General features: G+C 31.7%; 4 protein-coding genes and 1 long non-coding RNA gene across 8 annotated transcripts; 1 reads left to right on the forward strand and 4 right to left on the reverse strand.

Annotated features, from left to right (window-relative positions):
- Window positions 1-983: 983 nt before the first annotated feature.
- LOC134708048 (uncharacterized) lies at window positions 984-3,940 on the reverse strand. The gene is made up of 3 exons (XR_010105797.1): window positions 3,738-3,940; window positions 2,042-2,110; window positions 984-1,508 (listed from the first exon to the last, which is right to left on the reverse strand). It is a non-coding gene; the product is annotated as an uncharacterized LOC134708048 (long non-coding RNA).
- Window positions 3,941-11,064: 7,124 nt separating this feature from the next.
- Window positions 11,065-14,003, reverse strand: LOC134708050 (uncharacterized). The gene is made up of 4 exons (XM_063568322.1): window positions 13,884-14,003; window positions 12,703-12,770; window positions 11,489-12,148; window positions 11,065-11,439 (listed from the first exon to the last, which is right to left on the reverse strand). The coding sequence occupies exons 2-4, from the start codon at window positions 12,758-12,760 to the stop codon at window positions 11,150-11,152; spliced, it is 1,008 nt and encodes a 335-aa protein (XP_063424392.1). The 5' UTR covers window positions 12,761-12,770; window positions 13,884-14,003; the 3' UTR covers window positions 11,065-11,149.
- Window positions 14,004-18,558: 4,555 nt separating this feature from the next.
- Window positions 18,559-37,850, reverse strand: LOC134724712 (uncharacterized). Of its 3 annotated transcripts, none has more exons than XM_063587906.1 (3): window positions 37,576-37,779; window positions 36,416-36,483; window positions 18,559-19,588 (listed from the first exon to the last, which is right to left on the reverse strand). In XM_063587906.1, the coding sequence occupies exons 2-3, from the start codon at window positions 36,471-36,473 to the stop codon at window positions 18,645-18,647; spliced, it is 1,002 nt and encodes a 333-aa protein (XP_063443976.1). In that variant the 5' UTR covers window positions 36,474-36,483; window positions 37,576-37,779; the 3' UTR covers window positions 18,559-18,644. The 3 variants fall into 3 exon arrangements, 2 of the variants coding, with proteins under 2 accessions (XP_063443976.1, XP_063443967.1); XM_063587897.1 differs by lacking the exons at window positions 36,416-36,483; window positions 37,576-37,779 and adding exons at window positions 20,153-20,220; window positions 21,327-21,428; XR_010108481.1 differs by lacking the exon at window positions 18,559-19,588 and adding an exon at window positions 35,747-35,843 and having other exon boundaries at window positions 37,576-37,850.
- A 5,457-nt stretch (window positions 37,851-43,307) lies between these two features.
- LOC134724704 (uncharacterized) lies at window positions 43,308-46,023 on the reverse strand. The gene is made up of 3 exons (XM_063587885.1): window positions 45,991-46,023; window positions 45,482-45,549; window positions 43,308-44,293 (listed from the first exon to the last, which is right to left on the reverse strand). The coding sequence occupies exons 2-3, from the start codon at window positions 45,537-45,539 to the stop codon at window positions 43,344-43,346; spliced, it is 1,008 nt and encodes a 335-aa protein (XP_063443955.1). The 5' UTR covers window positions 45,540-45,549; window positions 45,991-46,023; the 3' UTR covers window positions 43,308-43,343.
- A 17,702-nt stretch (window positions 46,024-63,725) lies between these two features.
- LOC134708055 (uncharacterized) lies at window positions 63,726-65,912 on the forward strand. Of its 2 annotated transcripts, XM_063568335.1 has the most exons (3): window positions 63,726-63,928; window positions 64,368-64,435; window positions 64,920-65,912. In XM_063568335.1, exons 2-3 carry the CDS (start codon window positions 64,378-64,380, stop codon window positions 65,861-65,863), a joined length of 1,002 nt encoding a protein of 333 aa, XP_063424405.1. In that variant the 5' UTR covers window positions 63,726-63,928; window positions 64,368-64,377; the 3' UTR covers window positions 65,864-65,912. The 2 variants fall into 2 exon arrangements, with proteins under 2 accessions (XP_063424405.1, XP_063424415.1); XM_063568345.1 differs by lacking the exon at window positions 63,726-63,928 and having other exon boundaries at window positions 64,221-64,435.
- The last annotated feature ends 6,177 nt before the right edge of the window (window positions 65,913-72,089 follow it).

The following is a 72,089-nucleotide window of genomic DNA, read 5'->3' on the forward strand; positions in this document are numbered from 1 at the left end:
GGGGAAATGTATAATGACAAAAGCTAAATATGTTTTTCTATGCTAAAAATAAGACATAGAAGGAGATTAATTAAATCATAAGTCAATATAGCAAAGTTGGGTTATTATATAGGCCATTGTTATATTATAGTTCGTTTCTGTGTGTGGTAATTTTTAATGTTGTGATTCGTTGTGTCGTAGTTCTCCTTTTATATTTGATGTGTTTCTGTTGTGTTGTTGTTCTCAACTGATTATACATCTTTGATATATATTTTAATATTTTCTAAAGTGTTTTAATGTAAAATAGAACATTTTTTGTCAATCTAAATGTAAATACAAAAAAAAGACCATATGTGGATGCACAGGATATTTTTCTATATTGTCTGTAATTTGTCGTCATTACTTAAAAAATATCAAACACAGTCATCAATAAGTTTGCACTCAAAACGTTTAGAGGATAATTGTCATTTTTTTGTGCTGATTGGTAGCTGTTTCCTTAAAGTAAACGCTATTTCTTTTCTATTTTTCATTTTTTTAAATACAGTTTCAATGATGAGAAGTACAACTGAATAAAATAAAGAAAAAAAAATGTATTCAACATTTTATTTTATAAAAAAGCAATACTGTAAGTGTGAAGTCTGGATTTCAGTGATATGCTGTTCATGGTTTGTATCCTTTAGACGGTCTCCTTCTACAAATCATGTGACAATTAACAGAAGCACAGTATTTGTTCGTTGGACAATCGCCATCATTAAAACAGTCGTTTTTACAATTAGTTTTAGCTCCTACCATTGACTGAGAAACGAATCCTCAACTGGAAGAACGTGCTGAACCACTTCGTCTGGATGAAACTGTGTCTATAACATCTAGTCCACTACGTCTAGAAGAGATTGCGTCAAGAATATCAGAACCTCTATGACCAGACACACCACGGCTGCTACCTAAAGTTTCCAAACGAGAACTTCTAGCTAGACCAGATAAACCAATTCTTCTGCCAGAGGATAAATGACCACCATTACTTGAAACTCGGTTCAAGCCAGATGATGAACTTCTAACTATTTCTGAGACCGTGTTACCTCTGTTTATAGAGTCCGATAATCGTGATGCACCAATTATACTCCCAGAAGAAATGTCGACGCAGTAACTGCTACAACCATCATGAACACATTTATGTCCTGAACGACACAATTTGTCTCCTCCACATCCATAATGACAGTTACTGTCATCGTCAGATAAAGCAAGTGACAAACCAACAGAAGAGCCTCTTATGATTTCAGATGCAGAGGTCCTACCACCAAAAGAGCCACCAGACTGTGCTCCTCTACTGACTGATGACCCGTGTGTTATAAATTCATTGCCTATTCCATGTGATGTTCCAACAGCTCTTTATCCTGTCCGTCTATTTGCATCGATAAAGTCCAAAACAGAAAGAGATTCGCCACCACGACGCCCGGTTATGTCTCTTCGAAGTGTGCTTTCGACTGTTAAAGTCACCTTCCCTCCATGTGTAACTGAATTTGGTGCATATACTGTAAAAAAAAATATGTGACATTGTATAAATTTTACACAAATATACAAAAGTATACGAGTTTGTATCTATATATTGATTATTTGCTAATAAGACAGCAATCCACTTTAGATCAAATGACAGGGGTGTTTACAACTGGAGGGACCGAACGAACTGTACAAAGCTCATTTTGTTTCAAGCTAAAAGTGTACACAAGTGCATGGATCAGGATCTGCTTTCCTTTTTGGTGCACCTGAGAGCTTTTGTTGCTCAGTCTTTAGTTTTTAACGTAGGGTTTTATGTACTATTATTTGTCCACATTACAAAGTATTAAACAATATGAATAAGTAAACCATTTATTTAAAATTATTTAAAACAATTTACCAAAATAAATAGATATCGTAATGATACATTTATATGTACTGAAACTATATCTTTATTTAAGATTTTTGTAGGTTAAGGTATTTGTTGGTTTTTTTTTGTATCAGAACATCGAAAATCCTTTTGTAGAATAACCTTCGAATTTTAATAAGGCAAATCTAATATGTCTCTTACCGGCTACTGTCACTGTGACCAATGCCAACGAAAAGAAAACAGTCTGGAATCTCATCTTCTTTTAAATTTCTGAAAAACACAGGATAAAATTATGATTTTCAAAGTCAAGAAAAAATACAATTGACACGTGAATCACACTTTTAAACTGTTAATTTACAAGAGACCTTGTCAGTTACATGTCAGCAACAAACCTGGCCTTAGTGCGATGAATGTTGGTACCGGTGTTGAGTTAAATGACAGACTGTCTTCAAACGAAGCAAATATTTAGGTTTCAAAGTGGTTTTTGTCAAGCTAAAGGATTTGCAAAATGTATTAACTAGTATTGTGAAAGGATAAGATCCACACAGGGCATTATTATGCGAATAAAAAGAAATTCGAAAATAGAAGGAACTTTGAATTGTAAGACTTTTGAGGGATATCTACACATATAAAAAAGAAGAAAAATTTAGTATGCGCCCTCAATTTTGCCATTAACGGAACCAATATTAATTACTGCATCATATTTCTGCAGTAAATATTATTTGATGTTCGAGGCAAGCCTTTTTGAAGCTCAAAAGGTGATACTTGTGTGAACAAATAGCTGATTAAACACACAAAACAAGATAATAGCCAAATCTGAAATCATCCCAGTGAATCAAATAAAAAAAAATCATGAAATATTAAAGTTCAAATTTCTAATACAATAGACCACTTTCGAGTTCATCCGTCACCGGCAAAAACTCGTCAATTATACACGCCTTTATGACGTCATTTACCAGATAGAGGGGCTCGCCTGTATCCCTGCACTATTTACGTTCATCAAGCGTCTTATTGATCGTCTTTGTGCAGGATAAACTAGAAATAATGGTTGCTCTGTAGGTACTTACTGACATTTCCCTAATGACAGCAGTGTTGATTGTCAATTTTGAGAATTCAATTTGCCGAATAATTCGTACAATATAGAATTATAGTTTTCCAACCACTTGCTCAACATTGGAAGGAAGTGACGACGCCCCTAAACGCACAAATGACGATGATAAAGGCGCGTATAATTGACGAGTTTTTTCCGGTGACGGATGAACTCGAAAGTGGTCTATTCTACTTATCAGAGTTATTTGCTTGAAATTACAGATCAGAAAGATTTGTAAGAAATTTACCAAATAACAAAGGAGAAACATTTATTTCAGCAAAATATATCAATGTCTACTTTTCCTATGATTTGACCTAACGTCGGACAATTTTGTTTACATTATTCAATGAATAAAATAAATATATGTATTAATTTTTTTAAATACCATGTTCTTCATTTCAAAGAAATATTTCAATTGGATTTTCAGTTCTTAGAGATCTTGTGTAAGTATATGTTATACTTTTATAAATCACAAAAATCAGTAGAATAAACATAAAAGTGTGTCTTTTTATCTTTCACTAATTTAAATTTTAAAACAATTTATAAATGTTGAACAATGTAAATTTCGGTATTTTATTCATTTTCCAATGTTTCATTCTTAAAAGGGAACGCCCTCTGATTTTTTTTTACTGTAATCTATAACTACTTCCAAAAATTCAAGAAGTAAAGAATCATTAGTACCCAATAAATTTTATTAATCTTTTTTCTAATTATTTGAAAATAATTTTCAATTGATCTCTCTCACTATTGCATTATTGCTGTTTGCAGTTATTAATTCTTTATATTTACGATTCCATAATTTCTTACCTTTGTTTGAATTAATTGGAATAATGTCTAGTGAATACTGTTTTACTGCTTCAGAATCGTTCATTTATACCCTATTTTAATTATTTTTTCTTATAGTTAGCATACACACACGGAAATATGTAACTGAACCACAAATGATGCATTCGTTAATTAAAGATGAAACTTAAATGTCATCATGTCATTTGTCTTTGGAATTGTGGATTTTTGTGTATCTAACGAATGCACTAAGAATGCATACCACATTTTGTTTCCTTCTACAACAGCTAGACATGTTTGTTATGACATCATAATAAATGTTTGTTTTATAAATCATTGTTTGACAGATTATTAATGTTCTCAAATAAACACATTATATATTTGGTAGTAGTCAGAGACTTGTACAGTTTAAAAACAAATAAACTAACGTCCTTTATTTCCTTATAGCCGAAATACATTCTTTTCTAAGAATTGCTAAGAAACCGCTGTTTGATAGTTTATTCAACTCACAATTTAAACTAATCTTAGTAAGACATATTTCTTTGTAATTCGCAAGACTCACATTTAGTCTATTTCAGATTCACATTTTGTCTGTTTCAGATTCACTAGTCGTATTCGAATCGAATCAAAACAGTCAAAAGGGAATGATCAATTATGAAATTATGAAACTAAAGAGAATGAAAAACCCAAAACTCAAAAGAAGTTGCTTCAAATATATTTAATGTCACCTTGAAAGCTTTAATTTATCACTTGAATCAGTGACATTTTTTTAGTGAAATGTTCAGACCAGAATTTAACATAAAAAAAAGCATCTGCCTTCTGATAATAGGCTACTTTCGAGGATGAACCGTTTGAAAGGTTTAAAAGTAGTCGAAAACATAACGACAATCCCCTGATAAATATCAACAATTATTAGAAGACGGACAGAACAGTTTAATTACAAAACACAACACAACTTGTTTTACCCTGACGATCATTGAGAGCTTGATTGTGTGGGTACACGTACCTGTCAATTGTCGACGACCTTATGTTACTTTACATATATGTCCAGGTTTTTGTTGTGTCGTTTGTGTCGTGGGGTTGTTATTCATTCACATGATCCCGCGTCTCCTTTTATTTAAAAATTTCTCAATGCCTTTTTTTTTTCTACTGGCGACCAACGTTATAATTTCAATGATGCTGCTGCTGTTTCCAGTTAAACCAGGCTTGTGAGTCGATACGAAAGACGTGCGTTTTAACTAGAAACACTTATATGTGAAGCTGTGCACTCAAATTAGAGACCAGACTGATTAAGGATGTACTAAGGTTAGGTTTTGGAAGTTGTGTCGGATATTCGGACTCCTTTGTGTTTTTCCATACGATTCAAGGTAAACGGTTTTGAAGCACAACACCTATTAATTAATATAAGATTTAATAGCTCATAACAGGTCATTTGACAAAATTTAAGCATATTCTTGATTTTCATTCTTTTGATTTGAGACCAATATAATACAAATGCAAATATAAGGAAACAGTCCGAGTCAGCCTTTTCCCGCCATATTTTATAAATCAAATATCTCGAAAAGGCGCTCCATGACCTATCAGTATTTTTAGCTTATTCTGACGTTATCTAATACTCTTGCAGCGTAAAATATCAATTTTTGATTTTTGATTATTTAATATCACCTAAGTTAAATACAACATGTATAAAATAAAAGATAATTACACTTCAAAATCAATTAATTAGATGACAATGATTAATTTCAAATAAAAAAAAATATATTATTGTACTGTTTTGTTTGTGTTTTTGTGTGAATCCATTTTCATCCTGCAACCATACAAAATGCAAAATGATTGGTATTTTAATCTCTAGATACACATGAACTGACACAATCGTTTAGCCCAGTAACATCAGTTTGGCATTATAAATTATAACTATTCAGAAGATGATAGAAACAAATATGTTTGTTACTTACATGCAATACTTTGAATGTTTTACTTTTCCCTACAAAAACTTAAATCAAACATAAAGTTTAACCTTTGTCATAGTTGAATATTTAGAAAATTGGTTGGTTTACTACACAAATACGATAGATATCAGAAATTCTAAACAATAAAAATTGAGATTAATTTTTTTTTATCACCCACACTTTTTTAGTTGGGGTACATGTTTTTAATATTCTATGTTATATTTTGTATTCTCTTGTTTGTATTTTGGTCTGTTTCCTTTTTTGTCATGGTTTTGCCAGTTTAATCGACTAATGAGTTTCAAATATATAACCTATCGTTTGTTTCAATTTTTTAGAATGAGCTTTTTATTCATCTATCTTTGATATTAAAACTGTTATTTTCATTTTCCCCTATCTGCATATTTGCTAAACACCAAATTTATGGCCAGGTGGTTGTGTTTTGCTACTTAGGTAAAGGAAGTTGACAAAAGTAAGATTAATCTACTGTTTCAGAGATCTTAATTTTGAATGTTATTGCGATACTTTCAGATCCTGTTTGTTACCTTGATAAGTATCTTTTTAATCAATGTATGTGCGTTGACCATAAAAAAATGTTGTTGCTTACATTCTATCAGTCTCAACTTCAGAAATAAAAATATCAATATGAAACATACATTGAACAAGTATACATATTTGTTTAGGGGCCAGCTGAAGGACGACTCCGGGTGCGGGAGTTTCTCGCTACATGAAGGCCCATTGGTGGACTTTGGCTGTTGTCTGCTCTATGGTCGGTTTTTTTCCGCATTTCCATGCCCAATTTTATTCTCATCTTTGAAAAGAGAAACGAATGATGACATGGAGAGATTCAAAACTTATTAGTCAATAGAAACAAAACGCAACGAAATATATTCACATACCACTACAAATAAAATGTTACTCAAATAACATGAACGCCATATAATTTATTCAATTTTACTATATGTGAGATGAAAAACACTTAATGACAAATAAAAGAACATGTGAATATGTTTGACCGAGAAATCCAAATATTGTCTTTCATGAGAAAGTTTTGAATAAATTCTGCATCATATTAGCACAATACAAATTTACATTCCATTTAACATTCTTCAACTTTGTACTTGTTTGGCTTTTTAGCTAATTTGATCTGAAAGTCACTGATGAATTTTACGTAGACGAAACACAAGTCTGACGTATTAAATTATAAGCCTGGTACCCTTGATAACTATCACAGTATAATTAAGTATAAGCTTATTTAAATTTTTCAATACTAACAATTATATGAAGTATTAGTGATATGATACTGCTTTCAAACTTTAAATTGTGAGAGGCAATTGTGAGAAATGAATGGTTTAACATGAAACAAAATTCAATAGAGATCGTTAAGAAAAAACGAAATTTCTTATTAGCTAAGGCAAAGCAAGAGTTTTCACAGTTTTTGCACTGTTTCTTAATACTTAGTAAAGAAATAGTGATACAATGCCCTGAAGTGATGATAATGACACTATATAGAATATATAATCTTTAAAACATGTAAAATATACCTTATTCATCCCATGCTCTCCAACAGTGACTGTCTAAAAATCTTAACCATTAACGACATGGCTGAAAAAGAACTTAGTTGCATGAATTTTCTATAGTTTTTAGAGGCTTTGAATTAGCTGTCACTAACAATGAGGACTCTTAAATCTGTACCCATTTTTTTTTTATTATTTGGATGTACAAGTAACCGGCCACGTTCTCTCGTGTTTTCCTTAAATGTATTAATTTCTATTTGTATCTATCTGATGAGTTAAGCCTTGTTCAACAAATCTGTTTAGTTCGTTTATATGTTAAACTGTAATACCACTATCCCAGGTTAGGCTTTGCTCATTGTTGAAGGCCGTATAGTGACCTATAGTTGTTAATTTATATGTCATTTGTTATCTTGTGAAGAGTTGTCTTATTAGCAATCACTCCACATCTTATTTTTATATATACCAATAGACAAAAATGATATAGATGTTTCTCATTATAGAAGGTCGTGGTTGATAGTATCTGGGTCATTTGGTCCCTTATGAAGAGTTGTCTCATCGCCAAACACTTTGGGTGATGTCAAGTTCTCTGACTAGGTAGGCAGATCCTGTTCCACAGGTAAATCCGTAATGTTGTTCATGTAAGTACAAACCCAGTGACAAATCTACTTAAGTTGGTAACATTCGGGGGAAAGTTGACGGGATAGTTATAATGACAACTAGAATCTATCCGTCGTCATCTGTGAAACAGATATTCGTTAACCTTGACTGAACCTATTGCATCCTTAAAATTTACAGAGGTTTGATTTCAACTTAACAACTTCGAAATCTTTGTTTAATAGCTTCCTTGTTTGTAACAGTCCTCTATCATGGAAATCACGATAGGAAATACACTCTCTGGAAATATAACATCTTTTTGAGATATGAACTACGTATTCATGCGCTGCTGTAAGGTTTCTACATAGAAATGTAGTTTGCTTTAATCATCTCTGATGTCGTCAATGATTGGTGTAACCCACCCTCAATGTGAATTTCGAGATGTAGTTCAAACATTGTTAGACTATATATATATAAGTTGGTTAAGAAATTGAAAGCCAAACCAAATAGGACGAGTTTACGACCAGAAAATATTCCATACAAAGCTTTGATACTGATGAGTCCTCTGTAGACGAAAAGCGCGTCTGGCGTAATAAGTTATAATCTTGGTATCTTTGATAACTATTTGATACAACAGACCAAATAACAAGCAAATGAAAATTTAAAACTATAAAATTTATGATAAAACAGATGATTTTTCATTTCCTATCGTTAATTATCAATTTTTAGATGGTGACGTTCCCTTGTCACTATCTTATGGTGTTTATATATCTCAACTTGTACGATTCGCTCGTGTATGTAACAATGTTTAATATTTTAACGAGAGAAATTTATGTATTACTGAAAAAATATTACACCAGGGTTTTCGATATCACAAACTAGTCAAAACATTTACTGAATTTTATCATCGGTATAAGGAAATCATTCGTAAATATAGCTCAACATGCAGACTTCTTATACGTTCAGGTATTTCACATCCAATTTTTTATGGAAATATTCTTTATAAAGCACAAAGGTGTCAGTATTCACCTCAAAAACTAACAAAACCTTTTAATAGACTCATTAAGCAGGGATATATAGTGACGATACGGTTGTCAGGTCATTAAAGATTGCATATTTTGGCGTTAATATTGATTCACTTATAGGGTCTTTGCGTCGGAACAAAACACATTTATTAAAACACCAGTTGTTGGCATGACACGGGATATGTTCTTCTCATATATGTTATGATGGTATGATACTAAACCCCTAACGGGAAGGATTGTGCCTGATGTTCATATGATGAAATCATAATCTTTCAGTCAGTTTAATTGAAGTCAGGAGCTGGCATGTCAGTTGGCTGCTAGTAGTCTGTTGTTGATTATGTATTGTTGTCATTTTGTTTGTTTTCTTTGGTTACATCTTCTGACATCAGACTCGGACTTCTCTTGAACTGAGTTTTAGTGTGCGTATTGTTATGCGTTTACTTTTCTACATTGGCTAGAGGTATAGGGGGGGAGATCTCACAAACATGTTTAACCCCTCCGCATTTTTGCGCCTGTCCCAAGTCAGGAGCCTCTGGCCTTTGTTAGTCTTGTATTATTTTGATTTTAGTTTCTCGTGTACAATTTTGAAATTATTATGGCGTTCATTATCACTGAACTAGTATATATTTGTTTAGGGGTCAGCTGAAGGACGCCACCGGGTGCGGGAATTTCTCGCTACATTGAAGACCTGTTGGTGACCTTCTGCTGGGTTTTTTTCTACGGTCGGGTTATTGTCTCTTTGACACATTCCCCATTTCCATTCTCAATTTATTATTATATTAACAAATCAAAACAACATGTGATGAGAGCATTAACAGCAAAACATGTCATTGGAATGTGAATTGATTGTGAAAGCTTAACAAAATGTTTAACATGTTTAAGCAATGCACTAAAACTGTAGTTGATCTTTAAATGGCAAGACTCATCAGTGACGCTCGAATCCAAAAAAGTTAAAAAGGCCAAATAAAGTACGAAGTTAAAGTGCATTGAGAACCAAAAGTCCTAAAAGGTTTGTCAAATACAGCTAAGGTCATCTATGCCTGAGGTAGAAAAGCAAGTATTTCAAAAAATTCCAAAATTTTGTAAACAGTAGATTTATAGATAAAACCATATCAATGACAATTCATGTCAGCACAAAAAGTGCTGACTACTGGGCTTGTGATACCCTCGGGGAAATAAATCTTCACCAGCAGTGACATCGACCCAGTGGTTGTAAATAAACTATCATAGATACCAGGACTAAATTTAGTATAAATGCCAGACGTGCGTTTCGTCTACAAAAGACACTTTAGTGACGCTCGAATCCAAAAAAGGTAACAAGGCCAAATAAAGTACGAAGTTGAAGAGCATTGTGAACCAAAAGTCCTAAAAAATTTGGCAAATACAGCCAAGGTCATCTATGCCTGAGGTAGAAAAGCCTTAGTATTTCAAAAAATTCAAAAATTTTGTAAACAATATATATATAAGAAGATGTGATATGAGTGCCAATGAGACCACTTTCCGTCCAAGTCACAACTTATAAAAGTAAATGCCTAAGTTCAAAATACATCATATGGTTTACAGTCGTTTTTCTCACTTTCAAAATTCTTTTTAGAAATACAAATGAAGCGTTTCTATATCAGCTCCCTTATCGAAACCCCATAAAGAATTCATGAATATTATCTTAAACTTTTTTTTATTCAACCTTGATAGTACTTTTTTCCAGTATCTTATCTCTTTTAAAAAAAAAGTAAATTGTTAAAATCAAATAATATATTCCCAGATATATACCATCACAATACAATAATTGATATGTACAGTATACTTAACTATAAACAACGTATACAGATATCCGATGTATTATTCATTATTTTGTATCACCATAGGGCCAACATTAAGGTTAACATAAAATTTTATAGTGACATTTGACACGTATTTTTGTGGTGTTGTGTTTTATAAACGTTTATTCGCACCAAATCTTCTTCTAGCTATAGGTGGTATATTTCTAAAAGCATGAGCCAAGAGAGACAATTTCCATATCTTAGCTATAATTTATTGGGTTCTGTATCTTTTTAAGTCCGAAATATTCTTCCCAATTACAAATTAAAGTTCAATGTAATAAGATATTATTTGAAATTGACCTTGTTTATTAATGTTTGTTTTCCTTGTCGTGTATTTATATCTGTCTGACAGATGTAATACATGTTATGATTATGATTGCTTCGATGTATAAACTGTTCGATGTTTGGTGCGTAAGTATGATGCTAAACATATTTACAACAAGAATAACTGTATTTAACATTTTTTTTTATTTATCTATAAAAAAATGAGTTTGCGTAAAAAAAAATTGGATTTCTTCAAAGTTCTTATTATGTTTATCCTGAGTATCCTTTAGATGGCCTTCTTCTGCAAAATCTGTGACAATCAACAGTGGTACAGTATTTGCTTGGTGCACAATCTGAATCAGTATGACATAGTTTTCTGCAATTACTGAGGTCTCCTACTACTGACTGAGATACGATTCTTGAACCAGATGATCCAACTGATCCTCCTCGTCTAGAAGAAATTGTGTCCAATGCATCCATGCCACTACGTCTAGATGTGATTGTGTCCAATGCATTAATACCACTTCGTCTAGCTGAGATAGCGTCAAGAATATCAGAACCTGTGTGACTAGACATTGAACCACTGCTACCCGTCAAGAATATCAGAACCTGTGTGACTAGACATTGAACCACTGCTACCAATAGTTTCCAAATGACCATTGTTAGATAGACCCACACGTCCGGTTAAAGATGGGCTTGAACCAATTAGGCTACCAGATGATAATTGAACGCAATAGCTGTTGCATCCTTCGTGGATACATTTATGTCCTGATGCACATAGTGTATTTTTTCCACATTGATAACTGCATGCTGAATCATCAATACTTGACAGTCTTGAAATGTCAGATGATGAACCTCTAATAATTTCTGAAACTGTATTTCCATTTCCACTTCTTACAGACCCCGACAATCCAGATTCACCAATAATACTCCCAGATGATACTTGGACACAATAAGTGTCACAACCATCGCGTACACACTTCTGTCCTACGTTACATAGTTTATCTACTCCGCACTCATAATGACAGTTTCTGTTTATACCATCATTGCTTGCAAGACCAGCAGAATTCTGAAATGAAGAGCTTCTTATAATTTCAGAGACAGCTGAACTTCTTCTGTCAGATCCTGCTCGTCTATTTGCATCAATTACATCTAGTACAGAGAGTGAGCCTGCACGACGACCTCCAATGTCTCTACCAACTCCATTATTAAGCTGTAATACTTTGTTCACTCCATGTAGACCTAATTTCTTTTCTTTAGGTGTATAGGCTGTAATGAAATGTATGACTATGAGGTTTGTAAAACTTATATCAAACAAATATTTTCAAATTCTCTGAAAACTTACTTTTTAAATAAGAACACAGAAAAAATCTCATTCCTAATATAATATATTTGCAAATTTAAATATCATATATATGTGATTACACATGTTTATAAATTAACTGCAAAACTTTCAATTATTTAAAAGCACTTAGGACATTTTTGATCCTCAGTTCTTTAAATTCGATCTTGATTCGGCATTATTACATGTATAACATTTCTTTTCGAGCATTCCTAATGAGTTTTTTGTAAACGAAGCACGTGTATTGATTATCGAATTATAAGCGTAGTATCTTTGTTGGTAAATAGAACTTGATCTTAACAACGTCAGAAAACTTTGTTTATAAAAAGCTTATCAAAGGTGCCAGACTTATAATTTTGTTCGCCAGACGCATGTTTCTTCCTTCTTCATAAGTGTTATCAGAGATTATGGTATCACAACAGTTTGAAAGCAAAAAAAAAACAAAAATATTTTGTGAAAGCGAATATAAGTTAATGCTTACCAGCCACTGACATTATGGTCAATAACATTGACAATGACATAGTTTCAAATCTCATCATTTTCAAGAATCTGAAATATACAAGATAGGCATGTTTTAAAAACAACTGTTTGCAAAAATAACTAAAAATCATGTAACAAAAAAGGTTGCTAATTATAATTTAGACCTGCATTCGCTTTACTTCAAATTACTTAAAATTTCGAAATTAATAAATCAGATTTTGCATGTCCTTCTATTCTTAATAGCTTGACAAAGACCAAAAAAGGGATATAGAAAGTAACCGTCAAGGTTCAAAGGTATCTGATCAAGAACAATATAAAAAACGATACAGGGGAAATAAATAACAACAAAAAATAAATGTCAGCGAATTAACGGGAATGAATGTATGTCCATAGTCATTGTAAAACAATCCTTATTATTATCCTGTAGTAAAATATGGAGTTTGAATTGGTTAAAAAAAATATGTAATGGAAGTATATTTCAAACTTCAATGATTGATAGTGGTTCATTCATTTAAATTATGCAAATATAAGTTTAAACTGAAAGGTTGCAATTGCATTGCATTTATCAGTTTGAAATCTGACATTGCTCTAACAGATATGGTTTTTCTTAATATTTCAATTATTTTCTGGTATTCATTGGAATTTATTTAAAAAAAAATCAACTTCATATTTAAAGTCCAACATTTAGTTCGGAAATATACAAAAGCAATTAAGAAACGCTAGTCACAACCATCGCGTGTGGTTTTTTTTTTAATATAATATACGTGAAGCCGTAGTTTGGTACTTAAACAAACTTGCAAATTCATCACTGACTATAAACATACGTAATGTCTTATTTAATTCCATAAACAATGTAAACTGGTCTGTATAAAATTTCATGATATTTCTATTTGAAAACAAAAATATATTAATAAAAAAAGGTGTTTCTAGAATTTCATAATTAATTGTTTTTCAAAATAAATAATCCTTTTGGAATGTTTGTATGTATTTTGTATTATTAAAGTCATCATGTTATAAAACAATTACTACGTACCAATGTTTTAGCCTTCCATATTTAGTTAATTTATAAAAATAATAAAGAGGCAAGTTGTCTTTGAAATTAAAGGAATGTTAAATTGGAAAGAAATGTGTGTATAAATAGTAATTCCTAAGTAACTTAACACTTAAACTTAGTAATCTTACCTTAATTTAAAGCAGTTATCAGTTTTTCGAATGAATGAATAATGTTTCCCATTTCAGAACTGTTCTTTTATACCTTCTCAATTATTTGTTTATTGTCTGCATGCAAACACGGAAATGTATATTAAACCACAAATGATGAATTATGTAATCATTGTTTTGCATTCATTTAACATGTTTAATGTCAAAGCAAATTTATAAGATAGAATTGCACAATATGCAAATCAAAAAAACCTATATGTACTTAATGGGTTCAAATGCACATACTATTTCCTTTTGTATTTCACTTAGTTTTTTTGGTAACGTCATAGTAGATTTATGTACTTCAAAATAATGTTTTGATGTATTAGTAATGTACATAAATACACATATTATGCATACGGTTGTCGTTAAGCTTTTTTCAACAAATCTGTATAGTTCGTTTATATGTGGAACTGTTACACCACTGTCCCAGGTTATGCTTTGCTCATTGTTGAAAGCCGTACAGTGACCTATAGTTGTTAATTTCTATGGCATTTGTTATCTTGTGAAGAGCTGTCTTATTAGCAATCACACCACATCTTCTTTTTATATATACCAATAGACAAAAATAATATGAGTGTTGCTCATTGTTGAAGCCGTGGTTGTTAATATCTGGGTCATATGGTCTCTTATGAAGCGTTGTCTCATTGACAATCACACCACATCTTCTTTTTAACATACACCAATAGAAAAAAACACAACATAGAAAAACCAAACACTGAGCAAAACGAACCCCGCCAAACACTTTGGGTGATGTCAAGTTCTCTGAGAAGATACATTGTAGGCAGATTCTGTTCCACATGTAAATCCGTAATGTTGTTTATGTAAGTACAAACCCAGTGATAAATCTACTTAAGTTGGTTACATTCGGGGGAAAGTTGACGGAATAGTTATAACGACAACTAGAACGCATCCGTCGTCATCTGTGAACAGATATTCGTTTACCTTGACTGGAACCTATTGCATCCTCAAAATTCACAGACTCTGAGGTTAAATTTCAACTTAATAACTTGAATATCTTTGTTTAATAGCTTCCTTGTTTGTAACAGTCCTCTATCATAGAAATCACGATAGGAAATACACTCCCTGGAAATATTGCATCTTTTCGAGATATGAACAACGTATTCAGGCGCTGCTTTAAAGTTGCTACATAGAAATGTAGTTTGCTTAAATCATCTCGGATGTCGTCAATGTTTGTTGTAACTGACCCTCAATGTGAATTTCGAGATGTAGTTCAAACATTGTTAGACTAGAAATATATGAGTTATGTTTGCACCTGTCCTAAGTCAGGAATCTGATGTACAGTAGTTGTCGTTTGTTTATGTAATATATACGTGTTTCTCGTACTCGTTTTGTTTAATATAGATTAGACCGTTGGTTTTCCCGTTTGAATGGTTTTACACTAGTATTTTGGGGCCCTTTATAGCTTGTTGTTCGGTGTGAGCCAAGGCTCCGTGTTGAAGGCCGTACTTTAACATATAATGGTTTACTTTTTAAATTGTTATTTGGATGGAGAGTTGTCTCATTGGCACTCACACCACATCTTCCTATATCTAGTCTAGAAATTCAAAGCAAAAAAAAAACAGGACGAGTTTACGACCAAAAAATATCCCATACAAAGCTTTTATACAAGAGACCAAATAACACACAAATATAAACTTAAAACGATTCATAATGATATGAACAAATCAAAACAGAATGTGATATGGAGAGCAATAAAAGCAAAACATGTTATTTGAATGTGAATTGATTGTGAAAGCTTAACACCATGTTTAAGCAATGCACTAAAACTGTGGTTGATCTCTTGATGGACATTATTTACTTCGACGGTCATGTTTGAGCTCTATCAGATATTCTATAACATCCATTTATTTTATTTTTTCTTAACAATTGATTTCAAAGACATTAAATTATATATTTGAATTCCACCACTAAAGCACAGAGAAATAATTATAATATAAATAAGAAGATGTGGTATGAGTGCCAATGAGACCACTCTCAATCAAAGTTACAACCTATAAAAGTAAAAACCATTATAGGTCAAAGTACGGTCTTCAAATTGGAGCTGATGCTCACACCGATGAGCAAACTATAAACGGCCCTAAAACATCACTAATGTAAAATCATACAAACGAGAAAACCAACGGGCTAAACAATAGTATCACATCAAAACATATAAAGGGACACAGTATTATCAATTGAAATGGCTTTCTCAATCAAAAGAATATGTTTAGCATTAGGTCATTGACGTTTATCATTCTCTTACATTTTTAGCAATACAAACCCTGCCGTTTTGAATCATAGCATGATTTTGGTTGTACATGTATTTGTATTCCAAAGCTTTATTCCCCTTTCAATAAAGGTTGACCTTAATTATTTTAATAACAGTTTGCAAATACATTATATCTTTTTTTAACAAATGTCAAGAATGGAGTAGGAATTATCATGTTTCTGAGGACATGGGATGTCTCAAATATATGTTCTGTTCTGCATTTAACTTATAAAGAATTGGTTTATTTTGGTCTTGTTTGTTTTTGCCATGGTATTTTTAATTTTTCGTAATAATATGAAGTTTGATAGGCAGTCGATATCTTATATTATTTTCTCAAGGATATAAATATCATGATAAAAAATCAAACTGTCGGACAATAGTATTGATATTACGGAATTTGGTTTTGCAAATTTGCATTAGGGTTGCATTCTTTTTTAACTAATTCAGAACTGTATAAGCAGACTTAATTCAATTCTCATAATATTTAACTGACTATCATCCATTAAACATCCAGCGTACTGATGTACTAATCAGTTGACATCAAAGGGATATTCAAATCCATGAGCCGAAGCTAGATAGACAACACACACAGCTATTAATTGTTTTTAATAACTATTTATTGCGTAAGCAAGTATACAGTTCATAGGATTAAACTCAAATTATACAGTTTGCATTAACATATGCAGCATTAATATATAGCGGAGTTTTGCGTACAATTTACATTGGTATTATAAAGGTACATAACAAAAAATCAAGTGTAACGTATTTTCTCTGCCTCATACAAGTATTTACCCATATTATTTAATTCTTTTATATTTCTTACAGATAGTAATTGAACTTATTTGAAGGTAGATGGGTTTCTATAATAATATATCTATATATGTTTATTTCTGACATTTACATATTTATCACACTCTAATATAAAATAGTACTCGTCTTCGATTACTTTCTTATTACACATATTACAATCACGCTACTTTCTTGAAATATTAAAGTATCTTCCAGTTTCTACATTAAGTGAATGTGAATTGATTCTTTATTTAGTTACATATGACTGATATAAACTGTTCAATGGTAGATTCAAATAAAATTGCAAAGTATGTCCATCATGTATATATTGATATAAATTACATTTTGAAGTATTTTGCAAAACATGACAAGCCTTCAGCTATATAATTATCAACACTTCTTTTTTTAAAGGTCATGCAAAAATATTTGATTATTTCCAACACATAGCGCTAACCATATATCATTAAATCCATACCTTTTAATTATGTCTCTGATCGTACACCTCCAGTTGATTTTATCATTCGGTTTAACAAAACTAGATTCGCACATATCTTCATAAACAATATTCAATATACAATTATTAGATTTTAATAACTTCAACCAGTAACGTACCATTCTTACATATCTATTTAGTGCATACAATGATAAACGCCCAAGTTCAAAATACACCATATGGTTTACAGTCATTTTTCACACTTTCAAAATTCTTTTTTAATAATACAAATGAAGTGTTTCTATATCAGCTCCCTTATGGAAACCCCATAAAGAATTCATAAATATTTTCTCAAACTTTTTTTTATTTAACCTTGATTGTACTTTTTCCCAGTATCTTATCTCTTTTTGAAAAAAAGTAAATTGTTAAAATCAAATAATATTTTCCCAGATATATACCATCACAATACAATGATTGATATGTACAGTATACGCAAACATAAACAACGTATACACATATCCGATATACTAATAATTATTTTGTATCACCATCAGGCCAAAATTCAGGTTAACAAAAAATCTTATAGTGACATTTTTTCAACTTCGTACTTTATTTGGCTTTTTTCTTACTTTTTTGGATTCGAGCGTCACTAATTCGTCTTTTGAAGACGAAACGCGCGTCTGGCGTATCTACTAAATTTAGTCTTGGTATATCTATGATGAGTTTAATTGTCACGTGTTTTTGTGATGTTGTTTCTCATTAACGTTTATTCGCACCAAATCTTTTAGCTATTGGTGGGATACTTTTAGCCAAGAGAGACAATTACCATATCTTAGCTATAATTAATTGAGTTCTGTATCTTTTTCTGTCCGAAATATTCTTCATTTTTAAATTACAAAGTTCAATGTAATAAGATATTATTTGAAATTGACCTTGTTTATTAATGTTTGTTTTCCTTGTCGTGTATAGTGTATCTATATCTGTTTGACAGATGTAATAAAATTGAGAATGGAAATGGGGAATGTGTCAAAGAGACAACAACCCGACCAAAATAAAAAACAACAGCAGAAGGTCACCAACAGGCCTTCAATGTAGCGAGAAACTCCCGCACATGGTTTGATTATGATTGCTTCGATGCTAAACATATTTACAACAAGAATAACTGTATTTAACATTTTATTTTTATTTATCTATAAAAAAAATCAGTTTGCGTAAAAAAATATGGATTTCTTCAAAGTTCGTATAATGTTCATCCAGAGTATCCTTTAGATGGCCTTCTTCTGCAAAACCTGTGACAATCAACAGTGGCACAGTATTTGCTTGGTGCACAATCTGAATCAGTATGACATATTTTTCTGCAATTACTGAGGTCTCCTACTACTGACTGAGATACGATCCTTGAACCGGATGATCCAACTGATCCTCCTCGTCTAGAAGAAATTGTGTCCAATGCATCAATGCCACTACGTCTAGATGTAATTGTGTCCAATGCATTAATGCCACTGCGTCTAGCTGAGATAGCGTCGAGAATATCCGAACCTGTGTGACCTGACATTGAACCACTGCTACCAATAGTTTCCAAATGACCATTGTTAGATAGACCCACACGTCCGGTTAAAGACTGACCTGAACCAATTAGGCTACCAGATGACAATTGAACGCAATAGCTGTTGCATCCTTCGTGGATACATTTATGTCCTGATGCACAAAGTTTATTTTCTCCACATCCATAACTGCATTTTGAACCATCAATGCTTGACAGTCTTGAAATGTCAGATGATGAACCTCTAATAATTTCGGAAACTGCATTTCCCCTTCTTATGGACCCCGACAATCCAGATTCACCAATAATACTCCCAGATGAGACTTGGACACAATAACTGTCACAACCATCTCGTACACATTTCTGTCCTAGGTTACAGAGTTTATCTACTCCGCACTCATAATGACAGTTTCTGTTTATACCATCATTGCTTGCTAGACCAGCAGAATTCTGAAATGAAGAGCTTCTTATAATTTCAGAGACAGCTGAACTTCTTCTGTCAGATCCTGCTCGTCTATTTGCATCAATTACATCCAATACAGAGAGTGAGTCTGCACGACGACCTCCAATGTCTCTACCAACTCCATTATCAAGCTGTAATACTTTGTTCACTCCATGTAGACCTAATTTCTTTTCTGAAGGTGTATAGGCTGTAATGAAATGTATGAGGTTTGTAAAACTTATATCAAACGATTTTTTAATAAAAATACAGAAAAATCATCATATAGCATGTATAGTGCCTTTTCTTATTATAAATCTAATTCCTAATAATTTATTCGCGGATCCATAAGTGTTAAATTTAAATATCTTTGTTTACACATATTTATAAATTTACTGCAAAACTTTCAATTATTTAAAAGCACTTCAGACATTTGGGATCCTCAGTTTCCTTTAAATTCAATCTTGATTTGGCTTTGTAACATGTATAACATTTCTATTGAGCATTCCTGATGAGTCTTTTGTAAACAAAGCACGTGTATTGATTATCGAATTATAAGCGTGGTATCTTTGTTTGGTAACTAGAACTTGGTCTTAACAACGTCTGAAAACTTTGTCTATAAAAAGTTATCAAAGGTGACAGACTTATAATTTTGTAGGCCAGACGCAAGTTTCTTCCTTCTTCATAAGTGTTATTAGAGATTATGGTATCACAACAGATTGAAAGCCAAATAAAAATAATAATCTTGAGAAAGCGAATATAAGTTAATCCTTACCAGCCACTGACATTATGGTCAATAACATTGACAATGACAAAGTTTCAAATCTCATCATTTTCAAGAGTCTGAAATATACAAGATAAGCATGTTTTAAAACATCTGTTTGAAAAATAGCTAAAAATCATGTAACAAAAAAAGGTTGCTAATTATAATTTAGACCTGCATTCGCTTTACTTCAAATTACTTAAAATTTCGAAATTAATAAATCAGATTGTGCATGTCCTTCTATTCTTAATAGCTTGACAAAGACCAAAAAAGGGATATAGAAAGTAACCGTCAAGGTTCAAAGGTATCTGATCAAGAACAATATAAAAAACGATACAGGGGAAATAAATAACAACAAAAAATAAATGTCAGCGAATTAACGGGAATGAATGTATGTCCATAGTCATTGTAGACAACAATCCTTATCCTGTAGTAAAATATGGAGTTTGAATTGGTTAAAAAAATATGTAATGAAAGTATATTTCAAACTTCAATGATTGATAGTGGTTCATTCATTTAAATTATGCAAATATAAGTTTAAACTGAAAGGTTGCAATTGTATTGCATTTATCAGTTTGAAATCTGACATTGCTCTAACAGATATGGTTTTTCTTAATATTTCAATTATTTTCTGGTATTCATTGGAATTTATTTAAAAAAAAATCAACTTCATATTTAAAGTCCAACATTTAGTTCGGAAATATACAAAAGCAATTAAGAAACGCTAGTCACAACCATCGCGTGTGGGTTTTTTTTAATATAATATACGTGAAGCCGTAGTTTGGTACTTAAACAAACTTGCAAATTCATCACTGACTATAAACATACGTAATGTCTTATTTAATTCCATAAACAATGTAAACTGGTCTGTATAAAATTTCATGATATTTCTATTTGAAAACAAAAATATATTAATAAAAAAAGGTGTTTCTAGAATTTCATAATTAATTGTTTTTCAAAATAAATAATCCTTTTGGAATGTTTGTATGTATGGTGTATTATTAAAGTCATCATGTTATAAAACAATTACTACGTACCAATGTTTTAGCCTTCCATATTTAGTTAATTTATAAAAATAATAAAGAGGCAAGTTGTCTTTGAAATTAAAGGAATGTTAAATTGGAAAGAAATGTGTGTATAAATTGTAATTCCTAAGTAACTTAACACTTAAACTTAGTAATCTTACCTTAATTTAAAGCAGTTATCAGTTTTTCGAATGAATGAATAATGTTTCCCATTTCAGAACTGTTCTTTTATACCTTCTCGATTATTTGTTTATTGTTTGCATGCAAACACGGAAATGTATATTAAACCACAAATGATGAATTATGTAATCATTGTTTTGCATTCATTTAACATGTTTAATGTCAAAGCAAATTTATAAGATAGAATTGCACAATATGCAAATAAAAAAACCCTATATGTACTTAATGGGTTCAAATGCACATACTATTTCCTTTTGTATTTCACTTAGTTTTTTTTGGTAACGTCATAGTAGATTTATGTACTTCAAAATAATGTTTTGATGTATTAGTAATGTACATAAATACACATATTATGCATACGGTTGTCGTCAAGCTTTTTTCAACAAATCTGTATAGTTCGTTTATATGTGGAACTGTTACACCACTGTCCCAGGTTATGCTTTGCTCATTGTTGAAAGCCGTACAGTGACCTATAGTTGTTAATTTCTATGGCATTTGTTATCTTGTGAAGAGCTGTCTTATGAGCAATCACACCACACCTTCTTTTTATATATACCAATAGACAAAAATAATATGAGTGTTGCTCATTGTTGAAGCCGTGGTTGTTAATATCTGGGTCATATGGTCTCTTATGAAGCGTTGTCTCATTGACAATCACACCACATCTTCTTTTTAACATAACCAATAGAAAAAAACACAACATAGAAAACCAAACACTGAGCAAAACGAACCCCGCCAAACACTTTGGGTGATGTCAAGTTCTCTGAGAAGATACATTGTAGGCCGATTCTGTTCCACATGTAAATCCGTAATGTTGTTTATGTAAGTACAAACCCAGTGATAAATCTACTTAAGTTGGTTACATTCGGGGGAAAGTTGACGGAATAGTTATAACGACAACTAGAACGCATCCGTCGTCATCTGTGAACAGATATTCGTTTACCTTGACTGGAACCTATTGCATCCTCAAAATTCACAGACTCTGAGGTTAAATTTCAACTTAATAACTTGAATATCTTTGTTTAATAGCTTCCTTGTTTGTAACAGTCCTCTATCATAGAAATCACGATAGGAAATACACTCCCTGGAAATATTGCATCTTTTCGAGATATGAACAACGTATTCAGGCGCTGCTTTAAAGTTGCTACATAGAAATGTAGTTTGCTTAAATCATCTCGGATGTCGTCAATGTTTGTTGTAACTGACCCTCAATGTGAATTTCGAGATGTAGTTCAAACTAGAAATATATGAGTTATGTTTGCACCTGTCCTAAGTCAGGAATCTGATGTACAGTAGTTGTCGTTTGTTTATGTAATATATACGTGTTTCTCGTTTCTCGTTTTGTTTAATATAGATTAGACCGTTGGTTTTCCCGTTTGAATGGTTTTACACTAGTATTTTGGGGCCCTTTATAGCTTGTTGTTCGGTGTGAGCCAAGGCTCCGTGTTGAAGGCCGTACTTTAACATATAATGGTTTACTTTTTAAATTGTTATTTGGATGGAGAGTTGTCTCATTGGCACTCACACCACATCTTCCTATATCTAGTCTAGAAATTCAAAGCAAAAAAAAAAAAACAGGACGAGTTTACGACCAAAAAATATCCCATACAAAGCTTTTATACAAGAGACCAAATAACACACAAATATAAGCTTAAAACAATTCATAATAATATGAACAAATCAAAACAGAATGTGATATGGAGAGCAATAAAAGCAAAACATGTTATTTGAATGTGAATTGATTGTGAAAGCTTAACACCATGTTTAAGCAATGCACTAAAACTGTGGTTGATCTCTTGATGGACATTATTTACTTCGACGGTCATGTTTGAGCTCTATCAGATATTCTATAACATCCATTTATTTTATTTTTTCTTAACAATTGATTTCAAAGACATTAAATTATATATTTGAATTCCACCACTAAAGCACAGAGAAATAATTATAATATAAATAAGAAGATGTGGTATGAGTGCCAATGAGACCACTCTCAATCAAAGTTACAACCTATAAAAGTAAAAACCATTATAGGTCAAAGTACGGTCTTCAAATTGGAGCTGATGCTCACACCGATGAGCAAACTATAAACGGCCCTAAAACATCACTAATGTAAAATCATACAAACGAGAAAACCAACGGGCTAAACAATAGTATCACATCAAAACATATAAAGGGACACAGTATTATCAATTGAAATGGCTTTCTCAATCAAAAGAATATGTTTAGCATTAGGTCATTGACGTTTATCATTCTCTTACATTTTTAGCAATACAAACCCTGCCGTTTTGAATCATAGCATGATTTTGGTTGTACATGTATTTGTATTCCAAAGCTTTATTCCCCTTTCAATAAAGGTTGACCTTAATTATTTTAATAACAGTTTGCAAATACATTATATCTTTTTTGAACAAATGTCAAGAATGGAGTAGGAATTATCATGTTTCTGAGGACATGGGATGTCTCAAATATATGTTCTGTTCTGCATTTAACTTATAAAGAATTGGTTTATTTTGGTCTTGTTTGTTTTTGCCATGGTATTTTTAATTTTTCGTAATAATATGAAGTTTGATAGGCAGTCGATATCTTATATTATTTTCTCAAGGATATAAATATCAACCAGACACAAGTTGGTTCCTTTTTTCCTTTTTCCTTTTTCGATATTCAAATATTATTTTTCCTAAAAAAAATTTTTCCTCAAAATTTTTTTTCCTCAAAATTTTTTTTCCTCAAAATTTTTTTTTCCTCAAAATTTTTTTTTCCTCAAAAATTTATTTTCGCAAATTTTTTTTCCTAAAAATATTTTTTCCTCAAATTTTTTTTTTCCTCAAAAAGTTTTTTCAAATTTTCTTTACGTTTCCTTTTCGGTTTCTTTTTCCTTATTCGATTTTCATTTCCTTATACAGTTTCTATTTCCTTATCGGACCTTAGATGAATAATCACGTTGTGATTGGTTAAACGCCGTCACGTGGTGACCCCCTATGAGACCGTATGGGGTTAGTAAGTTTCATATGGGGTTCGTGACGCGTTAATGGCGACGTCATCTATTAATGTTGTTGTGTTTCATTGTTTATTTTTCAACAAAACGCCGCAAAAAAAGTCCAGCGTCCGATAAATTCGTTATACGGTTAACTACTGACCCCCTACGGATCCATAGAGGGTGAATAAAATTCATAGGGGACTCGGCCTCCGGCCTCACCCCCTATGGATTTTACTAACCCTCTATGGATCCGTATGGGGTCAGTAGCGAACCATATAACTTATATTATTCGATTTCCATTTCCTTATTCGATTTTCATTTCCTTATTCGGTTTCTTTTTCCTTTTTCAATGTTCATTTCCTTTTTCGGTTTCTATTTCCTTATTGGGTTTCTATTTCCTTATTGGGTTTCTATTTCCTTATTGGATTTTCGTTTCCTTATTTGATTTCCATTTCCTTATTCGATTTCCATTTCCTTATTCGATTTCCATTTCCTAATTCGGTTTCTTTTTCCTTTTTCAATATTCATTTCCTTTTTCGGTTTCTATTTCCTTATTCGGTTTCTATTTCCTTATTCAGTTTCCATTTCCTTATTGGATTTTCATTTCCTTATTCGGCTACTTTTTCCTTATTCGGTTTCTATTTCCTTATTCAGTTTCCATTTCCTTATTGGATTTTCATTTCCTTATAGGATTTTCATTTCCTTATTCGGTTTCCATTTCCTTTTTCGATATTCAAATTTTGTAAAGAAAGTCGAAACTGAAATTTTTTTTTCCTTCAAAATTTTTTGTCTCAAATTTTTTTTCCTCAAAATTTTTTTTTCCTCAAAATTTTTTTTCCTCAAAATTTTTTTTTCTCAAATTTTTTTTCCTAAAAATATTTTTTCCTCAAATTTTTTTTTCATCAAATTTTTTTTTTCCTCAAAAAGTTTTTCAAATTTTTTTTTCGTTTCCTTATTCGGTTTCTTTTTCCTTATTCGATTTTCATTTCCTTATACAGTTTCTATTTCCTTATTCGATTTCCATTTCCTTATTCGATTTTCATTTCCTTATTCGGTTTCTTTTTCCTTTTTCAATGTTCATTTCCTTTTTCGGTTTCTATTTCCTTATTGGGTTTCTATTTCCTTATTGGGTTTCTATTTCCTTATTGGGTTTCTATTTCCTTATTGGATTTTCGTTTCCTTATTTGATTTCTATTTCCTTATTCGATTTCCATTTCCTTATTCGATTTCCATTTCCTCATTCGGTTTCTTTTTCCTTTTTCAATATTCATTTCCTTTTTCGGTTTCTATTTCCTTATTCGGTTTCTATTTCCTTATTCAGTTTCCATTTCCTTATTGGATTTTCATTTCCTTATTCGGCTACTTTTTCCTTATTCGGTTTTTATTTCCTTATTCAGTTTCCATTTCCTTATTGGATTTTCATTTCCTTATTGGATTTTCATTTCCTTATTGGGTTTTCATTTCCTTAATCGGTTTCCATTTCCTTTTTCGATATTCAAATTTTGAAAAATATAACAAGTTCAAACTGAATTTTTTTTTTTCCTTCAAAATTTTTTTCCTCAAATTTTTTTTCCTCAAAATTTTTTTTTCCTCAAAATTTTTTTTCCTCAAAATTTTTTTTTTCCTCAAATTTTTTTTTCCTCAAAAAGTTTTTCAATTATTTTTTTTTCGTTTCCTTATTCGGTTTCTCTTTCTTTATTCGATTTTCATTTCCTTACACAGTTTCTATTTCCTTATTCGATTTCCATTTCCTTATTCGATTTTCATTTCCTTATTCGGTTTCTTTTTCCTTTTTTCAATATTCATTTCCTTTTTCGGTTTCTATTTCCTTATTCGGTTTCTATTTCCTTATTGATTTTTCATTTCCTTATTCGATTTCCATTTCCTTATTCAATTTCCATTTCCTTATTCGGTTTCTTTTTCCTTTTTCAATATTCATTTCCTTTTTCGGTTTGTATTCCCTTATTCGGTTTCTATTTCCTTATTGGTTTTTCATTTCCTTATTCGATTTCCATTTCCTTATTCGATTTCTGTTTCCTTTTTCGGTTTCTATTTCCTTATTCGGTTTCTATTTCCTTATTCGGTTTCTATTTCCTTATTCGGTTTCTTTTTCCTTATTCCTTATTCTGTTTCCTTATTTGATTTCTTTTTCCTTATTAAATTTTCATTTCCTTATTCGGTTACTATTTCCTTATATTTTCAACTATCAAACATCAACACACACCAAACTGAATGTAATTGAAAGATATCTAGAGGTCAATATGCAGGCTCGAACAAAAGACAAAAAAGGAAAAATATAGCGAGCTTTTTTGGGATGAAGATGTGGTAAAGACCGAACGTCAGTTTTAGTCGGATATACTTTAATGTTAGTCTTACATGTTGTTCTGGAACTCATTCCTCATTTATTCGTCAAGTGATCATCATTTTATATTGTTAACGTTTCATTGCGTACATCGCTTAATGTGCGCCAGTTTTAGGAGTTTTATACAGGACTGTGTAGGAATCCATGATACTTTCCCCTTTCTCTGAGTAACGAAAACTGCTCATCGTGTCATGTGCACAACTACAAGGAACATTCAGCGGACACGTTGTCTAAAGGAACAATTCATGGCTAACCACAGCGTGAGTTACATTTAAAACATTACAAATTTTGTATTTACATCAGCCATGAACTGTTTTAATATCTTTTCTTATGTTATAAAGAAATTATGAACATTTTACCGTCCAAACTATTCGTATCTGCGATGAGACAACTTAATTCCAGACAGAACCCGACGTGTGCAAGAATATTTATCTATTTATTATTATAAAGAACTTTAACGGCTTTATATATCTACGAACTGTTTATCCGTATATTTTATGGACTTAAATTATCATTGAACACATTGTAAAATTGTATTTATATTTGTATTTTCAGTTTTTCATCTTTTGGATTGGTAGTAAAAAAAAAGTCAGCTCCTGATTGTTTTATCCTTACATTAACCCAGTCATCTTGGTTACACTCACTGGTCCGGCCAGTACACATGTATAGATGTGTATATATATATCATTGATTCAGTGGCGATGGCAAATAGACACTGATAAGTCTTGAATGAAATTTTATAGTTTTGAATGTTTCTTCATTAGTTGACTAAAAATAGGTGGAGGTATGTTCTTATTGCCGACAAGAGAGGCACTCTACCTATATTAATTTGTGCATAAAGCGATTGAAAGTTGTTAGATACTGAATGCTTTTACCACAAATGCGCCTAAGTTTTAATCTGTGTATATATACTTAAAATACGATGATAAAATTCATGTCTTTTTCAGGTTTTATGTCAGATCCAACCATGAAGTAAGTCATGTTTGTGAGATATGGTTTTAGTCGATGATGTTCATGAAGGATCTGTAGTACAAAGTATATCACTGGATTGAACTCTCTGTCTAAGTGTATCATTAAAGTGCTTTGCTTTGATCTGAGTTCATTGCAGTGCAATTCATTTTTTGTGAAATAAAGATTTGACATGTACAAGGATTTGTCAAAGTAGTATTCATTCTATGTACAATGTATGTAATCACTGTGCTTAAACGGCCGTGGGTAACTTAAGTTACCTACAGCCCAAAATGGAGCCGCCTGACTTCGGTTAGGAAGTTTGCTCCTATATGATTATAATACAATGAATACAAAAGAAATGTTCAGTAATTAAAAAGTTATATAAATCTTTTAAGAAAACTCTGCAATGTAAAACGTGGTTTATTACTACAAAATAATTGATTACAGCACGATTTTCCAAAACACTTATGATGTCCGTAACTTCAAAACAGCTCGCCCGTAACTTTTTTCCTTATACCAATAGGGCTGTCCGTAACTTTAGCATGATGTCAGTAATTTTCAAAGAATCTTTATTCGTAGATGTAATTATAAAAAAAAGAAATGATAAATAACAAAAATACCGAACTCCTAGGAATATTCAAACGGAAAGTCCTTTATGGAATTGCAAAGCCAAAAGCTCAATTTAACACACCAAACGAATAGAAAACAACGGCCATATTCCTGCCTTGGTACAGGCATTAAAAACTAAAATTACAAAAATACTAAACTGTGAAGAAAATTCAAAAAGGAAAGTCCCTTATCAAATGGAAAAATCTAAAACTCAACCGAATGGATAACAACTGCCATTTTCCTGACTAGGTACAGACATTTTCTTATGTAGAAAATTGTACGGCAAAATTAATGTATAATCATACATTCTACTGACTTTATAGATTGTTTACTGCTTAAGTTTTAGATGATAAATCATGACATGCAGGTTATAAATCTCACCATTTCCAACTGTAGAAATTACATTAATAGTGAACACCCCAAAGGGTGACTGGGGAATAGAAATATGGTCACTTGGTCTTCTCCCGACCGGCAGTAAAACGCTTGCCGAAGTGAGGCGTCCGTTTGGCTGTGCGGGATGTATCAACTACGCAGTCACGTCCGGTCAGATTTGGGACGTTAAATCCGATGCCTCGTGTAAGGAGGGCACGTTAAGAACCCTTGCAACACTTCTTTGATGGGTCCGTAAGTGGCCTGTAGCTAGGCAAAATTTCTGTCCCTATCCGATATACCATTAATTTCCAGTGGCAGTCCATATTTCCCCGATCTTCATCCTAGATGGCTTCTATTATTTCAAGACCTACCTATAGTATTTATTGTGAACTTGTTACCGTCTGGATGTGCATGAAATATTTGCCACTGGACGTTAAGCAACCAAAAATCGATCAATCAATTAATAGTGAACATATGCAAATGACATTAGGAGAACAATTTCGGAGGACAATCCTTAGCAGAAATACATAGATATATCAGTCCAAACCTCTAAAGAAGATATGTATGATTTGATACCCGATCTTATTGAATCCCTGAGGTCAATGAAACTTTTAGAAGCTTTTAAATCTACTTTTATTACTATAATAAACTAAATCCTGTTTAACTATATAGCCTTCCATCTATTCCTAGATATTGGCATTTTTTTTTCTCGAAATCAACAACACATCACACTAGATATAGAAAAGAGACTAACAATTCAGAATATCATGATTTAAAGGAAAGGATATCAATTTTTCCGCGAACAATCTTTAAAGCTAGAAGAATGTTAGATCAGTTTCGCCGTACCGTAAAATCCCGTTTTATCCCAGGAATATTTTTTTTTAATTTAACGGAAAATCCATGACACTCTTGTTTGATTTTTGAAGCATATCGTTATTGTATATATATTTATGTAATAATTAAAGGGTTTGATAGTGTTTATTGTCCTTTAAGTGTTGAAATTGTTAATCTTACAGTTTTGAAAACAAAGTTACCCACATCCGAAAATAAAGTTACGGACAGTCTGATTAATTTTGATTTATAAGTTACGGACATCTTATGCTTTTTTTTAAAGTTGGCCTTGCGCTAAAATGAAGTCAAAATTAACGCATATGTAGTGATGGCAAGTGATTTCTTGATTCAAAAGTCTTCTCAATATTTACATAGATCATGAAAAACGTTGCAAAAAGTAGATTTCGTATCAACTATCATCTCAGCAAGTTTAGAGTCCGCCATCTTGGGCTGTGGGTAACTTAAGTTACCCACGGCCGTTTAAGCACAGTGATTACATACTTTGTACATAGAATGAATACTACTTTGACAAATCCTTGTACATGAGAGTTGTCTGTCAAATCTTTAATTCACAAAAAATGAATTGCACCGCAATGAACTCAGCTCAAAGCAAAGCACTTTAATGATACACTTAGACAGAGAGCTCAATCCAGTGATATACTTTGTACTACAGGTCCTTCATGAACATCATCGACTAAAACCATAGCTCACAAACATGACTTCTACATGGTTGGATCTGACAGAAATCCTGAAAAAGACATGAATTTTATCATCGTATTTTAAGTATATATACACAGATTAAAACTTAGGCGCATTTGTGGTAAAAGCATTCAGTATCTAACAACTTTCAATCGCTTTATGCACAAATTAATATAGGTAGAGCGCCTCTTTTGTCGGCAATAAGAACATACCTCCACTTATTTTTAGTCAACTAATGAAGAAACATTCAAAACTATAAAATTTTATTTAAGACTTATCAGTGTCTATTTGCCATCGCCACTGAATCAATGATATATATACACATCTATACATGTTTACTGGCCGGACCAATGAGTGTAACCAAGATGACTGGGTTAATGTAAGGATAAAACAATCAGAAGCTGACTTTTATTTTACTACCAATCCAAAAGATGAAAAACTGAAAATACAAATATAAATACAATTTTACAATGTGTTCAATGATAATTTAAGTCCATAAAATATACGGATAAACAGTTCGTAGATATATAAAGCCGTTAAAGTTCTTTATAATAATAAATAGATAAATATTCTTGCACACGTCGGGTTCTGTCTGGAATTAAGTTGTAACATCTCAGATACGAACAGTTTGAACGGTAAAATGTTCATAATTTCTTTATAACATAAGAAAAGATATTAAAACAGTTCATGGCTGATGTAAATACAAAATTTGTAATGTTTTGAATGTAACTCACGCTGTGGTTAGCCATGAATTGTTCCTTAGGACAACCAGTTGACGGTGGCCGCTTACCGGAAGAAGAAGAAGAACGTTTTCGCTGAATGTTCCTTGTAGTTGTGCACATGACCCGCTGAGCAGTTTTCGTTATTCAGAGAAAGTGGAAAGTAACTTTGATTCCTACACTGTCCTGTATAAAACTCCTAAAACTGGCGCACATTAAGCGATGTACGCAATGAAACGTTAACAATATAAAATGATGATAACTTGACGAATAAATGAGGAATGAGTTCCAGAACAACATGTAAGACTAACATTAAAGTATATCCGACTAAAACTGACGTTCGGACTTTACTACATCTTCATCCCAAAAAAGCTCGCTATATTTTTCCTTTTTTGTCTTTTGTTCGAGCCTGTATATTGACCTCTAGATATCTTTCAATTACATCCGGTTTGGTGTGTGTTGATGTTTGATAGTTGTAAATATAAGGAAATAGTAACCGAATAAGGAAATGAAAATTTAATAAGGAAAAAGAAATCAAATAAGGAAACAGAAACCTAATAAGGAAAAGAAACTGAATAAGGAAATAGAAACCGAATAAGGAAATAGAAACCGAAAAAGGAAATGAATATTGAAAAAGGAAAAAGAAACCGAATTAGGAAATGGAAATCGAATAAGGAAATGGAAATCGAATAAGGAAACGAAAATCCAATAAGGAAATAGAAACCCAATAAGGAAATAGAAACCCAATAAGAAAATAGAAACCCAATAAGGAAATAGAAACCGAAAAAGGAAATGAACATTGAAAAAAGGAAAAAGAAACCGAATAAGGAAATGAAAATTGAATAAGGAAATGGAAATCGAATAAGGAAATGAAAATCCAATAAGGAAATAGAAACAGAATAAGGAAATAGAAACAGAAAAAGGAAATGAACCTTTAAAAGGAAATGAACATTGAAAAAGGAAAAAGAAACCGAATAAGGAAATGAAAATCGAATAAGGAAATGGAAATCGAATAAGGAATTAGAAACTGTATAAGGAAATGAAAATCGAATAAGGAAAGAGAAACCGAATAAGGAAACGAAAAAAAAAATTTGAGGAAAAAAAAATTTTGAGGAAAAAATATTTTGAGGAAAAAAAAATTTTGAGGAAAAAAAAATTTGAGGAAAAAAATTTTGAAGGAAAAAAAAATTCTGTTTGAACTTGTAATATTTATCAAAATTTGAATATTGAAAAAGGAAATGGAAACTGAATAAGGAAATAGAAACCGAATAAGGAAATCGAAACCGAAAAAGGAAATGAAGATTGAAAAAGGAAAAAGAAACCGAATTAGGAAATGGAAATCGAATAAGGAAACGGAAATCGAATAAGGAAACGAAAATCCAATAAGGAAATAGAAACCCAATAAGGAAATAGAAACCCAATAAGGAAATAGAAACCGAATAAGGAAATAGAAACAGAATAAGGAAATGGAAATCGAATAAGGAAATGGAAATCGAATAAGGAAATGAAAATCCAATTAGGAAATAGAAACCGAATAAGGAAATAGAAACTGAAAAAGGAAATAAACATTGAAAAAGGAAAAAGAAACCGAATAAGGAAATGAAAATCGAATAAGGAAATGGAAATCGAATAAGGAAATTGAAACTGTATAAGGAAATGAAAACCGAATAAGGAAAAAGAAACCGAATAAGGAAACGAAAAAAAAATTTGAAAAACTCTTTGAGGAAAAAAAAATTTGAGGAAAAAAAATTGAGGAAAAAAAATTTGAGAAAAAAAAAATTTGAGGAAAAAAAAAATTGAGGAAAAAAAATTTTGAGGAAAAAAAAAATTGAGGAAAAAAAAAAATTTGAGGAAAAAAAATTTGAGGAAAAAAAATTCTGAGGAAAAAAAATTTTTTTTTAGTTTGGACTTATTTTTTCAAAATTTGAATATCGAAAAAGGAAAAAGGAAAAAGGAACCAATTTGTGTCTGGTTAAATATCATGATAAAAAATCAAACTGTCGTACAATAGTATTGATATTACGGAATTTGGTTTTGCAAATTTGCATTAGGGTTGCATTCTTTTTTAACTAATTCAGAACTGTATAAGCAGACTTAATTCAATTCTCATAATATTTAACTGACTATCATCCATTAAACATCCAGCGTACTGATGTACTAATCAGTTGACATTAAAGGGATATTCAAATCCATGAGCCGAAGCTAGATAGACAACACACACAGCTATTAATTGTTTTTAATAACTATTTATTGCGTAAGCAAGTATACAGTTCATAGGATTGAACTCAAATTATACAGTTTGCATATACATATGCAGCATTAATATATAGCGGAGTTTTGCGTACAATTTACATTGGTAATAAAGGTACATAACAAAAAATAAAGTGTAACGTATTTTCTCTGCCTCATACAAGTATTTACCCATATTATTTAATTCTTTTATATTTCTTACAGATAGTAATTGAACTAATTTGAAGGTAGATGGGTTTCTATAATAATATATCTATATATGTTTATTTCTGACATTTACATATTTATCACACTCTAATATAAAATAGTACTCGTCTTCGATTACTTTCTTATTACACATATTACAATCACGCTAATTTCTTGAAATATTAAAGTATCTTCCAGTTTCTACATTAAGTGAATGTGAATTGATTCTTTATTTAGTTACATATGACTGATATAAACTGTTCAATGGTAGATTCAAATAAAATTGCAAAGTATGTCCATCATGTATATATTGATATAAATTACATTTTGAAGTATTTTGCAAAACATGACAAGCCTTCAGCTATATAATTATCAACACTTCTTTTTTTAAAGGTCATGCAAAAATATTTGATTATTTCCAACACATAGCGCTAACCATATATCATTAAATCCATACCTTTTAATTATGTCTCTGATCGTACACCTCCAGTTGATTTTATCATTCGGTTTAACAAAACTAGATTCGCACATATCTTCATAAACAATATTCATTATACAATTATTAGATTTTAATAACTTCAACCAGTAACGTACCATTCTTACATATCTATTAAGGGCATACAATGATAAACGCCCAAGTTCAAAATACACCATATGGTTTACAGTCATTTTTCACACTTTCAAAATTCTTTTTTAATAATACAAATGAAGTGTTTCTATATCAGCTCCCTTATGGAAACCCCATAAAGAATTCATCAATATTTTCTCAAACTTTTTTTTTATTTAACCTTGATTGTACTTTTTCCCAGTATCTTATCTCTTTTTGAAAAAAAGTAAATTGTTAAAATCAAATAATATTTTCCCAGATATATACCATCACAATACAATGATTGATATGTACAGTATACGCAAACATAAACAACGTATACACATATCCGATATACTAATAATTATTTTGTATCACCATCAGGCCAAAATTCAGGTTAACATAAAATCTTATAGTGACATTTTTTCAACTTCGTACTTTATTTGGCTTTTTTTTTACTTTTTTGGATTCGAGCGTCACTAATTCGTCTTTTGAAGACGAAACGCGCGTCTGGCGTATCTACTAAATTTAGTCCTGGTATATCTATGATGAGTTTAATTGTCACGTGTTTTTGTGATGTTGTTTCTCATTAACGTTTATTCGCACCAAATCTTTTAGCTATTGGTGGGATACTTTTAAAAGCATGAGCCAAGAGAGACAATTACCATATCTTAGCTATAATTAATTGAGTTCTGTATCTTTTTCTGTCCGAAATATTCTTCATTTTTAAATTACCAAGTTCAATGTAATAAGATATAATTTGAAATTGACCTTGTTTTTTTATGTTTGTTTTCCTTTTCGTGTATTTATATCTGTTTGACAGATGTAATACATGTTATGATTATGATTGCTTCGATGTATAAACTGTTCGATGTTTGGTGCGTAAGTATGATGCTAAACATATTTACAACAAGAATAACTGTATTTAACATTTTTTTTTATTTATCTATAAAAAAAATGAGTTTGCGTAAGAAAAATATGGATTTCTTCAAAGTTCTTATTATGTTTATCCTGAGTATCCTTTAGATGGCCTTCTTCTGCAAAATCTGTGACAATCAACAGTGGTACAGTATTTGCTTGGTGCACAATCTGAATCAGTATGACATAGTTTTCTGCAATTACTGAGGTCTCCTACTACTGACTGAGATACGATTCTTGAACCAGATGATCCAACTGATCCTCCTCGTCTAGAAGAAATTGTGTCCAATGCATCCATGCCACTACGTCTAGATGTGATTGTGTCCAATGCATTAATACCACTTCGTCTAGCTGAGATAGCGTCAAGAATATCAGAACCTGTGTGACTAGACATTGAACCACTGCTACCAATAGTTTCCAAATGACCATTGTTAGATAGACCCACACGTCCGGTTAAAGATGGGCTTGAACCAATTAGGCTACCAGATGATAATTGAACGCAATAGCTGTTGCATCCTTCGTGGATACATTTATGTCCTGATGCACATAGTGTATTTTTTCCACATTGATAACTGCATGCTGAATCATCAATACTTGACAGTCTTGAAATGTCAGATGATGAACCTCTAATAATTTCTGAAACTGTATTTCCATTTCCACTTCTTACAGACCCCGACAATCCAGATTCACCAATAATACTCCCAGATGATACTTGGACACAATAAGTGTCACAACCATCGCGTACACACTTCTGTCCTACGTTACATAGTTTATCTACTCCGCACTCATAATGACAGTTTCTGTTTATACCATCATTGCTTGCAAGACCAGCAGAATTCTGAAATGAAGAGCTTCTTATAATTTCAGAGACAGCTGAACTTCTTCTGTCAGATCCTGCTCGTCTATTTGCATCAATTACATCTAGTACAGAGATGGAATCTCCACGACGACCTCCAATGTCTCTACCAACTCCATTGTCAAGCTGTAATACTTTGTTCACTCCATGTAGACCTAGTTTCTTTTCTGTAGGTGTATAGGCTGTAAAGAAATATATGAGGTTTGTAAAACTTATATCAGACAAATATTTTAAATTTCTTTGAAACTTACGTTTTTCATAAAAATACAGAAAAATCATCATATATTGCCTTTTCTTATTATAAATCTAATTTCTAATAATATATTTGCAGATCCATAAGTGATAAATTTAAATATCATTGATTACACAGGTTTATAAATTAACTGCAAAACTTTCAATTATTTAAAATCACTTCGGACATTTGGGATCCTCAGTTTTCATTAAATTCAATCTTTATTCGGCATTATAACATGTATAACATCTCTATTGGAGCATTCCTGGTGAGTCTTTTGTAGACGAAGCACGGGTATTGATTATCGAATTATAAGCGTGGTATCTTTATTGATCTTAACTACGTCAGAAAACTTTGTTTATAAAAAGCTTATCAAAGGTGCCAGACTTATCAATTTGTACGCCAGACGCATGTTTCTTCCTTCTTCATAAGTGTTATCAGAGATTATGGTATCACAACAGTTTGAAAGCCAAATAAAAAATAATAATAATCTTGAGAAAGCGAATATAAGTTAATGCTTACCAGCCACTGACATTATGGTCAATAACATTGACAATGACATAGTTTCAAATCTCATCATTTTCAAGAATCTGAAATATACAAGATAAGCATGTTTTAAAACACCTGTTTGCAAAAATAACTAAAAGTCATGTAACAAAAAAGGTTGCTAATTATAATTTAGACCTGCAAGCGTTTTACCTCAAATTACTTAAAATTTCGAAATTAATAAATCAGATTTAGCATGTTCTTCTATTCTTAATAGCTTCACAAACAACAAAAAAGGGATATAGAAAGTAACCGTCAAGGTTCAAAGGTATGTTAACAAGAACAATATAAAAAACGAAACAGTGGGGAAAAAAATCCAACAAAAAAAATCTTGTCAAGCGAATTTATGGGAATAAATGTATGTCCAAAGTTATTGTAGACAATAATCCTCATTTATGTAGTAAAATCTGGAGTTTAAATTTGAACAAAAATGTGTAATGGAAGTATATTTCAAATTAAAATGATTGATAGTGGTTCATTCATTAAAATAATGCAAATAAAAGTTTACACTGAAAGATTGCAATTGCATTGCATTTATCAGTTTAAAATCTGACATAGTTCTAACAGATATATATATATTTTTTTTTAATATTTCAATTATTTTCTGGTATTCACTAGAATTTATTTTTAGTAAAAAATCAACTTTCATAATCCAACATTTAGTTCGGAAATATACAAACTCAATTAATAAACGCTAGTCACCACCATCGAGTGTTTTTTTTTCTATATATATAATATACGTGAAGCCGTAGTTCGGTACTTAGACAAACTTGCAAATTCGTCACTGACTATAAACATACGTAATGTCTTATTTAATTTCATATATAAAATTCCTGATATTTCTATTTGAAAACAAAAATATATTAAAGAAAAAGTGTGTTTCTAGAATTTCATAATTAATTGTTTTTCAAAATATCATCCTTTTGGAATTTTCGTATGTATGGTGTATTATTAAAGTCATCATGTTATAAAACAAATACTACCTACCAATGTATTAGCCTTCCATATTTAATTAATTTATAAAAATAATAAAAAGGCAAGTTGTCTTTGAAATTAAAGGAATGTTAAATTGGAAAGAGATGTGTGTATAAATTGTAATTTCTAAGTAACTTAACACTTAAACTTAGTAATCTTACCTTAATGTAAAGCAGTTATCAGTTTTTCGAATGAATGAATAATGTTTCCCATTTCAGAACTGTTCTTTTATACCATCTCAATTATTTGTTTATTGTTTGCATGCAAACAAGGACATGTATATTAAACCACAAATGATGAATTATGTAATTATTGTTTTGCATTCATTTAATGTCAAAGCAAATTTATTAGATAGAATTGCACAATATGCAAATCAAAAAACCTATATGTACTTAATGGGTTCAAATGCACATACTATTTCCTTTTGTATTACACTTGTTTTTTTTGTTACGTCATAGTAGAGATATGTACTTCAAAATGATGTTTTGATTTATTAGTAATGTACATAAATACACATATTATGTATAAGGTTGTAGTCAGAGACTTGTACAGTTTAAAAAAACAAACCGTACTGTTCCTATTTCCTCAAAAAATAATTAATCAACTGTATTTATTATTTAGATATAATTATTTATGCTTTATAAGATATTTGAATAGATATCTTTAATCGTTAATGATAATTATGTGATTTTAGCGCAATTGATCATCTTTAAACAAAACGAACAAGGCTCAAAGTAAAGAAAAAACACATAACAACAGAAACACCCATGTTAATACAATCGCATGATTGATTCTCACAACTGCCTTGTTGATAAAATTCGTCTCCGCTAAAACTTTATTTTTCGATAAATGTTTTGTTAAAAAATGTTGAAACAATTAGAAACATTCATTGATAGTCAAAGTAGTGAACTTTCAAAGGGTTTGATTCATTGGAGCTTGACATATATTATTGATCATTTATCTATTTGTACCATATATTCACCCTCGCTAGATGAAGTGTAGCCTTGTATTGAAATGATGTGTTGTTAAGTATACAACACATAGTTTTTGATTATATTTTCTTCAATAATTTACTCATTTCGTTGTGAATAATTTTCAATGACACTAAAATAAGTAAAAAATGTTATACCTCTACTGAATGAATATCTTCATATATCGAAGTGAATGAACCTAAGTAGCATCCAAACTTAATCATTCGAAAAAAAATTTTGTTTTTTAATTTTCTTCTTTTAATTAATTACCCTTTTAGTTATTGGATATCTGGTGATAGATATATACGTATGACATTGATTTGGTATGTTAGGATGCGTGGTACTTTAGCTATTTTGTCTAACTTATAATTAAGTATGACTGATAACACGTGTTCTGTCTGATCAGCGATGAAGTTTGTATCTGTTTGTTGTGCGTATTGCACATTTTATTTTCTTTAATTACAATTTTGTATTGTTTGTTATGTGACAGTTAATAAAACTTGTTGGTTTTCTGATAGATTTTTATGCAGGGTCATCTCACTTCGTGTAGTTCAATGGCTTTGCCTCCGTTTGTTATACTTTTTATAAAACAGCATAGGTTTTATTCTCACGTTTTTTTTTTATTTAGTCGTAAAAGGTCCCAGTATGCATGACCTATATTTTTTTAGTTTCAATTAGATTGCCTTTTGTAGTATGACTTATGATTATTTTGTTATAAAATTAAACGATCACTTTTCTTGTAGTATGTCGATTCAAGACTTTTTAATACACTTTTGTATCTTTTTTTAAATACAAAGAGGTATAATACCAACAAGTATGCAAATACTATAACAAAAAGAAATAAAAAAAGTTAAAATCAGGGCCTGGTTTTTTTTTGTTTTTTTTTAATTTTACTTTTTTTTTTGTGAACATAACGACAAAAATAAATACTTAGGTACTCATCGTGCTGTACAAGAAGAACTGTGTAATAAAACATGTAAACACAACAAATAAGCAAAATAATTTATGATGATCAAGTTTTTAATTTGAAGAATATAATTTTCAAAGGTGTTAATAAGTCAAATAATATTGCTTTGTTTGAGAGATTGAAAACCACCTTCACTTACTTGCGATAGCTGTGAAAAAAAAAATAACATAAAAATATCTGACGGAAAGCACATCCGATCAGTATCAAGCACTAAAACTATAACAAAAAGAAACAGCTTCTTGAAGCTAGACTAATGCCGAAATTAACTTATAAAAACGTAACAAACCTGCACGACGGTCTGATTATATCTGAACGGCACATTGATATTGAGATTTTTCAATATTTTTTTTTATATATACTCAGAACTAAGAATGCTAGCATAATTGGAGGGACACATAAATTATGGATTTTCATTCCTGATTTTTCATCTGTATACATGTGTATCCATTCATTAGACTATTAACTTATCACTAAATATATTCTATATTATACAGAAAGTACAAAACCTCAGTTGTCTAAAAACCACAATTATGCCCAATATTTTTCATGACTTCCAATATTAATCCAGCTTTTTGGGGATAAACGTAATCTTAAATCAAACTGTATGAGGCTCCAGTTCCCTGGCCCTATGTTTCCTGAAATATATATGGTCAGCAAAGCTGACGATTGCATTTCAAGATATTTCATCAACCTAACCATAACTTATCTGTCAGGCATGAGGTCAATAATTTAGAAGACTCAAGAGTCTTATCAAATTTTGTCAAACTTTATAATGCATCGTTTTAGGTCCTTATTGAAGAAATCCTCACTAGGTTTTTTTTCGGAGGATAGCATTACAAACAAACAACGCATTATTTCTAGAAGCATAATCGTAGTAAATATATCCAAAAAAAAAAGGAAAAGGAAATAAATATTCGAGTTAATTATTTGAAACCAGACATTTTATAATATGCACCACTATACAAAGCTGTAGATACCTTTATTATCAACCATTTTAAACCAACATCAATTCCTTTGCATTAGATTAACTAAAATCACTAGTGTACCTCAAACCGACAACACCTGGCAATTGTTTGTTTTCGAAGTAGATTTGACCTTGACTTTTTAACTTTTTACATAAAATAAAATAAAATAAATAGGAGTTGCGTCTTATCTATACGTCTTCAATCAATACAAGTTAAATCATAAACTGAAATGTTTAATTTTTTTCGACGTTTTATTTGTTTTTTAGCAAGGTGTAGGTTTTTTTTATAATTTGAATAAGAACGTCTTCAAAAATTATAATCGGTCAACTATTTGTTTCCGACACAAAGAACAAAGACGTAATTACGAACTCACAAATGACAATACGTTCCTGATATTTTCCGGGGATCATAACCACCATGTTTATAAAAACTATGAGATAATTCACTGCACCTGCAACATACTTATTGTTAGTATGCTTATATTTCTGATATTTGAATTATTCATAATAAACATTTTCTCAGGAAATTGGCCAAATGTATTATATATAAAATATAATCGTACGTCTTGCATTTATTGTGTCGTGTTTTCTTTTTAGGGTTATATCGTCAAAAACAATATGGATCGTTTTAAACAAACCAATACACGTGTCCCCCTCAATATGTGGTTGTCCCCGCAGTTAAAGTTCCAAACAACATCGTTTTTGGGTTGTAAATCACATTACATAAACTGCTTGACAAATGAATTAGGTATTGACAATTCACTTTAAACTCTATATATACCCCACGACACTTTCTAAAGATGAAATCCTTGATACTCATGCTATGCTTCATTGGAATTTTAATCAAAGATGAAGATCTGGATTTCCCATAAGTGTACATGTATTGATAGATTGCACTTTGTAAAAGCAGCTGTTTCTCAAACCACGATTCTTTTGGGGAGATCTAGAATATTCATAAAAAAAATAATTTTGTTAACATACTGGTTCCCAGTTATGCTCTATGTGGTCCATCTCATAGAGACATAACTTCGGAATGTTACCAGTAAATTTACATGTGCATATTGTTTACATTGAAATCTGTGGTAACCCTTTATTCGAAGTAGGGTTAGTTAAGAACATTTGTGGTAGTTTAAACTCCGAAATGTTCAGGGCATATAAACGTTGAAAATATGCCGCACAGCCCTATATTTTGACCTTTGAAAAAAATTGTAGTGCATATGAACTTTCAATTCTAGGATAAGACTTATTTTTAAACTTCTAAGTAAAAGTGGCGTTAAAGGAGTTCCAATGGGAAATTGCATTGTCAATATTTACAGAAATGCAACCTCTGAATACATAAACTACATAAGTGTCCTTGCAAACAATGGTATATTGTTGGGTCTGTCAAGTGCTCCATACATCTCTTTCTTGATTATTAACATCAATTGTATAAGCAATCAAAGCCAGGCTTCGAAGTTATTGTAAAACATCATATTCTAGAGGTGGTGTGAATCAAATGTGGATACTTAAACATTCCAAAGATTTTTAGAGTACTCCCAATGCAAAACTAAAAGACAAACTAAAACAGTTGGTATTGCGTTGTTTCGTCAAAAAGAACAAAGTAAATACAAGTGTCTTAGCTTTAGAAGGGATAAATGAGACTCGGATTCAGATAAAAAAAATCACTGAAACTGACATTGTGAAGATGCTTGATTTCTTGATCGACAACATATTTGTTACGTTGTAAACGTATTGCGCTCTTCTTGCACACTTGTTTCTTTTATTCTTATGAGGCTGGCTTCATACAGAAACTTCTTAGGAAGAAAAAAAATAGTTAGCTATATCCTTTTACTTCATTTTCCGCCAAAAAGAGGATGTTCTCTTACTAAATAATTCATAATTTGCTGCCGATGTTGAACACATCTATCCAATTAGAATAAAGATAATTAATACCACCGATGACATGGATGAGTCTGCTTCATATCTTTACTTAAATCTAGAAATTAGCAATGAATGGTCGGTTGAAAACAAAACTTTACGACAAAAGAGATGGTTTTGGCATTCCAATTGTGAACTTTTCCTTGATAGAGGGTTGCTGTTCACAAGAAAAGTATTTAAAAAAGAGTTTCAAATGGTGAAGTTGAACTCATCCCATCGTAATTTTACGGATGTCATTGCGTGTTGGTTAAATGCTATAGAGTATCCGTGTCACAGCTAAAAATGGATATGTTTTTCTGTCGTAACTACAATCCTGTTCCTTTTTCAAGAATATGTGACCATCGAAACTAGATTATTTATGGGTTTGAATAAACATGAGCAATATGACGGTTGCCACATGGAGAGCAGGATATGCTTACCCTTCCATAGCACCTGACACCATCCCAAGTTTTTGGTGGAGCTCGTTTTGTTAAGTCTTTAGTTTTCTATGTTGTGTCTATGTTGTATTATAATTTTTCCTTTTGTCTTTTTCTTTTTTGCCATAGTATTGTTAGTTTTTTTTTTTATCGATAAGTTTGAATGTCCCTTTGGTATTGTTCGCCCTTCTTTTACATATATATGGTTTTGGAACAGACATTCTATAATTTCATGACTTAGTTATCGTTAAGGCCAACAATAAGTTTTACTCAAAAATGTATGAAGACACTGTTCATGTTGCTTTATGTTATTGTGTTTCATATGTGGATTTTCTTCCAAGAACCTCCTAGTTTTTACTAAATACAATCACAACACCAGCAGTGACATGTATGCATAATTATATACAATTCATTATTAATCATTTTACCATCACGAATTGGTTGGTCCATAGGATGTGTCTTTTTCCAAACTAACTAAGGACAATTTTACAACGTCTATGTGTATTTTTATCTGTTGGTATGGTGTATATATTTTATGATTGTGATAGACTCGTTGTCTTAACTTTTCAATGTTTTTGTAGGATTCTGAATATGTTTACAACAAGACTAATTGTATTTAACATTTTATTTATTTTATAATAAAAAAAACAATTTGGGTAAAAAAAGGTGGATTTCTTCAAAATTCTTATTATATTCATCCAGAGTATCCTTTGGATGGCCTTCTTCTGCAAAGCCTGTGACATTTAACGTTGGTACAGTATTTGGTTGTTGGACAATCTGAATCAGTATGACATAGTTTACTGCATTTACTGCGGCCTCCTTCTACTGACTGAGAAACGACAATTGAACCAGATGATCCAATTGATCCTCCTCGTCTAGAAGAAATTGTATCCAATGCATCCATGCCACTACGTCTAGATGTAATTGTATCCAATGCATTAATTCCACTTCGTCTAGCTGAGATAGCGTCAAGAATATCAGAATCTGTGTGACTAGACATTGAACCACTGCTACCAATAGTTTCCAAATGACCATTGTTAGATAGACCCACACGTCCGGTTAAAGACTGACCTGAACCAATTAGGCTACCAGATGATAATTGAACGCAATAGCTGTTGCATCCTTCGTGGATACATTTATGTCCTGATGCACATACTTTATTTTCTCCACATCCATAAATGCATTTTGAACCATCAATGCTTGACAGTCTTGAAATGTCTGATGATGAACCTCTAATCATTCCTGAAACTGTATTTCCATTTCCACTTCTTACAGATCCCGACAATCCAGATTCACCAATAATACTCCCAGATGATACTTGGACACAATAACTGTCACAACCATCTCGTACACATTTCTGTCCTAGGTTACAAAGTTTATCTACTCCACACTCATAATGACAGTTTATGTTGATACCATCATTGCTTGATACACCAGCAGATCTTTGAAATGAGGAGCTTCTTATAATTCCAGAGACAGCTGAATTTCTTCTGTCAGATCCTGCTGGCCTATTTGCATCAATTACATCTAGAACAGAAAGTGAGTCCTCAAGAGGACCGCTAATGTCTCTACCAATCCCATTGTCAAGCTGTAATACTTTATTCACTCCATGTAGACCTAATTTCTTTTCTGTAGGTGTATAGGCTGTAAAAAATTGATGCAAAGTTTAATTTAATTATAAGTATAAAGTGTAATGTTCTATATACAGATCTATCAGTGACAAGTTAGATTGACATTGATATGGTCATATTTATAAATTAACTGCAAAACTTTGAATTATTTGAGAAATTTCAGACATTTCAGATCATCTTTATAACTTTAAATTCGAATCTGATTTGACATTGTATCATTAAGATTCAGACTTTTACGCTGTTGTCTTTTGTAGACGAAATGCGGGTCTTGTGTTCATAATTATAAGTGTGGTATCTTTGACGAATTGCATCTTAACTACGACAGAAATCTTTGTGTAAAACAAAGCTCATCAAAGGTACCAGATTATAATTTGGTACGCCAGACAAACGTTACCATTTATATAAGGGTTCTTCAACAAAGTTTCTTGTGTACAATTTGGAAATTAGTATGGCGTTCATTATCACTGAACTAGTATATATTTGTTTAGGGGCCAGCTGAAGGACGCCTCCGGTTGCGGGAATTTCTCGCTACATTGAAGACCTGTTGGTGACCTTCTGCTGTTGTTTTTTTTATTTGGTCGGGTTGTTGTCTCTTTGACATATTCCCCATTTCCATTCTCAATTTTATCTTCGAGACGCTGGTATCAAAACAGTTTGGAAGCCAAATAAAAAATAATAATCTTGAGAAAGCGAATATAATAAAATTAACGGTACCAATTTTCTTGCACCAGATGCGCATTTCGACAATACATGTCTCTTCAGTGATGCTCGTGGCCAAAATATTTGAAATCCAAAGCTTATATAAAAGATGAAGAGCTATAATACAAAAGGTCCAAAAAGTTTAGCCAAATCAGTGAAAGGAATCAGAGCTTTGCATGAGGGAGATACATTCCTTAATTTATAATAATTTCTAATATTTTGTAACAGTAAATTTTAATAACACAAAAAATCCGTATTTTCATGCCAGTACCAAAGTACTGGCTGCTGGGCTGGTGATACCCTCGGGGACTAATAGTCCACCAGCAGAGGCATCGACCCAGAGGTAGTAATAAAATTAACGGTACCAATTTTCTTGCACCAGATGCGCATTTCGACAATACATGTCTCTTCAGTGATGCTCGTGGCCAAAATATTTGAAATCCAAAGCTTATATAAAAGATGAAGAGCTATAATCCAAAAGGTCCAAAAAGTTAATGCTTACCAGCTACTGACATTATGGTCAATAACATTGACAATGACATAATTTCAAATCTCATCATTTCAAAGAATCTGAAATATACAAAAGCATGTTTTAAAACATCTGTTTCCAAAAATAATTTTACAAATACGTTATGCCTTATCTAATTTCATAAACAATAAAAACAAATCTGTATAATATTTCATGATATTTCTTCTTGAAAACAATAATTTATTAAGAAAAAATGAAATTTCTAGAATTTCAGAATTTGTTTTTCAATTGTTATCTTTTTAGAATTTGTGTATTTATGGTGTATTATTAAAATCATGATGTAATAAAACAATTACTACGTACCAATTTATATGCGTTGAATATTTAATAAATTTTAAAACATTTGCTCAATTCCGTTATATTTAAAAACGAAACGAAGAGCTAAGTTGTCTATTGAAATTAGAGTAATGTTAAATTGAAACAATATAGGTGTACAAATTATAGATTCTAAGTTACTCAAAACTTAATCGTAGAAATCTTACCTTATTTTGAAGCAGTTATCAGTTTTTCGAATGGGTGAATAATGTTCCCTATTTCAGAACTGTTCTTTTATATCATCTTAATTATTTATTTATTTTTATTTGCATGCATACAAGGAAATATATATTTAAACCGCAAATGACGAATTTTGTTAATGTTGTTTTGACTTGAATGTCAAAGCAAATTTTATAAGATAGAACTGCACAATATGCAAATCAAAATAACCGATATGTACTAAATGTGTTCAAATGCACTTTATATTTCCTCATGAAACACACTTGTTTTTTTAGTTACGTCATTGAAGATGTATGTATTACAAAAAAATGTTGTGATGTATTTATAATATATATTCATATTATTAATAAGGTTATTAAGAGAATTGTACAGTTTTAATACACAAACAGTACTGTTTCCATTTCCTCAAATGATACGACCAAATTTTCTTGAAATAATTTTCATTTTATGTTTATACTAAGTCTTGTAAAATAATTAAAAAGACAGCTTCACTCGCGATCGTCAATGATGATATTTTGATGACCCCTGAAATGAATATCTCACAATAGGAAGATGAAGGGTTTGATAAAAAATAAAAACAGTCAAATTTCAAAACACCTTTGCAAACTCAATTGCTTGATTTATTATTGCAACAACCTTATTGATGAATAGCCGCCTCCTTATGTATTATCATGCAAGCAGTAATGTTATCTGCTGATGGTTTGGAACGAAATGTTCATCGGATATGCGTATAATTATGTACGCCGGTCATAATAAAATTGAGAATGGAAATGGGGAATGTATCAAAGAGACAACAACCCGACCATAGAAAAAACAGCAGCAGACGGTTACCAACAGGTCTTCAATGTAATGATAAATTCCCGTACCCGGAGGCGTCCTTTAGCTGGCCCCATAACAAATATATACTAGTTCAGTGATAATGAATCCATACTAATTTTCAAATTGTACTCAAGAAACTAAAATTAGAATAATACAAGACTAACAAAGACCAGCGGCTCCTGACTAGGGTCAGGCGCAAAAATACGGCGGGGTTAAACATGTTTATGAGATCTCAACCCTCCCCCTATATGCTTATAATTCTGATATTTGAATAATTTATAATAAACATTTTTACAGGAAATTCGACAAAAGTATTATATATAAAATATAATCGTATGTCTTGCATTTATTGTGTCGTGGTTTTTTTTTTAGGGTTATATCGTCAAAACCAATATGGATCGTTTTTAAAAATCCAATACACGTGTCCCCCTCAATGACAAATATGTTGTTGTCCCCGCAGATAAAGTTCCAAACAACATCGTTTTTGGGTTGTAAATCACATTACATAAACTGCTTGACAAATGAATTAGGTATTGACAATTCACTTTGAAACTCGATATATAGCCCACGACACTTTCTAAGGATGAAATCCTTGATACTCATGCTATGCTTCATTGGAATTTCAATCAAAGATGAAGATCTGGATTTCCCATTACTGTATTGATAGGTTGCACTTTGTAAATGCAGCTGTTTCTCAAACAACGATTCTTTTGGGGAAATCTAGGATATTCATAGAAAATTAATTTGTTTACATACTGGTTCCCAGTTATGCTCTCTGTTGTCCATCTCATACAGACATAATTTCGGAATGTTACCAGTAAATTTACATGTGCATATTGTTTACATTGAAATCTGTGGTAACCCTTTATTCGATGTAGTGTTAGTTAAGAACATTTTTGGTAGTTTAAACTCCGAAATGTTCAGTGCATATGTTTTTTTCAATTCTAGGATAAGACTTTTTTCAAAACTTCTAAGTAAAAGTGGCGTAAAAGGAGTTCCTATGGGAAATTGCATTGTCAATATTTACAGAAATGCAACCTCTGAATACATAAACTACATAAGTGTCCTTGCAAACATTGGTATATTGTTGGGTCTGTCAAGTGCTCCATACACCTCTTTCTTGATTATTAACATCAATTGTATAAGCTATTAAAGCCAGGCTTCGAAGTTATTGTGAAACATCATATTCTAGAGGTGGTGTAAATCAGATGTGGATACTAAAACATCCCAAAGATTTTTTAGAGTACTCCCAATTCAAAAGTAAAGTACAAACTGAAACAGTTGGTATTGCGTTTTTTCGTCAAAAAGAGCAAAGTAAATACAAATGTCTTAGCTTTAGAAGGGATAAATGTGACTCGGATTCAGATAAAAAAAATCACTGAAACTGACATTGTGAAGATGCTTGATTTCTTGATCGACAACATATTTATTACGTTGTGAGGACGTATTGCGCTCTTCTTGCACACTTGTTTCTTTTATTCTTATGAGGCTGGCTTCATACAGAAACTTCTTAGGAAGAAAAAAAATGAGTTAGCAATATCCTTTTACTTCATTTTCCGCCAAAAAGAGGATGTTCTCTTACTAAATAATTCATAATTTGGTGCCGATGTTGAACACATCTATCCAATTAGATTAAAGATAATTAATACCACCGATGACATGGATGAGTCTGCTTCATATATTTACTTAAATCTAGAAATTAGCAATGAATGGTCGGTTGAAAACAAAACTTTACGACAAAAGAGATGGTTTTGGCGTTCCAATTGTGAACTTTTCCTTGATAGAGGGTTGCTGTTCACAAGAAAAGTATTTAAAAAATAGTTTCAAATGGTGAAGTTAAAATCGTCCCATCGTAATTTTACGGATGTCATTGCGAGTTGGTTAAATGCTATAGAGTATCCGTGTCACAGATGAAAACGGATATGTTTTTCTGTCGTAACTACAATCCTGTTACTTTTTCACGAATATGTGACCATCCAAACTAGATTATTTATGGGTTTGAATAAACATGAGCAATATGACGGTTGCCACATGGAGAGCAGGATCTGCTTACCCTTCCATAGCACCTGACACCATCCCCAGTTTTTGGTGGAGTTCGTTTTGTTTAGTCTTCTAGTTTTCTATGTTGTGTCTATGTTGTGTCTTGTGTCTATGTTGTATTATAATTTTTCCTTTTGTCTTTTTCTTTTTTGCCATAGTGTTGTTAGGTTTTTTTATCGATGAGTTTGAATGTCCCTTGTGCTTTTTTCGCCCTTCTTTTATAGCAGTGACATGTGCGCAAGCATGGAACCGACATTCTATAATTTCATGACTTAGTTATCGTTAAGGCCAACATTAAGTTTTATACAAAAATGTATGAAGACACTGTTCATGTTGCTTTATGTTATTGTGTTTCATATGTGGATTTTCTTCCAAGAACCTCCTAGTTTTTAAAACTTATTTTTTAAACATTAAATACAGGTGACAAATACTATTTTATATTTTTTGAATTGGTAAACTACTAAAATGATATTTTCCAATCTAAATACAATCACAACACCAGCAGTGACATGTATGTATACTTATATACAGTTCATTATTAATCATTTTACCATCACGAATTGGTTGGTCCATAGGATGTGTCTTTTTCCAAACTAACTAAGGACAATTTTACAACGTAAAGATTGTGCTTTGTCATTACATCGTCTGATCTTTTAATTACCAAATATGCCAAATTATGAATAATTCTAAATGATACGGATGTTCTTTTCCCAGGCAGAAAACTCTAGTTTTATTTGGAACAACCTTTTTTGAACTTTTGTTCCTCAATGCTCTTCATTTTGTAATTTATTTATTTTGAATTTCGAACTTTTTTCACCAGAGCGTCACTGGTTAGTCTTGTGTGGACGAAACGCGCGTCTGGTATATTAAATTTTAAACCTTAGCTATCATTCGTGTGTTTCTCGATCATCTATGTTTTCCCATGTATTTGTCTTGTAGTCCTATCATGTAATGATGTCATTTTAATGTTATATATTCAACACTGCCATAGAAGCGGAAGGTTTAACATGCCATAAAACCAGGTTCAACCCACCATTTTTTTTTATTAAAATGTCATGTACCAAGTCAGTAAAATGGCCATTATTACATTATGGTTCGTTGTTGTGTTTCTGTTGAGTCGTAGTTCTCCTCTTATATTTGATGTTTTTCCCTCAGTTTTAATTTGTTACCCGGATTTGATTTTTTCTCTCAATCAATTTATGAATTTCGAACAGCGGTATACTCCTGATGCCTTTATTTACCTCACCAAAAGGCCAATATTAAGGATAACACAATATGATATGATTACATTTTTCATGTCTTTTGTGTTTTATGCTAACGTGTGTCTTATATGGTTTATTCTCAGAACATATTCATTTACGCTTCCTATATTGTTTAATATTTACGGGAGTGGTTACCATATATATAGTGTCCTTCATTGGTTTTTTTTTGTAATCTTTTTCCTTTTTTAATGACAAAGTTCAGAGTTACCAAATAACTTGACTTTCATATTTGTGTTATTTTGTCCGTTATGTGTATTTTTATCTGTTGGTATGGTGTATATATTTTATGATTATGATAGACTCGTTGTCCTAACTTTTCAATGATTTTGTAGGATTCTGAATATGTTTACAACAAGTCTTATTGTATTTAACATTTTATTTATTTTATAATAAAAAAAACAATTTGGGTAAAAAAAGGTGGATTTCTTCAAAATTCTTATTATATTCATCCAGAGTATCCTTTGGATGGCCTTCTTCTGCAAAGCCTGTGACATTTAACGTTGGTACAGTATTTGGTTGTTGGACAATCTGAATTGGTATGACATAGTTTACTACATTTACTGCGGCCTCCTTCTACTGACTGAGAAACGACAATTGAACCAGATGATCCAACTGATCCTCCTCGTCTAGAAGAAAATGTATCCAATGCATCCATGCCACTACGTCTAGATGTAATCGTATCCAATGCATTAATGCCACTTCGTCTAGCTGAGATAGCGTCAAGAATATCAGAACCTGTGTGACCAGACATTGAACCACTGCTACCAATAGTTTCCAAATGACCATTGTTAGATAGACCCACACGTCCGGTTAAAGACTGACCTGAACCAATTAGGCTACCAGATGATAATTGAACGCAATAGCTGTTGCATCCTTCGTGGATACATTTATGTCCTGATGCACATACTTTATTTACTCCACATCCATAAATGCATTTTGAACCATCAATGCTTGACAAACTTGAAATGTCAGATGATGAACCTCTAATCATTCCTGAAACTGTATTTCCATTTCCACTTCTTACAGACCCCGACAATCCAGATTCACCAATAATACTCCCAGATGATACTTGGACACAATAACTGTCACAACCATCTCGTACACATTTCTGTCCTAGGTTACAAAGTTTATCTACTCCACACTCATAATGACAGTTTCTGTTGATACCATCATTGCTTGATACACCAGCAGATCTTTGAAATGAGGAGCTTCTTATAATTCCAGAGACACCTGAATTTCTTCTGTCAGATCCTGCTCGTCTATTTGCATCAATTACATCTAGTACAGAAAGTGAGTCTCCAAGAGGACCGCTTATGTCTCTACCAATTCCATTATCAAGCTCTAATACTTTATTCACTCCATGTAGACCTAATTTCTTCTATGTAGGTGTATAGGCTGTAAAAAATAATATTGATGCAGTGTTTTATTTAATATAAGTCTAAATGGTAATGTTCTAAAAACAGATCTATCAGTGACAAGTTAGATTGACATTAATATTGTCATATCTATAAATTAACTGCAAAACTTTGAATTATTTGAAAAAATTCAGACATTTCGGATCATCTTTTTAACTTCAAATTCGAACCTGATTTGGCATTGTATCAATAAGATTCAGACTTTTACGCTGTTGTCTTTTGTAGACAAAATGCGGGTCTTGTGTACAGAATTATAAGTGTGGTATCTTTGCAGAATTGCATCTTAACTACGACAGAAATCTTTGTGTAAAACAAAGTTCATCAAAGGTACCAGATTATAATTTGGTACGCCAGACACACGTTTCCATTTACATAAGGGTTATCAGAGATGCTGGTATCAAAACAGTTTGAAAGCCAAATAAAAAATAATAATCTTGAGAAAGCGAATATAAGTTAATGCTTACCAGCTACTGACATTATGGTCAATAACATTGACAATGACATAGTTTCAAATCTCATCATTTCCAAGAATCTGAAATATACAACATAAGCATGTTTTAAAACATTTGCTTGCAAAAATAACTACAAATCATGTTATAAAAGAAACGTTGCTTGTTATAATTTAGACCTGCAAGCGTTTTACTTAAAATAACTTAGAATTTCGAAATTAATACATCAGATTTTCCATGTCCTTCTATTAAACAGGGGGAGAAAAGTTTAATGAATTCCAACAAAAAAATGTCAAGCAAATGTATGTTTAAACATAATGTAGACATTAATTCTAATTTTTGTAGTAAAATATGGAGTTTAATTTTTGTAAAAAGTATTTAATAGAAATATATTTCAAACTAAAATGAAAGATAGTGATTCATTCATTAGCAAATGCAAATATAAGTTTACACTAAAAAGATTGCAAATGCATTGCATTCACCGGTTAAAACTCTGACACATAGATATGGATTTTTTATGATATCTCAATTATTTTCATGTATTCTTAAAACAATTCATTCAAAAAAGAGAAAAAAAACCATCTACCTCATACTTTGTAGTCCAACATTCAGTTCAGGGATATACAAATTCAATCAAGAAAGGTTTGTTTTTTTTGTTTTATATGATACACCTGGAGCCATAGTTAGATATTTAAACGAACTGGCAAATTCGTCACTGACTTTACAAATACGTAATGTCTTATCTAATTTCATAAACAATGTAAACAAATCTGTATAATATTTTATGATCTTTCTTCTTGAAAACAATAATTTATTAAGAAAAAAATGATTTTCTAGAATTTTTTTTTTTTTTAAATTGTTTTCCTTTTAGAATTTGTGTATGTATGGTGTATTATTAAAGTCATGATGTAATAAAACAATTAATACGTACCAATTTATATGCCTTGAATATTTAACTAATTTTAAAACATTTGCTCAAATCCTTTATATTTAAAAAAAAAACGAAGAGCTAAGTTGTCTATTGAAATTAGAGTAATGTTAAAATAAAAAGATATATGTGTACAAATTATAGATTCTAAGTTACTTAATACTTAAGCTTAGAAATCTTACCTTATTTTGAAGCAGTTATCAGTTTTTCGAATGAATGAATAATGTTTCTTATTTCAGAACTGTTCTTTTATATCATCTTAATTATTTGTTTTTTTTTATTTGCATGCATACAAGGAAATATATTATTACACCGCAAATGACGAATTTTGTTAATGTTGTTTTGAATTGAATGTCAAAGAAAATTTGATAAGATAGAACTGCACAATATGCAAATTAAAAAAAAACAGATGTACTTAATGGGTTCAAATGCACATTATATTTCCTCTTGAAACACACTTTTTTTTTTAGTTTCGTCATTGAAGATGTATGTATTACAAAATAATCTTTTGATGTATTAATACATATGTATTCATATTATAAATAAGGTTATCGCCAGAGAATTGTACAGTTTTAATAAACAAACAGTACTGTTTCTATTTCCTCAAATGATACGACCATCTTTACTTGAAATAATTTTTATTTTATGTTTATAATTGTAAAATAATTGAAAAGACAGCTTCACTCGCGATCGTCAATGATGATTTTATGATGACCCCTTATCTGAATATCTCACAATAAGAAGATGAAGAGTTAGATAAAAAAAAAAACAGCCAAAATTCAAAACACCCATGCAAACTCAATTGCTTGATTTATTATTGCAACAACCTTATAAATGAATGTTCGCCTCCTTATGTATTATCATGCAAGCAGTAATGCTATCTGGGTCATTTTCTATGGGTCATTTTCGAGGTTAATATGAACAAATTTGTCGTTGTCTGAAATATGTATTCGATAACGGTCAACCAAACCATGATGGTGTTCGTACAATTTTCAAAGGGATGACTTATCTCTACAATTGGAAACTCTTGGTTCGATATCTTCCTTGTGAGCAAAAAATACTTTATCAAGGAAATCATAAAATTAAATACCAGTCTTAGAATAACATATCAAATGCAAGATATATACTTCATATGCTAAAAACATATAGAAATTGAAAGTTTACGATATGGAAGCTTGAATAATATTTGTTGTCGTAAAGTTATGTACTCGACCGACTCTTATTTTCAATTTTCAATGTGGCGGATCCAGCCATTTTAAAAAAAGGGGGGGTTCCCAACCCAGGATAAGGGGGGGGGAGGGGGTCCAACTATATGTCCTCATTCAAATGCATTGATCGTCCAAAAAAGGGGGGGTTCCAACCCCCGGAACCCCCCCCCTCTGGATCCGCCACTGAATAACATATTATTATTATAGCCTAGTCTCAGATTTACCTGTCCATTTTTCCAAGTGTATCTCTTTTTATATTTTGCCCATTATTCTCTCTTCTGTAAACCCCCAATAACGAACGTTGTTAAGGCGAAATACAAAATTTGAATTCCAATACATATCTGATTAAAATAAGAGGTAGAAGATACCGAGTGACATTAAAACAGATTTATATAAGTCGAGGAGAGGCGCATGACAAACGCCATAGGAAAAAAATGAAAACCAGTCGAAAGACACACGAACAAGTCTACAAAACCATACATACAAAACACGATCCAAACCAAAAATTCGGGGTGATTGCAGGTGCTCCGGAAAGCTTAGCAGTTCAGTCTTGCTACAATAGTGGCAATCGTCATGTTGTCATGGTCAATACAATTCGGTGATCAGTGTCATTCAGTAGTTTCACAATCGTGGCCGGTAAGAGAACTGGATTGCGGTTACGAAAAGGAGATACATGTTTTGTATCTCCATGTGGAATCAATACCAAACTACTAATATACAGTATAACTTACTAGTATAATACCAGCCACATCAATTCATTTTTATATATATAGGGGCCTGTGTATTATGATAGACTGTATTGCGTTTGATTTGATAGCTATACATTTTATTTTCATGGAAATTTCAAGCTCAAGGACTGTGAAGCTAATATAATGACTCCTGGCAGCTATTAAAAAAAATTATATACAAGTGGCGTACATGGCTACAAACTCAGAAAAGAACCACTACTTTTTCTATCGTTTCTGTGTATTCATAAATCCCTGGCTCTCAAATGTTTCGTTTTGAATGTTCTAAAGAAATGTTCAGAAAGTATGGCAAGCCTTGTTACTATTCATTCTAACTTCAAGATACATGTATCTCATAAATTTATAAGATATCTTATAAAGTTTATGAGATATCTTATAAAGTTTATAATATATCTCATATAGTTTATAAGAAATCTCATATAGGTTAAAGGATATCTTAGTATATATATTATTTGAGATATCTTGAAATTCGGATAAATAGTAATATAAATTATGAATTATGGATACGAAAACTGTTTCTACAATCGAACTCAATTCTATAATTCGTCGATTTCCTCTGCCTGTAGTTCCTGGAACCAGGATAAATCGTGTATGTGTAGATGTGACGACGAGTCTACTGACCGTCAGAAGGGATGTAGAGAAATACACAATAGAATAGACAAGAATATTTGTTACAGAAATTCCTCATCTACTGCAGCAAGTTGTTACAATGGGTGCTATTTAACTGGACCTGATAAGCTTTTCGACAATTAATGTTTCTACACATTAATGCAGAAATATTTGAAAATCCAAAATAATACAAATGAGATGATTAAACAAAAAATGACATTATTTATATCTAAATCTTGACATCACATGTATATACAATATTTTTTTTACAAATAGGGTCCTTTAAATTGAATGGTCTATAAGTAGTAAATCGTGTATTTATATAGTTTTTATACGTCCTTATTATTGTATACCATTGTCCGTCCATCTGTCTGTTCTTCCATCCATAATTTAAATTGAAGGAAGAAATCTCCCTTTCAAGTTTGAAATTTGTGTTTCGTCGTTCCAGAGTTACGAGAATTTAAAGTTCAGATTTAAGGTCTTTTATATATAACATGCACTAACTTCAGTATGCCTAAATAGATTTTCTATATACCTTAACTGTATATTTTGCACGATTGTTGGGATCTTTTAATGATTCTTATAGTCAAATTTATGTACAATTTTCACATGTTATGCCATTAAGTTTGCTTAGATTTGTTTACTTGACACTAAACAGGATTGTTGGAATTAGTGAACATAACATACTGTTTGATAAAAAAAATCCAACTTAACATTCCATAGTTAAAGAAATGTCGCCATTAGATAAATAAACAGCATCATTTCAAATGTTATGTACTTGCTCTACATCTGGTAAGCATGTATCAAATTACTATTGGAATTGGTGAATGTAACAAAATCGCTATTACATGGTTCTATGGGTAGTATGTTGCAAGTCAAAGTTTTAGTTCATATACTGTGCAATATTGTACACAACTTAACGGATGCATTGACTTAACTTTAACAAATGTGGACCTCGCCCAACTTTTAATTGTCACCGCGTGGTTTAATGTATTATTTTAATACCTATACGTTGTTTACGGTATATTTCGAAACTTGCACGTGGTTAAATGTATAGTTTTGATACCCTTATAATTCCCAAATTTCCACATGGTTTAATTAAATGTATTATCTTAAATAAAAGCAACAGTAGTATATCGCTGTTCAAAAGTCATAAATCGATTGAGAGAAAACAAATCCTGGTTACAAACTAAAACCGAGTGTAACACATCAACTATGAGAGGAAAACAACGGAACAACAGAAACACTGAAGTGCAACAAAAACAAACGCCAACATACATAAAACCGAACGTTTTGATGGCAAATTCCATATTCCTGACTTGGTACTGGACATTTTAAGAAAAAAAGTAGTGGGTTTAACCTGGTTTTATGGCTAGCCAAACCTCTCGCTTATATGGCAAAGTTTAAAAAAAAAATATCGTTAAAATGGTATCCCTACGTGACAGAAATACTGCACAAACAAACGCAAGAACACTAGTACTCAGCAGAGAGAAACGCACAAATAAATATGATATGATAGTCGTTACAACATGTAAACCACAGAATAACAACGAACATCTGCCATTAACGACAGCACAGGACATCACAAACAGTGACGTATTTTTGTAACGAATATATAATCTTGATTTTCATGCAATTACTTTCACAATACTAGTCCAAACAATTATCATGATTATGACGGTATTGAAAAGCTATTTTAAATAAATTCTGTCGCGACGTCATAATTATTAGGACTATCACAATACTTTATCCATGGAAAATGGAAATAAACTTCGACTATACCGACAAATAAGACATATGTGAAATGTACCGAAAATACAGAATTCAAACCACAAATGATAAGACATAACACAATATGCAACCGAAACCACAACGGAGACATCACAAATAAACACATAAACGTTGGATGAACAAATACCGAGACACGTCGTATAGCTATGCAAATTCAAACTCTGCAAAACATTTATATTCGGGAATAGGCCACGGTCGGTACTTACAAGACAAGCGACATAGATGTTTAATAACAATCTAAGACGTGATAAAAATTTCATCAGTTAGTTTAGACACAGACACATTGTATAGATCAACCAATTTGTGATGGTGTCCATAAAATGCACGGAGTGCCATTTTCAATCTTTCCTCCTCAAGGAGCACACTCCTGTATATGAAGTCCGAATAGTGTGAACACGCACGGGCATAACGTATCAATTGAGATATGTAAACAACAGACAACGGAACAGAGGGTATGTTACTGCTGAGAAATGGGAAATTGATAATTGGGAAGTTTAAACCATCCCGTTTGTCATAGATTTTAGTGTGAACTCGTCCAAACCGGAATGTTGTAAAATGTATAATTGGGAACATGCGCGTGGTGAAATGAAAAGTTTTGATACTCTCACGTTGTTTAATGTAAAATTTCAAAACATGCACGTGTTAAATGTATAATTTTAATACCCGCAGATTATTTTATGTATAAATTCGAAACTTTCTAACTTACTTACTTAGTCCTTGTTATGCCTTTTTGCACATAGGGCAAGGACAAGTTGCCGCCACTACTCTCTGTTTTCTGCTTTTTTCTCAATAGTTCCCCAGGTGTAATCTCTCTCTTTCATCTCTGTTTCTATTGTTCTACGCCATGTTGTTTTTGGTCGTCCTCTCTTCCTTTTTCCCTCTGGTGTCCATCTTAATGCAACTTTGGTCATATCTCCTTGTGGTTTTCTTAGGACATGACCAAGCCATCTCCATCTTTTCTGTAGCAGAGTGGTTTCAATATCTTGGCTTTTTGTTTTCTTATGAAGATCTTCATTAGTTATTTTGTTTGGCCAGTATATCTTCATGATTCTACGTAGGCAGGTGTTATGAAAGCTGGATAACCTGTTAATGTCTTTTTCGGTCATTCTCCAGCATTCAGCTCCATAAAGTAAAACTGATGTTACACAGCTGTTATAGATTTTCCGTTTGGTCTTTTTTCTGACTGATGGTGTTTTCCAGATGTTTCGATTCTTAGTCTGTGAAAGGCTGATCTTACTTTGCCAATTCTAGTTTTGATGTCTTGTTCAGCTCCACCTTCTGATGTTACAACACTACCTAGGTAAGTGAAGGACTGTACCAATTCCAGTTGTTCTCCATTTACTTTGATGTCTGGTGTATTAAGCATGTTTACTGTCATTATTTGTGTTTTCTTAGAGTTGATTTTTAAACCAATCATTCTGGCATTCTGTTCTAAACTCCGTTTTTTCTTTCATTTGATTTATAGTATGGGATACTAATGCTAGATCATCTGCATAGTCTATATCCTCTAGGTTTGAAGTGAGTGTCCACCTTATTCCGTTGTTGGTATTTGACATGGTTGATTTCATCACCCAGTCGACTGCAATGATTAACAAGAGAGATGACATCACACATCCTTGCATCACTCCAGATTTTAACAAAAAACTAGTGTCTGGGTCAGAATCTACAGTGCATTTAAAGTTGTCGTAGAAGGCTTTGATGAGTTGTATTATTTTTTCTGGAATTCCATAGCTTTTTAAGATGGTCCATAATTCCTGTCTGTGTAAGCTGTCAAAAGCCTTTTCAAAATCTACAAAGTTGATGATTATTTTTCTTTGCCATTCTGCACATTGTTCGATGATGTTTCTTAGGACAAATATGTGGTCTATACAGCTTCGTCCTTGTCTAAAACCTGCCTGTTCTTGTCGCAGTGTTCTGTCAAAGCTGTTTTAATTCTTGAAATTAGGATTTTTCAAAATACTTTACTAGGAATAGAGAGAAGAGTGATACCTCTCCAGTTATTGCAATTAGTAAGATCACCTTTCTTTGGTATCCTTATGATGTCACCTACGGACCAGTTGTCTGGTATGATGTTGTTCTCCCAAATTTCTTTAAAAACTGGGTAAAGGATATCTGATGTTTGCTTAGCATCAGCTTTTAAGAGTTCAGCATTTAATTGGTCAATGCCTGGTGCCTTTCTATTCCTTAACCTTTTAGTGCTCTCTGTATTTCTAGTTTGGTTGGCGCATAAAGATCTATATCTAATTCTAATGGTGTTTCTGTGATATCGATGCTAACTGTATTTTCTGGTTCTTTTCTATTGAGTACTTCTTGAATATGTTCTTTCCATCTTTCCTTTTGTTCTTTTTCCGATGATAATGTGTTGTTTTGTTTGTCTTTAATTGGCATGCTCTTATTAGTTTTCTTGTTGCATAACTGTTTTACAACTTGGTAAACCTGTCCCATTCTCTGATTGGATGCAGCATTTTCTGCTTCTTTTGCAAGGTCTTCTGTATACTTTCTTTTGTCACTTCGTGTTGCTTTCTTCACTTTCTTATTGCATTCTGAGTATTCCTTCCTCAGCTTATCTTTTATTCTTTCTGAATAAGTCTGACAGAGTTTGTTGTTTATTTCTTTTCATTAATCAATCAATTTCCATGTTCCTTGTGTAATTCATTCTTTATGTATTTGTCTTTTATAGCCAAGAACTTTTACACTGGTTTCTTTGTATATTTCTTCTACTTTCATCCATTTGTTGTTTATCGATGCTGGTTCTGATGTTTCTTCTATTGTGTCTTCTAGGACCTGAAATCTGTTCTTTATCTGCAGGTTAAATTTTTGTTTTACTTTGGTGTCTTGCAATTTATTTATATCAAATTTTCTTTTAATGGTTGTTGGTGAAGACATCTTTTTAAGTTTCAACTTTATATTGGCTGTTACTAGAAAGTGATCACTTGCAATGTCAGCTCCTCTCTTTACTCTGAAATCTTGTAAGGATCTTTTCCATTTTCCTTTGATCATAATGTGGTCTATTTGTTTTTTGTCTCTTCCATTTGGCGAGTTCCAAGTTAGCTTGTGAATGTCTTTTTGTGGGAAGATGGTTCCACCAATTACTAAGTTGTTAATTCCACAAAAGTCAACCAGAAGTTCTCCATTTTCATTCATTTGCCCACATCCATATTTACCCATTACTCTTTCATTTCCTGTATTATCGTTGCAAACCTTTGCATTAAAATCACCCATTACAATTGTCAAATCATGTGTTGGTATTTTTCTGATCTCAGCTTGCAAGGTGTTATAGAATTCAGTTTTTACTTCCTCTTCCGCTTCATTTGTTGGTGCATAGCACTGAATAAAAGTTACTTTGCCTTTCTTTGCATGGAAACGGGCTCTTATAATTCTTTCATTTACAGGATTGTACTCAATAAGTGATTTTGCTGTTTGTTTGTTCATAATTATTGCAACACCTTGTTGATGCTTTTTGCCTGTCCTTCCAGAATGTATGATTGTTTCTCCTGATCTTGCTATAGACTTTCCACAACCTGACCATCTACATTCACTAATGCCTAGTAAGTGGAGCTTATAATTTTTCATTTCATTTAAAATTTGTGCTTGTTTTCCTGTTTCATACATTGTACGAACATTCCAACATCCTACCTACAGTTTTGTTCTCGTGTTCAGAATACCATTCCTGCTGCTAGCTTCCTCTTGGCTTTCACTGGCACAATTCATACTTGCATGTGATTGCTCGTGGTATCATTCTTTTTCCCATATTTGGTTTAAAAAAGATACGAAAGACTAAAGGTGACAGATTTTAGAATTTAGATCTAGATACATGATTCATTTTAGTTGATATAAGCTTTGAACGAGATGTCAGTAACTGCGAGTACTCTCATACATCTGTACTTAGTATTCTATTTGTTGAGGAATGAGGGATGGATGAATACCCTGCCATGTACGGTATGTGATATTGTTTAATTTTATGCTGCTTAGTTTCTGATGAGTTTAGCCTTTTTCAACTGGTTTGTTCTTATGTGGTACTGTTACATCGCTGTCCCAGGTTAGAGGGATGGTTGAGCGCTTAAAAACACGTTTAACCCCGCCACATTCTTTATGTGGCTGTCCCAAGTCAGAAGTTCAATGTCGCTGGTTCATGTCTGTCATATTGGTTTATTGTTAATTGTTTTGTTATAAATGCTGGAGGCCGGAGGGGTTTCTTATCCAGACACGCTGAATCCCGAAGGGTATAATTAAACAGTGTCTTTATAAATGTTTGTGTAAAACTTAATGTTGGCCTTAACGATAACAAAGTCATGAACAATATCATAGAATGTCATATATGTTTGCGCACATGTCACTGCTATAAAAGAAAGGCGAAAAATACCAAAGGCACATTCAAACTCATGGATAAAAAAACAACCTAGCATCACCATTGCAAAAAAGAAAAAGACAAAAGAAAAACAATAATACAACATATACACAACATAGAAAACTAAAGACTGAACAAAACGAATTCCCCCAAAAACTGGGGATGGTGTCTGGTTCTATGGAGGGTAAGCAGATCCTGTTCTCCATGTGGCAACCGTCGTATTGCTAATGTTTATTCAAACCCGCAAATAATCTAATTTGGATGGTCAATAATTCGTGAAAAGGAACAGGATTGTAGTTAACCAACTCGTAATGACATTCGTAAAATTTACGATGGGACAATTTTAACTTTACAATTTGAAACTCTCTTTTCAATACTTTTCTTGTGAGCATCAACCCTCTATCAAGGAAAAGGTCACAATTGGAACGCTGAAACCATCTCTTTTGTCGTTTTTTTTTTGTTCTCAACCGACCATTCACTGCTAATTTCTAGATTTAAGTAAAGATATGAAGCAGACTCATCGGTTGTATTAATTATCTTTAATCTTATTGTTCTAACTAGTTCAACATAGTCAGCAAATTATGAATTATTTAGTAAGAGAACATCCTTTTTTTGGCGGAAAGTGTAGTAAAAGGATATTGCTAACTTTTTTTTCTTCTTAAAAAGTTTTTTTATGAAGCCAGCCTCATAAGAATAAAAGAAACAAGTGGGCAAGAAGAGGGACATTACGTCCCCAAAACGTAATAAATATGTTGTCGATCAAGAAATCAAGCATCTTCACAATGTCAGTTTCAGTGATGTTTTTATCTGAATCCGAGTTATTTTTTACAAAGTAAGATTTATCCCTCCTAAAGATAAGACTCTTGTATTTACTTTTTCTTTTTGACGAAAGAAAGCAATTCCAACTGTTTCAGTTTGTCTTTTAGTTTTGAATTTGGAGTACTCTAAACATATTTGACATGTTTTAGTATCCACATCTGATTCACACCACCTCTAGAATAGGATGTTTTACAATAAATTTGAAGCCTGGCTTTGATTGCTTATCAAATTGATGATATAGAAAACAACTGTTTAGTGTATTTACCGGTAAAAACAAATAACAAAACATTGCCCAATTTGAAACAGGAGTGTGCGAGTTGTCCTACGCTTCAGAATCGATATTCATTTAACATGCATGCTGAAATTGACATGGTTGTTTTTAACACAATCATACACAATCAATCAAGTATTGAAATCGATCATTGTCATCGTAGAAGACTGGCTGCTGTTCATGTGTGTATGTTATCAGAAAATTGGTGTGATTCTCATTACTCTAATGAAACAAACAGAACGTATAAAAGTAATCGTAAATTTGCAATCAGTACGTCATTGGAATGCAACTGCAATACACATGTTGAAGTCACGCAGGTTCATATAATAATCAGTCCGGCAGTGGGCGGAGCTTTAAAACGATATGTGTATAGTATGCAGATACAGCATAGCGATAGGAGAACACCCAATTGCAGGATAAAATAAAGACAGTTGTTTCTTGGAGCACTTGACAGACCCAGCAATATAATTTTATAATTATAGCCTCGCATATCCGATGAACATTTCGTTCCAAACCATCAGCAGATAGCATTACTGCTTGCACGATAATACATAAGGAGGCGACTATTCATCAATAAGGTTGTTGCAATAATAAATCAAGCAATTGAGTTTGCAAAGGTGTTTTGAAATTTGGCTGTTTTATTTTTTAATCAAACCCTTCATCTTCCCATTGTGAGATATTCATTTCAGGGTCATCAAAATATCATCATTGACGATTGCGAGTGAAGCTGTCTTTTTAATTATTTTACAAGTATAAACTTAAAATAAAAATTATTTCAAGAAAAGTTGGTCGTATCATTTGAGGAAATGGAAACAGTACTGTTTGTTTATTAAAACCGTGCAATTCTCTTAATAACCTTATTAATGATATGTATATATATGTATTAATACATCACAACATTATTATGTAATACATACATCTTCAATGACGTAACTAAAAACACAAGTGTGTTTCATCAGGAAATATAATGTGCATTTGAACCTATTAGTACATATAGGTTTTTTTAATTTGCATATTGTGCAGTTCTATCTTATAAAATTTGCTTTGACATTCAAGTAAAAAAAAACATTAACAAAATTCGTCATTTGCGGTTTAAATATATATTTCCTTGTATGCATGCAAATAAAAAAAACAAATAATTAAGATGATATAAAAGAACAGTTCTGAAATAGGAAACATTATTCACTCATTCGAAAAACTGATAACTGCTTCGATATAAGGTAAGATTTCTAAACTTAAGTTTTAAGTAATCTATAATTTGTACACCTATATCGTTTCAATTTAACATTACTCTAATTTCAATAGACAACTAAACTCTTCGTTTGTTTTTTTTAAATATAAAGGAATTGAGCAAATGTTTTTAAATTTGTTAAATACTGAAGGCATATAAATTTGTACGTAGTAATTGTTTTATTACATCATGCCTTTAATAATACACCATAAATACACAAATTCTAAAAGGATAACAATTTTTTTTTTAATTCTGAAATTCTAGAAAATCAATTTGTTCTTAATAAATTATTGTTTTCAAGAAGAAATATCATAAAATATTATACAGATTTGTTTACATTGTTTATGAAATTAGATAAGACATTACGTATTTGTAAAATTATTTTTGGAAACAGATGTTTTAAAACATGCTTATGTTGTATATTTCAGATTCTTGGAAATGATGAGATTTGAAACTATGTCATTGTCAATGTTATTGACCATAATGTCAGTAGCTGGTAAGCATAAACTTATATTCGCTTTCTCAAGATTATTATTTTTATTTGGCTTTCAAACTGTTCTTATACCAGCATCTCGAATAAACCTTATGTAGATGGAAACCTGTGTCTGGCGTACCAAATTATAATCTGATGATGAGCCTTTGATGAGCTTTGTTTTAAACAAAGATTTCTGTCGTAGTTAAGATGCAATTCGGCAAAGATACCACAGTTATAATTATGTACAGAAAGATCCGCATTTCGTCTACAAAAGACAAAAGCATAAAACTCTGAATCTTACTGATACAATGCATAATCAGGTTCGAATTTGAAGTTAAAAAGATGATCCAACATTTCTGAAGTTTTTCAAATAATTCAACGTTTTGCAGTTAATTTATAGATATGACCATATCAATGTCAATCTAACTTGTCACTGATAGATCTGTTTATAGAACATAACAATTTAGACTTTAATTAAATAAAACACTGCATCAATTTTTTTCAGCCTATTCACCTACAGAAAAGAAATTAGGTCTACATGGAGTGAATAAAGTATTACAGCTTGACAATGGAATTGGTAGAGACATTAGCGGTCCTCTTGGAGAATCACTTTCTGTACTAGATGTAATTGATGCAAATAGACGAGCAGGATCTGAGCGACGAAATTCAGGTGTCTCTGGAATAATAAGAAGCTCCTCATTTCAAAGGTCTGCTGGTGTATCAAGCAATGTTGGTACCAACAGAAACTGTCATTATGAGTGTGGAGTAGATAAATTATGTAACGTAGGACAAAAATGTGTACGCGATGGTTGTGACACTTATTGTGTCCAAGTTTCATCTAGGAGTATCATTGGTGAATCTGGATTGTCGGATTCCATAAGGAGAGGAAATACAGTTTCAGAAATTATTAGAGGTTCATCATCCGACATTTCAAGACTGTCAAGCATTGATGGTTCAAAATGCAGTTATCAATGTGGAGAAAATAAACTGTGTGCGTCAGGACATAAATGTATCCATGAAGGATGCAACAGCTATTGCGTTCAACTATCATCTGGTAGCCTAATTGGTTCAGGTCAGTCTTTAACCGGACGTGTGGGTCTATCTAACAATGGTAATTTGGAAACTATTGGTAGCAGTGATTCAATGTCTGGTCACACAGGTTTTGATATTCTTGACGCTATCTCAGCTAGACGAAGTGGCATTAATGCATTGGACACAATTACATCTAGACGTAGTGACATGGATGCATTGGACATAATTTCTTCTAGACGAGGAGGATCAGTTGGATCATCCGGTTCAAGGATCGTATCTCAGTCAGTAGTAGGAGACCTTAGTAATTGCAGAAAACTATGTCATACTGATTCAGATTGTGCACCAAGCAAATACTGTACCACTGTTGATTGTCACAGGTTTTGCAGAAGTAGGCCATCTAAAGGATACTCAGGATGAACATAATAAGAACTTTGAAGAAATCCATATTTTTTTACGCAAGCTGATTTTTTTTTATAGATAAACAAAATAAAATGTTAAATACAGTTATTCTTGTTGTAAATATGTTTAGCATCATACTTACGCACAAAAACAATGAACAGTTTATACATCGAAGCAATCATAATCATAACATGTATTACATCTGTCAAACAGATATAAATACACGAAAAGGAAAACAAACATAAATAAACAAGGTCAATTTCAAATTATACTTATTACATTGAACTCTGTAATTTGAAAATGAAGAATATTTCGGACTGAAAAAGATACAGAACCCAATAATTATAGCTAATATATGGTAATTGTCTCTCTTGGCTCATGCGTTTACAAATATGACGATTTTTGCGTATTGAATTGTAAACCTGATGCCTTTTGTTATCTTTTAATCATGTGTTTCTTTGTCTTATACGTTCTCCCATTTATTTATATTGTAGTCCTGTAAGATTATGTTGTCATTCCAATGTTATATTTAACATTGTCATTTAAGTGCAAGGTTTGGAATGCCACAAAACCAGGTTCAACCCACCATTTTTATCTTTAAAAATGTGCTGTAAATCAAGTCAGGAAAATGGCCATTGTTATATCATAGATCGTTTGTGTGTGTGTAACATTTTAACGTTGTGCTTCCGTGGTGCCGTTTGCTTTCTCTTATATTTGAGTGTGAATTCACATTACTATAAGATGTGTCACGGTACTATTCTATCCCAAATTCATGTTTTTGGTTTTGATGTTATATTTGTTATTCTCATCGGATTTTGTCTAATGCTTAGTCCGTTTCTGTGTGTGTTACATTTTAATGTTATGTAGTTGTTCTCCTTTTATATTTAATGCGTTTTCCTCAGTTTTAGTTTGCTACCCCAATTTTATTTTTTGTCCATAGATTTACGAGTTTTGAACAGCAGTATACTATGTTGCCTTTATTTATGGTTACGTATACTGTACATATCAATCATTGTATTGTGATGGTACCGGTATATATCTGGGAAAATATTATTTGATTTTAACAATTTACCTATTTTAAAAAAAGAGATAAGATACTGGGGAAAAAGTACAATCAAGGTACAAATAAAGTTACAAACTTAAGAAGATTTATCACTGGGTTTTTACTTACATGAACAACATTACGGATTTACGTGTGGAACAGGATCTGCCTACCTTCTCAGAGAAATTGACATCACCCAAAGTGTTTAGCGGGGTTCGTTTTGCTCAGTCCTTGTTTTTCTATGGTGTGTTATGTTGTTTTTTTCTATTGGTGTATGTTAAAAAAAATATGTAGTGTGATTATCAATGAGACAACTCTTCTAAAGAAACCAAAATCTGTTTTAGTTTTAGACTCAATATGTCATTACAATTTTTGGCATATTTATTCCTATAAAAGGATTATTTGGGTATCGAACTTAAACTTTGGGGAGGGGAGGAGGAGGGGGAGTGGTGGAAGATTGGATAGCGAATCATTGTTTCTGTTATTTTACATTTTTGAATTTATGTACTAAAATCTTCCTCGTTTCATCTTTCTCTAAGCACATCATTAAGGAAAGTTTAGCAATTCATCTTAACTCCATAACACCGATTTGAAAGAACAATATGTCATAGTATTAATCGTCACTGTTTGCAAGAAAAAAAATACAATTAAATCGCCAATAATGTTAAAATTGAGAAATAAGCCTATATATAAAAATTAATAATTTAAAACTTTACAATCTCTTCCTACATAAAGGCTCATTTCCCCCTTTCTTTACTTTACAAGAAACTATATTCAGAAGTCGTGGATTGCGGAACTTCGTTTTCATATTGCTAAACTGTTCACCTAAAGTGATGGCGTCATATGTTTAAACAGTCATTGGCCAATCAAAACGGTATATTGGATTTAATTTGCACGCTCGTGTGACGATTTAACCCGAAACTAAAATCTACTAAACTTTTATAAAGACAGTTTTTATGTTATATATGAAAAAGAAGATGTGGTATGATTTCCAATGAGACAACTATCCACAAAAGACCAAATTGACACAAACATTAACAACTATAGGTCACCGTACGGCCTTCAACAATGAGCAAAGCCCATACCGCATAGTCAGTTATAAAAGGCCCCGACATTTTGTTCTGTGTGTTTTGTTCTGTTGTGTCTCATATATTGATATACACAGAGCATTTTCCTTTAAGTTTTATTTTGTTAACATGGTAAATGATGATAATTATCATATCAATTAGATACTAATAGATAATAGTTAACTGAATTGTTTGGTACGAGATAACAATTTAATTTAAAATTGATCACCATTATAACTGCTATTTTTCTTGTACTTGTATTTACAGCTGTTTGTATAATGTATTTTTTTTTATTATTATGAATACCTCGATGTCTGAATAACAAGACTAGTTGTATCTAACATTAAATTTATTTCTTAAAAAAAAACAGTTTGCGTAAAAAATATGGATTTCTTCAAAGTTCTAATTATGTTCATCCTGAGTATCCTTTAAATGGACTTCTTCTGCAAAGCCTGTGACATTTAACAGTGGTACAGTATTGGCTTGGTGCACAATCTGAATCAGCATGACATAGATTTGTGCAACCACTGAGTTCTCCTACTACTGACTGAGATACGATTCTTGAACCAGATGATCCAACTGATCCTCCTCGTCTAGAAGAAATTGTGTCCAATAAATTATTACCACTACGTCTAGCTGAGATAGCGTCAGAGAGCCTTATTATGAATCTATACTGTAAATATGCACAGTATATACAAAACTGCAGTTAAGACCCCGGGAAACAGTAATTTCTTGTAAATACCTAACATTTTGAATTATTCATTAAAAGATGTAATTGCATGGTCGTTGTCATATAAATTTCATGTACTAGGATAGTCAGATATACACGAGTCACACATGCCTTAAGTAAATATTTCTTTTATACTATTTCACGAGTAATAGTATGTGTTTCAATGAGAGTGTCTTGATTAAAAGAACATATGTCATTAAGGGTTTGTCAAAGTTGAAGGAATATACCAGCTTGTATTGTTTACCAAATTGTCTATTATATGTATGGTATGTCTTTAGTGTTTTTGATTTTTTTACTCACAGCATTTTGGACTTGTTACGGAAATGTTTGTCTTTGACTAAAAACGTCAATGTAACATGCAAATATTCTTATCCTTCCAAAGTAATTCATCGGAAAGTTTAAGTTGCTTTACATTTGTTGCATTTGAGTCTCTGTCTATTCTTGTTGATTTTGGATTTAAAAATATATCGTGTGTATTCATCAACCTATGAAATGTCTGTTTCCGAATTGTGGAAGAAACCACAAAACCAGAGGGTCCCAAATTTTACATAAAAAAAGATACTATGAATGAATTCTTTATTTGCAAAGCAGTAGTTACATGCTATAGCAACACAAACATATTTACATTGTGACACACAATAAACAACAAAGAACAATTTAAAAAGATAGTACAATAGAAAAATTATCAACTTATTAAATGTGATCTAATCTGCCAGGCATCTACGTAATCTTCAAAACAAACATCTAATTTTAAAATTCTGTACATAGTAAGTTTCTCACAATCCTGCATAGATGCAGACCAGCTTTGAATATATTGATCTTTTAATCTAGTTTTTATAACATCTAATGATATATTCATACCAAACTGCTGGTACCATACAAAGTTTAAACCAATACTAAACAATAGGTAAATCGGCTCGTTGGCTGACCCTTGTAGGCGAAACTTTTTCACTCATACTAACTTTTTTTTTTAAATTACTCCATAATAAATGTAAAATAAAAATCATGTAAATATCGAATGATCATTAACATTTGGTTTATCTAATAGTTAGACTAAATATTAAACTAATTGAAGTAGATTGAAATTTCCTGATTGTATGAAATGAAATGAGTTTACATATAGTAATTCCAAATCAGGAAAAATAAGCACCATGGTTTTTAAAAATATCTAAAAAGAGAAAACTTTTATCTTTAATCCATATACATCCCGAATACAGCCCGTCTATTTGAGATCGTTTATCACAATTTTCAAACATTTGGAAAAGTTCACGCAATAGGCGATTTGAATACTGGCATTTTCAGAAGCGACAACTGTTATCAATAGAGACAATAGGTATTTGTAACAGTATTTCAGATTAGGCGTTTGTCGAATCAAAAATCATATTTTCGGGGTTTTTCATGAATCATTTTCTGTGTCTTCTCCTGTAGTTTGTACAAAGACAAGGATACTGTATTTTTTCTATACCATTTATTTTCTTTCTGTATTTTCCCTATCAATATTTCTTTGTGTATGAAAACAATTATTCCGGTTGATGCTGGTATAATTGTAGTGAAACTTTTTGTTGTCAACTTTTTAATTGCATGGCAAAACCATTTTGTACATACAGATATATTTCTGCCGTGTGTTACACCATTTGACAGCCATTTTGTTTGGTAATTTAAGAGACAACCAACAGAAATATTTTCTTTATTGATTGTAAAACCGTCATTGGTACTACACTGTATCCTTCAATGACTGATTAAGAAACTATTCCAGCACTAGATTATTTCTTATGGATTTTAATTCCTTCCTCGTCAAATATTAGAAAACCAAGCCTGTAAAAGAATCGATATATTTAAAGATATGCATGACCAAAAGGGAACAAAAATTAATAACAAATGAAATTCAGGTCCAAAATGTCATGATATTTAGACATACGTATATAAAGTTTGAAGAAAATATTATTTACCGCTGTTCAAGTATATAAAATAGATAAAGAAGAGACAAAGCAAGGATTAAGCAAAAAACTGAGGAATCGAATGAACAAAAATAACGTGACCATGTGCTTTGACAAGGTAACCGTATAATGTTCTACATGCATCAGATACCACGCAAATTAACTCTCCGACAACTGCCACAAATGGACACATGAAATTGATATGAGTTAGACTAGTTTAGTGGTAACTTATTTTTTATTCAAAATAATAAGATACAAACTTATCGTAAACTTTTACCAACTAGTTTAATGTAAAATTGACTTAACTCAATATTAAATTATTTATTTTGCATTTATTGTTTGTATATCTCGTTATATGCATTATTGTTTTACTTGCACAATTTAAATACTTGTTCTTTTTGTTGTATTCTTATTTTTACAGATCAAGTCAAAGAATATTAACTACAGTAAACTTTTTATTTTGTGTAAATCAATTTCTTTAAAAGATCTGGATTTCCTCTTTGTTTTTAATATTTCTATCGTGTGTAACCATGTATGACACTCTACTTTTTCGGCAAAACATGTGGTAATTAACAAAATTCTTTATTAGTTGGACAATCTGCGTTGGTGCGACAGTATTTCCCTTGTCCACAAACATGGTTACAGTTATCGTCATTGACGGGCACAACACATGAAATACCGATTTAGAAACGTCAAAATGCTTCCAGACACAGATTGTCTTCTCAATGTTGCACCAGTGCCAGGCATAGATGCGTAATCGATCAACTGATCATTAATACCATGAGATGATCTGATGCCTCTTGATTCTTTTATAGTGCATGCATCAAAGAGTTTCCTTTGGGTGTAACCTATTAGTGTAAAATTGAAATAAATCATTGCAGTAGTGATTGTAAAGGGTGAAAGTACAATGATGTTCTATTGAAAATGATACAAACTGTAATATTATTAACAAGATGATATATTATCGCTATTTTGTGCATTTTTTCTGTGATCTTTGTTTTGGATAATTTTCATATCATGCTATTGACTTTATAACATCAAGAAATCTACCCTCCACCAAAAGAGGTCTTTAAATTATTATGTGTGATATATATTTTTTTTAAACAAAATTATTTCAGAAATTAATTTGATACGACATATAAAAGTTTCGGACTTTTTGATTTATTTTCCTTTTCTACTATCAGTACTGACAATGCGGAATAAAAGTCCATAATTTCACCACTGCTTTTGTAGTATTGATAAAATTTGATTTTTTTTTTAAATATACGGTAAATTGTAAATAGTCTTTACCTGTTATTGTTATCATGGTTATTGCGGCCCCTGCCATCACAAGAAAAATGGTATGAAATTTTATCAAAATTCAATAAATCTGAAAAGCAAATAACTTTTTTAATTGCAATTTTTACAAGTGAAAATCATTTTAATTTGGTCATTAAATACATTAATTAAGATAATTATTTGCCATATT

This window comes from Mytilus trossulus, chromosome 1 (assembly GCF_036588685.1).
Source record: "Mytilus trossulus isolate FHL-02 chromosome 1, PNRI_Mtr1.1.1.hap1, whole genome shotgun sequence".
NCBI classification, from domain to species: Eukaryota; Metazoa; Mollusca; class Bivalvia; order Mytilida; family Mytilidae; genus Mytilus; species Mytilus trossulus.

Coding starts and splice junctions, on each gene's coding strand:
- LOC134724704 (XM_063587885.1), bottom strand. CDS start 45,539: ATGATGAGATTTGAAATTATGTCATTGTCAATGTTATTGACCATAATG. Junction 44,294..45,481: donor GACCATAATGTCAGTAGCTG/GTAAGCATTAAC, acceptor AATTTTTTACAG/CCTATACACCTACAGAAAAG.
- LOC134724712 (XM_063587906.1), bottom strand. CDS start 36,473: ATGATGAGATTTGAAACTATGTCATTGTCAATGTTATTGACCATAATG. Junction 19,589..36,415: donor GACCATAATGTCAGTGGCTG/GTAAGCATTAAC, acceptor ATTTCATTACAG/CCTATACACCTTCAGAAAAG.
- LOC134708050 (XM_063568322.1), bottom strand. CDS start 12,760: ATGATGAGATTTGAAACTATGTCATTGTCAATGTTATTGACCATAATG. Junction 12,149..12,702: donor GACCATAATGTCAGTGGCTG/GTAAGCATTAAC, acceptor ATTTCATTACAG/CCTATACACCTAAAGAAAAG. Junction 11,440..11,488: donor TTCAATGTCTAGTCACACAG/GTTCTGATATTC, acceptor CTAGTCACACAG/GTTCTGATATTCTTGACGCT.
- LOC134708055 (XM_063568335.1), top strand. CDS start 64,378: ATGATGAGATTTGAAACTATGTCATTGTCAATGTTATTGACCATAATG. Junction 64,436..64,919: donor GACCATAATGTCAGTAGCTG/GTAAGCATAAAC, acceptor AATTTTTTTCAG/CCTATTCACCTACAGAAAAG.